The sequence below is a fragment of the Onychostruthus taczanowskii genome, unplaced genomic scaffold (assembly GCF_017590055.1).
Source record: "Onychostruthus taczanowskii isolate IOZ18803 unplaced genomic scaffold, ASM1759005v1 scaffold53, whole genome shotgun sequence".
NCBI lineage: Eukaryota > Metazoa > Chordata > Aves > Passeriformes > Passeridae > Onychostruthus > Onychostruthus taczanowskii.
This window is the reverse complement of record NW_024502902.1, coordinates 4122968-4189826: the sequence shown is the minus strand read 5'-3', so window position 1 is coordinate 4189826 and position 66859 is coordinate 4122968. Positions and strand designations below refer to the sequence as shown.

General features: G+C 45.6%; 2 protein-coding genes and 1 long non-coding RNA gene across 5 annotated transcripts; 1 reads left to right on the top strand and 2 right to left on the bottom strand.

Annotated features, from left to right (window-relative positions):
- The first annotated feature begins 9539 nt into the window (after window positions 1–9539).
- RASD2 (RASD family member 2) lies at window positions 9540–18641 on the top strand. Of its 2 annotated transcripts, XR_005953543.1 has the most exons (4): window positions 9540–9675; window positions 13125–13404; window positions 15352–16042; window positions 18546–18641. XR_005953543.1 is itself a non-coding variant. In XM_041416702.1 (3 exons), the coding sequence occupies exons 2-3, from the start codon at window positions 13134–13136 to the stop codon at window positions 15879–15881; spliced, it is 801 nt and encodes a 266-aa protein (XP_041272636.1). In that variant the 5' UTR covers window positions 9540–9675; window positions 13125–13133; the 3' UTR covers window positions 15882–17695. The 2 variants fall into 2 exon arrangements, 1 of the variants encoding a protein (XP_041272636.1); XM_041416702.1 differs by lacking the exon at window positions 18546–18641 and having other exon boundaries at window positions 15352–17695.
- LOC121342341 lies at window positions 13184–36192 on the bottom strand. Of its 2 annotated transcripts, XR_005953544.1 has the most exons (4): window positions 36028–36192; window positions 34084–34171; window positions 27839–27963; window positions 13184–13309 (listed from the first exon to the last, which is right to left on the bottom strand). It is a non-coding gene; the product is annotated as an uncharacterized LOC121342341 (long non-coding RNA). The 2 variants fall into 2 exon arrangements; XR_005953545.1 differs by lacking the exon at window positions 27839–27963 and having other exon boundaries at window positions 13206–13309.
- A 7888-nt stretch (window positions 36193–44080) lies between these two features.
- On the bottom strand, window positions 44081–48092 carry MB (myoglobin). Its single transcript, XM_041416711.1, has 3 exons — window positions 47928–48092; window positions 45622–45844; window positions 44081–44929 (listed from the first exon to the last, which is right to left on the bottom strand). The coding sequence occupies exons 1-3, from the start codon at window positions 48020–48022 to the stop codon at window positions 44783–44785; spliced, it is 465 nt and encodes a 154-aa protein (XP_041272645.1). The 5' UTR covers window positions 48023–48092; the 3' UTR covers window positions 44081–44782.
- Between the last annotated feature and the right edge of the window lie 18767 nt (window positions 48093–66859).

The window sequence follows — 66859 nt, the reverse complement described above, 5'->3', positions numbered from 1 at the left end:
GAAGGACTCTGTGAGCTGTGGGTACCCCTGGCCCTTGTGCCACCGATCAGAGACCGCACCAGAGCAACTGGTGTGCAGCACTTCTGCTTCAGTGTCCCGAGTGCTTTACCTTTGCTGCTGAATTTGGTTTCAAGTCCTCACTGACAGCAGAGAGACTGTGCTGTCACTCATCAAAGGAAACACAAGTTCAGCATGACTCTGTGTGCCTGCTTTCCCTTCTGTAGCATTAAAATAAAGTGCCTTTCAAAGGCACTGGGAAGGAGGAATCGCTATTTCCAGGTACTTACGTAAATGATCTTCAAGTGCAAAAGTGGAAAAACTTGAACTCCTTAGGCTCTTCGCCTACCCCCTCCCTCAAGAAGGACACTATATGGTCCTAGGTTGTATGGAAAAAGGGTCAAATCCTTGAAAGACAACATAAAAGCAGTGTGACTTAGGTCTATGCCGCATAGAACAGGCTGGCAGATTAAGCAGTTCCCTGGTTTTGAATTTTATCTTATTTAGCAGTGATTTCTAGCACCAATTCTTATGGTTAGCCCCTTTCCCATCTTCGTTTGACCTCCCACATTAACCACAAACTCTTTTCTCTACACTCCAGCAATAAGCAGGAATGGAAATCCTGATGAGTTAGTTTGCCAGTAATTAAATTTGTCCCTTCTGTTTGTTTCACAGATGCAGTTGCCCTCTGATTCAAAGCAAAGTGCAGGTCAGTGCCAATGGGAGACTTTAATAACCTGGTAGTCTGACTGGGCGCTGAAGATGGAAAGTTTTCTTGTTAATTGGACTGTTGTGTAATTATCTAAGAGGAACAAGCTCCTCTGGACAGAGGAAGGCTGGGAGAGTGCAGTGTGATGGAAAAGGTAATGAGTAAATTTATACTCCTGTACACATCCTCTAAGCCTTCAGCCAGAACAAACACACAGAAGATGCCTTAGATCTTATTTTCTTTGACTCAGCAGCTCACTTTCTCATTTACACCAGAGAAAAAGGCACTTTGATAGACTTCCATGTCAGAATGATCACTCTTTACAATGCTAAAAGTGGGATGCCAGGCTAGCACAGCCTGCAACCTGGGCAGAGGACACACACTCACAGCACGGAAAGGCTGGCGCTGCCCTCCTGCTTCTGCCGGGCAGGATCGAGGGGGATTGCCCCAACCTTAAGATCTGGCCCCTGAGGAGGCAGGCAACAGCACTGCTGGCTTCATACAAACAAGACCTGATTGCAGCTGTTGCTAAAAAACCTGAATTTTGCTGATTACGAATCATTAGAGAGATTTGCAGGCAGAGGAACCAGGTAGGTTCAGGAAAATTCTCCAATTTCATATTAACAAAAGGGGCCCATTCAAATTTGACCCGTGTCAGTAAATATGTGCAAAACCAGAAGCTTTGATCAGAGTTTTGATTTTTTAGTTAAAAAATAAGATGCTAGTCATTTCCACTGCAGAGAAAAACCTGACCTTGCAACAGCCTGAGGGTCTCTTTCCTCTTATCTAGTTGGTTTTAATCTTGCAGTTTTTAAGCCTGTTTTATGATTTTGAGGACCTGACATATATTTGTGGAGAGATTGTAGCAGGCAACAGTGCCTTTTAAAAACTGGGCCAAAGCAGTTTTGTGCTCTGGTTCCTTTCAAGGACGCAGATGAGGTTATTAACATGTCCATTAGTGTACTTCCCAGGAAGGTCTTGGTGGTCTGCAATGAGGTTGTTTGCACACATCTCTGTGTGCTGTGTCACCTCCTGGCTGTACAGATGATGCTGGGGACTGGGGACTGTTTCCAGCCATGCAGCCTGAAGGCTATTATTTGTGTGGCCCTTTGCAGACAGATAAAACTCACTCAGCTCATGCTCTGAACTAGCCAAAAGCTATATAATCTCTCACCAGGACCAATTAATTCATGCTCAGCAGCTGGCTCATTAGTAATGGCTGCTTAGTTTTCAGTTACTTTGCAGTGTGGGCAGGGGGAGCTTAAGTCTGGAGATGCTTACTCTGGGTAACCTGGGAGTAACTGTTTCAAACCTGTATGCACATTCAGTTTTTCCATCTGCAAACTGCTAAAATATTTATGTTCCTGAGACACTGAGCCTCACTTCCTAGATATTTGCAGAATGTATGGAGATATTAGCAAAAAAGTTACACTAAGAGTATGTAGTATTATCTTATTATTATTATTATAATGGATTTTACTTTGGTTCTTGAGTACATGATTGCAGTCCTTTGAGAGAGGGAAACAACAAGAACAAAAAAGAAATATAAAAGAACAACCTGTCATTATCACCTGCTCTTCCCTCAGAGTGATATTCCCATTCACTGGCTTCCTTTCATGAAAAATAAAGGCATATAATATCTCTCAAATCAAAAGGATGAGGCATTTTTCAATCTCTGACACATTCTTATTTTCTTAATAAAGGAACTGTAAATGCCCAGGTTCTAACATGGAACTGATCCTTTAGATAGAGGAAGGCACAGAAACAATTAACCCTCTGTGAACACATAGAGCTCTAATTCACATGTTCTTGTTAATAAGTGCAGTGAAACCAAGTCCCAAATAAAACCTGTGCAGAATCATGCAGATGTAGAGCCAGAGCCACCATGGAGTGGTGGTAACCCAAGAAGATAACTCAGTATTAAACAGCTTTAGAGCTCAGGCTCTCATTCCTGGAAGACAACCAAGGGAATTGTTTGAGATCAGCCTGTCATCACGCAGTCCACACTTATGGCTTCAGGGAGAAACACTGGATTTAGAGAAACTTGGCAGGCAGGCATAAAAAGACCTTGGTGTGAGCAGAGCTGTGCTGGAAGGATGTACCTGTAAAGACTGAGAGGTTTCATAGGTGAGTTCACCCTGTTTTCTGGAGGCACAGGCATAGATTGAATGTGTTGGTGGAGTATAAAGGAATGTGAGAAACCAGATCCTTAGAGAAACCATTTTCTGCCCTTGACAGATCACTAGGCAAGAAGAGTTTCTGACTGGGAATGTTTATATGGAACCAGCTGACACCAAATATAGTGGCCAGACCCAGATTTGCAATTGCCACTTCTTAATGGAGACCCTAATAGAATAGATGGTCACAGGCAGCACCACATGGGATGCAGAGGGCTCTGGCTTGTCAGTCTCTCTTTCATGCATTTTTCATGCACCTCTTCTTGTTCCATTTGTTTTGTCTTTGTTTTTAGCTGCATCTAATGAGGCTTAATTGTGCTTTTGGTTAGCTATTTTTCTGTGAAGTCTTACAGGGCTCTCATCCCCAGTCCTCTTGATGTTTTCCCAAGTCTTCCTTCCCCTCTGCTTTCCTTAGTTGTCCATATTCCCATTGCAGGTAAAAATGTTTAAGAGATGATCATCAGCCCTGGCAGGGAGTCAGAATGCATGGTAAAAGAGGACAAGTGAGTACATATCTTGGGGGTCCAAGTAGCATCACTGGGAACACAGCTGTAGAAATGGGCCAAAAGGAATTATTATCCTCTCTGTCTTTTGGCAGGTGTCAGTGATGGGAGAGATTTTGGAGCCTTTTTGGAGCCCTTCCTTTTGGAGCCCTTCCTACCAGCATCATTCAGCAGGAGAGACATGTGTTGGCTCCCTCACAGCTGTGCAGTTATCTGTGTGGACACAGGGCCTGGGAACAGCTAGGGAAATGGGATGCTAAACAGAAACTGGAAACTGTGAAGTTTACCTACAGCCTCTCCTTCCTGAAGCACTCTGTAGTCACTCTGCAGGCACAGGTGAGTGCCTGACTTGCCCTTCTGCTCCAGCAGGATCATAAGCTACACAGAGGGGTGTGCTGGGGATTGCTTTTGCTCCACCAGAGCCTGACAGACCATAAACAGCCCTACCTTGATATTCACCGAGGGCAAGGAAATTAATTGTACACTTCAGCTGGTTTCTTCCCCCATGTTCTATCCTGAAGCTTTTCCAAATAAGGGGAGAGAAGTCAAGCTTTAATTTTGCTTTTAAGTACTTTTTCCAAGATGGGAAGAGTTTTAAAATGTTCAATGGTGAAATAAAAATGTAAGGATGCATGCATGTCTAGTAAGGAAATCTGGACATGCTGTGCCAGTGGCAAATGGAAAGGAGGGGACTAGAAATGCAGTCTTTTCTCAAAAATATTTAATTAAAATGTAATAAAGCACTGATTCACAAGAAATGCAGAAAATAAAAAAAAAATGAGGTGACTTGAATTCATTTTTCACAGCAATATTTTCCATTTTGCAGGGATCTCAGTAATTACTATTAATACATTTTACACCCTAGGATGCTGAGAAATTATAGCCATGCACAAATTCTGTGACAGGACCAAGAATACAAGTCAAACCACCACTTTCTAAATTGTATGCCTTCTCCAGCTGCATTCTCTCAAGTATTGCTGTTCTCAGTCATAACTAATGATTATTAGTTATTTTCCCAGTCACTGTAACACCCCTGGAGAGCCTTTCGCAGAGTTTAAACGCTGGGGGGGAGCTACAGATAATTCAGAGGCAGTAACAGATCAGCTGCTCATCTATTTGCTGTTCAGCATATGACTTGGTGCCTGCAGTTTACTGGCTCCTGAACACTAACTTTTCAGCACTGCTGGAAGGGAGAAGTACCAAGCAGGAGGGATGAATGTGGGAGGGAGGGAGGGAAGGAACGTGAGGGGGTAGAAAAATGAGCTTTACTGAATAATGAGGAGAGTGAAAAGCAATGGGAAAAGAGAGAGAAAAAACTGGTTTAAATATTTAATCTTCATTGCATTTGCTTTTGAAGAGGAGACAAAAGGCTTGGAACATCTTTTGTCTTGAACTAATTCTGACCAGAGATGAATGGCATGCGACTGTCACTTCTGTCATTTGCCTTAAGGTGGAGAGAAACAGATTGGTCCTGCTGAATCAGCCCAGCACATCAGTCTATGTCTGCCGGTGCCTGAAGCTGCAGGAGGTGTTAAATTACTCGTCACAGTGCAACTGTATGAGCCCACATTGCCCTGCATCCTGGTGCCAGCATGGGCAGCATGTGTGGTGCCTGAGAGCTGCACTCTTCTTTGGAGAAGGAAACTCCTTGGAGAGGTCTGAGGAGCAGTTGTGCCTCCTCACATAGTAAGTCACTTCATTTAGGTCTTCACCATTTGAAACCAGGTGTTTAGTGCAACACACATCAGCTCTAATTTCCTCTTGTCTCTCCCCATTCCTCTGTACATCTTTCTACCCAGCCTCTTTCTGCTACATTCTGTCACTTCCCTTGACTTGCCCTGTGTAGTCCTCCATCTCTGCTCACCCACGATCTGGCAGGGCCAAAAGCCACACAAGTACCTTGTGTACCAGCCACACCTGCACAGTTTGTGGCACCTTCCACAGCTGAGGCAGCCCCACGGATGAGCTGGCAGGACCTGCATGCCAGCATCAGAGACAACAGCTTCCTGTGCCAATGCCCATTGAGCCAGCAAACCATAGAATCACAGAGCAATTTCTTTTGGAAGGGACCTTAAAAAATCATTTAATTCCACCCCTCTTCCACGGGCAGGGACTCCTTCCACTAGACCATGTTGCTCAAATCTTCAGCCAACCTGGCCTTGAACATTTCCAGGGATGGGGCATCCACAACTTCTTTGGAAAACCTGTTCCAGTGCCTCACTACTCTCATAGTAAGTATTGTTTTCCTTAACTCTAATACAAAATTTCTCTTTTCCCAGTTTAAAATCATCACCAATTGTCCTATCCCCTCTCTTTTCTTGTAGACTCTGCTTAGGTACTAGAAGGTTCTACAAGGAATCCCTTCTCTTCTCCAGGAAAGGAGAGACAGTCTCTCAGGCTGTCTTCATAGGAGAGGGTCTCCCTCCCTCCTATCATCTTAGTGGCCTTCTCCAACAGGTCCACGTCCCGAGTATGCTGGGCACTCCAGAGCTGGATGCAGCACTCCAGGAAGGGTCTCCTGAGAGTCGAGTAGAGAGGCAGAATCCCCTCCCTTGACCTACTAGGCACATTTCTTTTGATGCAGCCCAGGATACAGAGCTGTGAGTGCACATTGCTGGGTCATGGCAAGCCTCTCATCCACCGACACCTCCAAGTCCTTCTCCCCAGGGCTGCTCTCAATTCATTCCCTGACCTGCCTCTATTTCTTCTTGGGACCACCCCATATGCAAGACCATGGACTTGGCCTTACTGAACTTCATGAGGTTCACATGGGCTCACCTCTCAAGCCTGTCAAGGTCCCTCTGGATGGCATTCCTTCCCTCCAGCCTGTCACTCAGCAAGGCAGGCACAGCCCTTCATAGCAGTGGTGGTTCTCTGTAGCCACTGCCTGTCATCCTCCTAAACAGCCTCAGATGGATAAAAACCTCATTTAGGCTTTCTTTATAGAGTGGAGGAGTGGGAGGGAGAAATGCCTCTAGGGACTAATATATTGCTAGCCTGGCTTTTAAATTGATAAATATCTGCAAGATTTAAGAAAGGCTGATGGTCTCTGACTAATCAGAGGAAACTGCTGAGACTGGGAACTTCTCTTGTTTGGCAGAGACTTTGTCTCTCTGATTCATTTATTCCCCTTATAATCCTCAAAGCAAAGAGGTACTGCCATCCCTGCTCCTCAGAGGAGGGCAGATGTAATGTGACTTCTCCATCAGAGCCACTCGTGGGAAGACTTTGAAAAAGTAGGGATTTTTTGACCACTGGTCTCCTGAGCCCTGAGGGAAAGCACGAAACCCCGCTTTTTGTCAACTCCTTGACTGGTAGCAGACCAGAAGAAATGAAACAAAAAACACCAGCCCTAAAAGCTACAACGTCTTTCAAGCCTCTGAAGCCTCACAGTTAGCATTTATCTTTCAAAAGTTATTACTTCAAAAGTAATTTATTATTTTACTAGCTGTTTGGTAAGAGATCAAATAAAGTTAAGGTGCCTAGTTAAGAATGTTCTTATTTTATTTTATTACCATTTGAGGAACTTGATTGGTTACTTGAAATGCTGGAGAGAATAGCTGAGTAGGAGTTTGGGCTGGGTGAAGCCAGCTAGCCAAGAGTTTTGCATCTGGTTTACAAAAGAGCATGAGTAGGCTGAAATTCCAGGCTGATGAGATGGTCTCCACTATGACTACACTTCTTTCTTGGTAGAGAACTCGGTACGGTTGACATGTGAGCCATAGGGATGAAAGAGGAGTTTATTTTCTGGAGGACTACAGGATTTCACTTTGCTGGGTTCTGTGTCCATTCCTGCTCCTATGGCAATGACACCAGGATGCTGGTCACTCTCTTTGGATCTAAGCTACACAAGAGCTGACAAGACACCAGAAATTGTCCAGGTTTTATCTGAACTAATGACTTAGAAATGGGAAGCATCATATCTTATGTCAAAAATTTGTCTGAGCCATGAAGGCACTGTCACACCTTTTGCCAAAAGGCTCAGGAGCTGGCAAAGGAGACCTGGTACTGTGGTCCAAAAAGAGTTCAGTTCTGCTTGTGATTCAATAGTGCAGTAAAGTACTGCTGCAGTGTTTCAATGGCGCTCTGCCACGTCCTGCCCTTTCTTCCCAAATCTGAAGTTTTTTGCCGGATCTGCCTCTTCCCAAATTTGATCAGTGTTGTTTTGCCTTGTGTTAGCCTGTGAGTCCCCAGATGCACATCCTGCTTGGGATGACCGTGACCCTGACTTCAGTGGGAGCTGCTTCCTCTCACAGACAGTTCCAGCTGGACTAATCCCACAGCCTGTGTTGTATCCTTTGAGGTCTGGGAGCACAGAGACACTCACAGGCATGTCAGGCTGTGCCTGCAACAGCCATGGAACCCTCCTCAGTGGTTGCTGTGGATGGCTGTGGGTGGGTTCTGTGCAGCACCAGGAGCAAAGGAGGGAAGCTTTATTCCAAGGGTGGCAAGAAAAACATCCCTGTGCTCTGAGGAAAAGGAGGAGAGAAAGTGAAGAATCTTGGAAATTCCTCAAAAGCTGCAGGAATTGGTGAGGGGAGGAGGCTTTGAGATGATACATACACAGTTGAAAGAACCTTTGCATTCAACAAAGAGTAAATTTCTCAGGGGAATAAAAAAATTAAAAAAAAAAAAAAAAAAAAAAAAAAAAAAAAGGAGACCTGAAACTGTGTTTGTATTTGGAAGACTGTGCCTCGCTTCCATTTCATATTGTCAAGATATCCTGAAAATATTTGTGGTTTTCTTCCTTTCCTGCCCCACCCCTAATTAGGAGTTTAAAGTGGGAAATGCTGAAGTATTTAATTTCAAATCTTTCAAAATCAAGTTTTTGACATATTTTGAAAGAAACTCATAGATCTAAACTACTATTTCAGCTCAAAAAGAAGAAAAAAAATTCAAGCAGATCAGCAATGAACTAAACTGCAAACACAATGTTTCACTTGGGGTTGAACAAATGTCTTGAATTCATCTTATTTTTAGTTTGTTTTTCTCTTTTTCCTGAGTTTCAGTTCCACACACTTTCAGTTTGTTTGACCTTTTTTAACATTTCTATTATTCATCCCTAGTTTAGTTTTCAATTTATTTAAATATTAATGAAAGAACAACAGTTACACATTATTTTCATTTCTTAATCAAACCATGTAAATGTCTTGAGGCTGAGCAAACTGGGGAAAGCATTCCATACAGCAAAAGATTTACAGAAATTATGGACAGAAAGCCCCTTCCTTGGAAATGAGTCAGTCTGCTGCTGTCTAGCAGAAAAAATCAGCAGGGAGGCATAGAGCTTTTAGAAACAGCTTATGAATTTTCAGCTTGCTAAGTAAATGAATTCTCTGTGTCTCTCATACACATACACTAACTCATTCCCCACACATGCATACATACAGGTCTCTGGTGGAAAGTACAGGGAATGTACATTCTGCAATGCACATTTTATTTTCTCTTTAGAAGAGAAAATAAAAGATTTTTCCAATAGGCACAAAAATCCCACCCCCTCAGCACCCCTCCTTCCCCTGTGTCTGACACTGACTTCAAGGGAGGAGTTGAGCCAATTATCTGTGAGTCCTACAGAAGGAAAATCTGCAATTTGCCAGTAGTTGTGAGAGAGAGAGGGAGAAAGGCAGGGAGGGAAGGAAAAAAGACTTAACTGGCAAATGTAAAAAAAAGCCTCTTTTATCCTAGAGAGAGAATATTTTAAAGCAAATCTCAGACCAGAAGAAAAGAAGCCCGTGGGAAGGGATGAGCCAGGCAAGACCTGGGGAAGCATAGGGTCACTGAAGGCAACTTCCATGCCAACCCTCATCTTTCTGCAGAGGATCTGAGGAGGCACAGAGGCACGGTGGGCCAGCTGGATGCACCCACTATCCTGCACGAGTAGGTGCTGCTCCTGAAAGTCTTTCCCCACAGCAGAGCCTACAAAGTACAACTTGCAAGAAAAAGCAGTGGGAGTGGGAGAGACTCTGCCTCTCCTTTTCTTGAACTGAGCCTGTGAGGAAAAGACCTCATCTGCCCAAAGGGAAAAACTGCCACCAGTTCTGAGACTCTTCTTTAGCCTAAGTCGGTTGCCTGATCCGGTACTCACATCCATGGGGGAACGCCCTCTGGAGCCCTGCGGTCCTTCCCAATCCTGCTAAGTCCTTGGGAAATACTGGAGAAGAACTGAGCCCAGAATAAGCAGTGTGGGATCCACAGAGCAACAGCCTTTTACAACACCAGTCACCTCTTATTAAAATTATCAACTTCATCAGACTGCACCAAGACCCAGGACTGCTCCTCCTGGGAAAGAGAGGTAAGAAATCAGCACGGAGTTTGTGGTGAAAAGCAGGAAACAAACATCCCACAGGAGTGATTCTGGTGTGCATGAAAATTACAGGGACACTAGTAGTGAGTAAGAAGTGACAGGTCTGTTATGCATGCTACAGTTTGTGTCTGCCTATGTCCATTTTAGCTGGGTGCAGTGATTAACAACTGGGGTGACAAACAGAAACACAACCAGCAGCTGAATTCAGAAGCATGCAAGGGAGGTAGTTCAGAATTCTGTTCATGAATGGGGAGCTGTAGGGAGAGCGTACACCCTGATGGGAGGATGGAAAACTAAGGTGCAATAGCTCTGGGCAGGTTGAATAAAGAATATCTTCCTTAGGTAATCTCCCTCGGGGTGCTCAGGCTCCAATTTGTCAGTACAAGTGCTCTCCAGAGCATACAAAAGCAGGTTCATTGTCATTCATTCTGATGCCTGCCTATAAAAAGGGAAATGGTGCTTAGCTGGTAGAGGATAACACAGGGAGTCAAGAGAAATAGGGTTTAATGTTTATTTTGGACTGCGGTTTCAGCTTTTTCTGGGCAAATGAGCTTTTTCCTTAATTTAGTGTTATTTAGAGATAACATTAATTGCCTGAATTTCTATGACATTTTGAAATCCCTGCACTGTAACTATATAAAATACTAATATAAACTTTCTAGCATCAAGCCAGTACATAAAGCAGAAGGTACCACCAGGAATTAATCTATGCTTAAGCATTTAATAAACTGGAAGGAAAAGATGTAGATTAAAGCCAGCTGGAGGTTGTTTGTCTCCTCATTCTCTTCTGATTGATTTTGCTTTACTTAGTACATGAACATGTGGTGTCTCTCTGTTTCCTTTCTACTGTCTTTAATCTTTTTCACTGTATGAGCCCTGTGCTCCCCCCTGCCACTCCTGGGTGTCAAGGCTGAAGTTTCTTTCCTTTTCTGAAGAGGAAAGGAGACAGACTGTGTTGAGCTAGGGAAAAACTGGACTGAGGGGATAAGAAGAGAAGGCTCAAAACAAAAATGTAAGCTCCTAGTTCAATGGCACGCTCTGAGTCAGGTTTGCAGCAGAGGTGATGAGTAGCAACTCCACAAATCGAAATGCTGAAAAGCATATTTTGACTCTGAGGGAAATGCAATGCAGTTATGAAAGCACAGGAGTCCTCTTGGCTGAATGCCTTGGCAGGTGGAACACGGACAGTGTAAAGTGGTCAGGTCCCTCAGCACGCATGTTTTGTACAGGACATAAAAAGCATTTGCTCAAAATGTGTAACTGTGCTCTCTCCCAGACGCTTTTGCACTGAGAGAAAAAGTGCAAAAGCTCTCTAGCAGGTGTAAACCACACAGTTCACTTGCCCTCATGCAGCTACACTGGTCCATCATGGCCTGAGGAGCTGCCTCACCTCTAGATACTGGTCCTGGGTGGTGAAGTCGCTTGTAGTTTTTACAACTCATCTGTTTCCCTGCTCTTCTCCGCCAAATAAATAAGCCTCAGAGGGTGAAAATAAGCATTTTTTTGTCTGCCCATGGATGCAAAACAGTATTGGACTGGCTAGGGATAGTGTAAATGGCAGTGTTTCAGAGACTGAATATGGTATTTCTGCACTATTGGAGACAGGTCCTGTGGTAAACAAACACAGAATCCAGTTCAAATACCAGCTGTGCTCCTTGCTGTCATTTCTGCCACAGCAATCCCAACAGTACCATAATTCTGCATGTGTGTGCCCATCTAAAGTTGTGTTCTAGCATTAATCTGGGTCTAATATTAGGCTGTCCTTCCCTCTGAATGTAATTCAGAGTGTAAGCTACTCCGAGGAGAGCATTGCATTTTCTTTTGTGCATTAGGTAGGGCTGAATATGCCATTGCTGTGCTGCAAATTATGGCAATAATAATAAAGAGTCGTGTTTTGCTGTTTCCTTGGGCTATAGCACAGAGCTTGTAATGATGCTGGATCAGAATTCCAGAGACTTCTTTATTTAGCAGTGACTGTACCTTCACTGCTGCTTTGGTGCTTAGCACATGTTAAACAACATAAAATATTTTAAGCTCTTCCCTGAGATAATTGTCAGCTACATAAAAGCTTTGGAGATAAAAGTCACTCAAGGGAAAGATAGGAATCCAGATCTGGACCCAGAAATTATCTTTCTGTGTACATAAAGTACTTGCATTGTAATATTAAATAAACAACACCTAAGTTAAATAAATGGCACAGTGGGAACTTGAATATTCTTTAATAAGAACCTAGTAACCAAAATAAACTCTGCCCAAAGTGTGCCTCCTTTGCTGTAACAGTCAGCTTTCCCCACACAGGGGCTGTATTTTTCTTTCAGCACACAGTTCATTTGAACTGGTACATTAAAAAGGTCTGAGCAGCACTTTTTCTTTCCTACCAAAGTTTCCTGCATCTGAGTGCTGTGTCAAAATGCAGTCTCCATGGTCTCTAGACTCATTTTAGATGTCATGGGTTGGAAATCTTGTCTAATATCTATTTAAGATGTCCTTCATCTTTCCTCCTGCCTGTACTTAGCACCCGTGCTTAGCAAAGCCAGTGGTGCCTGCACCATCTGTATGTATAAAGACTGGAGCTCCTAAAAAATCTGTGTTTCTGCAGTTCCACCCATTGACAGCCATCCTGCTGCAACAATGATAGTTTGCTTATAGGGAGTTCCCACACTACCCGGCCAAACAGCAGAATTAAAATCTGTTTTCTCAAAGGTCACTGGAGGCACAGATCTTTGAATTTATCACCAGCCAGTGCTATTTTGTGGCTCACGCTCCCTGCATCAGCAATGAATATTGCATGGGACCAGCTATTTAAAGTTACTGAGATGTCTGAGATGTTAAGCATGATTCTTGTTTCTGTCTGACTTTTGGCTGATCTCAGAAAATAAGTCTTATGCACAGTTCCTATTTAGGCAACCAAATGAAGCAATCTAGGTTCTAATGGCAGCTGCAGTGGCTGCACTGGGGAATCTGACCTCTGTGTTTATGTATCTAAATGAGAACCAAATTCTACTGAAAAATCTGGTAATGTGTAAGTGACACAGATGGTGGGAAGGAACCTGGTGTCTCAGTTGAAGAGCAGCTGATAAATTCAGCCCTTAGTGTTTAAATGTAACAGCAAAGATCAATTCAGCCCTTAATGTTTAAATGTAAGAGCAAATTACAATTCCAAAGCATGTTATTTTCAATGTAAATGCCTTCATTTTTATACTACTTTAAAAGAAAACAAAGAACAGCAACAACAATAAAACAAAACCAAAACAAACCACCTACTCACTGAAAATGAGACTGAAAAAAATCTCTGTATGGACCACTGATTACTCTGCTCTGTTGTGCAGGACTGTGCTCCAGAGTGCTCTTTTGCATTTTTGTGTTGAGGAGCTGTCTTATTTTACCCTCTGTTTGGTTTCTGATCTTTCCTCCAACTCTGCTGTTTCCTCTTTCAGGACCAAGCAATGATGAAGACTATGTCTGGTGGAAACTGCAACCTGAACGTGCCGGCCAAGAACTCGTACCGCATGGTGGTGCTGGGAGCGTCCCGGGTGGGGAAAAGCTCCATCGTCTCACGCTTCCTCAACGGCCGCTTCGAGGATCAGTACACTCCCACCATCGAGGACTTCCATCGCAAGGTCTACAACATACGGGGAGACATGTATCAGCTGGACATCCTGGACACCTCTGGGAATCACCCTTTCCCTGCCATGAGGAGGCTTTCCATCCTAACAGGTGAGAAAGTCGGGGGGAAGGTCAAAAGGTGAAAAGTATAGCCTGGGTATGACTGGTTTTTGGGAAATAGCGAAGGGACTGCTTGATTTACTGCAAGATGCATTTCTATAGAGAGATATTTCCTGGCTGGCATGTTCCCAGCACTATAAGGAATGCACTAGCCACAGTGGAGAAGACCAGTGGGTGAAGGTCTGAAATTGAGATTTTCCCGTATCCATCTACCTTCCCCTCCTGCTTCGTACTTTACTTCATACTTTGTAAATTCACCATTTATTGATGTCACAAATAAATGGCTGAATGCAATTCTGTGGGTATAAAGAGCAGCAAAGGGCAAATTAATCATGTTGTTGTAGGACACATACAGTGAAAAATAAATATAAAATGCACAGAAAGAGAATTCTAACCAAGAAAGTCCCAAGTATTTTTTTATTCCGAAAATTTCCAGCCTGATTTCCTTGATTTAACATTCCAGTAGAAGGATAGCTTTACTTTTACCCTTTCTTCTTAATCTGCATCTAATCACATGTGTTTAAAGAGAAAAGAAGGGGAAGTGGTGGGACCATTTTGCATCTTCTCACTGTCAAGCTGTTCCTGTTGTGAGCTAAAATATATTCTTTAATTATAAAAGTGACAGCAGATGTGTATTCGGCTATTATATTTTCTTCCTCTAGCCAGGTCTTATAAGCTCTCGGAACATGAAATATAATACATCCAAGATAGCTCAGCTACTTTTGGGGGCATAAAATAAGCAGGATGGCTTCTGTTGCAGTGTTGGAAACAAAAAAGTTTAATAAAAGGCAAAATAACAAACAGAAAAACCGACCCAAGTGCAAGAGATCTGCTCCTGGTAAAAACACCTCACAAGAGCCCTCCGTTCCTTTGTTCTCTTCTTTTTCTACCCAGCTGGTCAGGTGGGATTTTTTTGGCTTCTATCCAAGTAGCTGCCCTTAAGTCTGAGGTGAAGTCTTGGGTCCTATGAGGTGGCTTTTCACCTAACCGATGAGAGAAACTTCTGGGCTTCTTTCCTTTTTTGGGAGACAAAGGATAGTTTTGTCACTCTGTCAACAAGGAGCACACTCCTACATTCGGCCACAGCTCACAACAAACCTTATTTCTGGATTCGCCATCCACCTTTCTAACTGGCCAGTGAAACATGACATTCACATCTGACAAGGCTACAATCCATATTCAGTGAGCTCCTAGAATCAGTTTCTGGGATGCAAATGTGAGCTTTAGTCCCTGAAAGCTCTCTTAGCATGTTCCACATGAGTGACATTCAACAGGCAATGATTTGCCTTATTTTCTACTTGCAAAAGGAATTGTAAGTCAGGAAATGTCAAAAGGAAATGCCAGGGGATGTGTGTCATTTATGTATTAGGATTTTTTCATGGTCTGTTTCTCTTAAGGAAATGCAATGACAGCGGAGCGCACCGAGAAACCTCTCATTTCTGACTTGAGTGGTCAGGACTGATTAGCTGTAAAGCTTCAGTTCAGGTGTTCCTTCGTGTATTGTGTAATCAATGGGTAAAGGCTGAGTGGCTACCAGCTCTTCACTCTTTCTGGCGTCAGAACAGGATGTGTTTTACACAGAGATACAAACGAAGGGAAGTAAAAAGAAGAGCAATGCAGCAGAGCTGAGATAGAAACATGTCTACAAATGAGATAAAAACAGGCAATAACTTGCAAGCCCAGTGCAAACTAGGAATGCAACTGGATATGACAGGAATAACATCATAGGCAAAAGTAATTTCCATAGCACTATAGAAAGACGTGGGGAGTTAAATGAGAAGAACTAAAGTACAGCTGAGTGAATAGTTGCCAAAGGACCAAACAAAAAATATGGGGAGGAGATGGAAATAAAATAATTGCTTTTTTAAAATTTGCTCCTCTGAAACTGGCTGTGATCAACAAGCCTTTACAGTATCTTTTTTTTTTTTTTAATTGCAGGGGACGTTTTCATCCTGGTGTTCAGCCTGGACAACAGAGAATCCTTTGATGAGGTCAAGCGACTCCAGAAACAGATCCTTGAGGTCAAATCCTGCCTGAAGAACAAGACCAAGGAATCGGCTGACCTCCCCATGGTGATCTGTGGCAACAAAAATGACCACAGTGAAATCTATCGCAAGGTACGCACTGACGAAGGTGAGAATCTTGTCTCCAGTGATGAAAACTGTGCTTACTTTGAAGTGTCAGCCAAGAAGAACACCAATGTAGATGAGATGTTTTATGTCCTCTTCAGTATGGCCAAGCTACCTCATGAGATGAGCCCTTCCCTCCACAGGAAAATCTCCATCCAGTATGGTGACACTTTCCAACAGAAATCCTTCCGGATGCGCCGAGTCAAGGACATGGACGCCTATGGCATGATCTCTCCCTTCGCACGCCGGCCAAGTGTCAACAGTGACCTGAAGTATATCAAATCAAAGGTTCTCAGGGAAGGGCAGTCCAGGGAGAGAGAGAAATGCACAGTCCAGTGAAGGAGGCTTGCGCTTCTGTCTGAAGACAACGTCCAAACGTCCACATGCAGTGCCTTAAAGAAAAATGGTCTGTGGAAGCAAAGAACAGGCTCATCGGGTTTATTGAGAAAACCCAACACGGAGAAATGATAACTTCCTGTGGATTCTGCTGAGTCACAAATGTAAATAACATCATCCTTGAAGATGACTGGGAATAATCATACAGCTGAGATACAAGTGATTTTTTGTCTTTGTAATGTAGTTCCTCTTCATTCCCCTTTTTGTTTGAAAAATACAGTCCTGAGAAGTAAAGACATTTCAACCTTATTGTTACAAAGAAAATAGATCAAAAATGCACAGAAGGCATTAACAGTGACCCAGCATGCAGCTCTTACTAAGAGAGAGGAGGTTATATGTGTGTGTGTGTGTGTGTGTGTGTGTGTGTGTGTTTATCTCTGTGTGCCCATGTGTATGTGTGCATGCATGTGTGGAGCTCTCCTTTTAAAAAGTGGGACTTGCATTTCAAAGAGCAGCAGTCTTAACTGAGCATTCCCAGATTGGGAGTGGACTCTATATATGGATGCATGATTTTCACTCACTTCTGAGGGCACCTAAATTAAGAAATTGGTTTTATGTTTGTTGGGACAGTTACCATTTCACATTGACATGATTGTTGGTTTGTATTATAGATTTTATTTGGGATTTGTTGGGGTTTTTTTATTGTCTGGGGGTGGGCTTTTAGCAAAATCAGATGGCAAGTGCATTTGATATTAAACAGTATCTGCTTTCTACCAGTGAAAGGTGGTTTTCTTCTGTAACACTTTCTAATATGTACATTGAGTGAAAGTGAAATTATTCTGCAAAAAGCCAATGCATTTGGCTGCTTTGCAAGCCTGGTGTGATGTTGTTTCTCAAAGCAGCCACACCAATTCTGAGTTTCATAATACAAATGCCACCCTTTGCCTTTCTGGCCACTGGACTAATGATTTCTTCCTCTGCCTGTATCAGCTGAGAGTGACCAGACTTATATGTAGAATCAGACCATTTCAGAGGCAGGATTTGATTCTTTTTCAAAAATAAGAATTGAATGGTTATAGGCCCAGCTCCTTCATATTTCTTCTACTGACATGCTTCTAGTAATTTTGTTCATGGTTTCCTTCACTGTCCAGGAAAACTTGCCTTGATCATTTGCACTGCATTAGTCCTTCAGAACAGAAGCTTTGTCCTAGCTGTTCAAACAGGACTGAACTGACTGGTCAGATAAATCTGGGGCTGTCCATTCACTTCTTTCCTTTCTCAGGCTTTCTTATCTTTAGTTCTCTTCCTGTTCTGCTTCTGGCTCTGTTGTTTGATGAGCTCCTGTAGCCCTCAAAGTCCAATATATTCTCTCAAATGTGAGCTTGCCACTCTTCCTGACTGGAATGAGATGTGTGCACACATATCTGTGGGCAAAGCATGGCCCCAAAACAGTAAACAACAGTAGAATATATATGTTATATATACCTCAGAAAGATCTTCAGATAAATTGTCCCTCCCTCACCCTCAAGTTCTGTGTTTGGCTACATCTGCCTTGCTGTGTCCTGGGCAGAGCTGTGAGCTAGTTTGTGCTATAATTTGACAGGAAACCAAGAATGATGATTGTCTGTAAAAATTAGCCTCTGGGATACAAAGTCCCATATTCATTTATCAACTCCACTCCACCCTTCATTGGTACTGTATTGGTAAAATACACTGTTCTTTTATTCCTGTTGCCAGAGCAGCACCTTTCTGACCACTTCTCCCTCCCTATCTATAAATATGTATATGGTTTATGATTAAACCTGATTTATTTATTAGCTGTGTCCTGGTTTGGTTGTTTGGTTGGTTTGGGTTTTTTTTTTTAATTTCTCCAAGAATAACAAGGAAAGTCCTGTATTCATGTTGTGCAGGTAAATCTAGGTAAGTGAGTTCTGGGTTAAGACCAGACTGAGAGTCCTGATGAGGTCTCCAGTAAGTTCTGAAAGGGCCTTTTATGTCCTCCAGACACCAGGGGCTACACATTTTCCTATTTGGAACAGAACTGTGTCTATACCCATATCTATCTATCAATCATCTTTCTGACCACTAACTTATATATAAAGATATCTGCAGAGGCAGACATCTTTCCCATGCTGCCTCCAAAATGAGAGAACAACTCTCTCCTCCCTACACAGAGCTGATGTGTTGATCCCTGGTGCAATTTAATGTGGTCTCTGCAGAGACATCACTGTTTATCTCAGAAATCTCTCCAGGTTACCATCTGTACCTCCCACTTCTGTGAGTCCTGGTCCCCCTGAGCACATCCTCACCACACCACAGACTCCCCACCAAAGTGCCTCAAGGACATGGAGTGGGTTTGAAGATGGAGTGAGAAAGGCATAAGTAATGGATATTGGTTGGGTTAAGGGACTCTGGAATACTAAATGAGAACTCTTGCACTATAAACTATGCACTGCCTTACTGACCCTGCATCCACTCTCCCTGCCCTGCAGGATAAAGCTGAATTTTTAAAGAGCCTTCAAAATCAACTCTCTGTCTTTGTCTTATAACATTGACCTTACCATTATTTTCCCTATTTCTCTGCATCTCCAGAAACACACCAGATTTCTTTCACCAGTCTTTTCATCTCTTTCTTTCACCAGTCTTTTCATCTCTTTCTTTCACCAGTCTTTCCATCTCCACAAACACACCAGATTTCCCTGGTGTGTTTTCCACAAACCCTTCCATGTTTTCCTATTCCTGCCTCTTCCACCATGGGCACAAAGCCACCCAACATGGAAAACCAACATTGCAGTGACAAGAGGCACAAGTGTAGGGGAGGCTGAAGACCAAAGAGCAGGGCTCACATATGCTGGATGCCACAGGAATGCCAGTGAGCCCCAGCTGCACAGTCCACCTTGGCCAGCTAATGCTCAAGGTGAGAAGCATCTGAGAAACTGGCTGGGAATGAAGGTGAAGCAGCATTATAGTCACCCACAAAAAACAAATGGCAATAAGCAGATAATCTTATTAAAGTAATCCTCGTCTTCACACTGCATTTTGTTACTGATGGTAATTGCTTTTGAAGTTAGATTTTCATGCTCCTGAAGACGTTTTTTTTTTTTCTTTTATTGTATCAATACAGTCATTCTATTAATATCTATATATTATTTGGGCTCTAGAGGTGCTTACAGCCCCTAAACCAGACAGTATGTGTATCAGTTGTTTAATCACAGTTAGCAGCCATTATGTTCTGTGTAAAGGCCAGGGACTGGGAAGCAGAGAGCAAGGCTACCTTCCTGCACAGGGGACATAAGGTAAGGCAGGAAGAGGAAAGAGGAATTGTTTCTTTCCTGCTAACCACTGAATGCATCTGGCTGTTGAACAGAAAAGGGAAGAGCTTTATGGGAAACTCTTATTATGTGTGTTCAGAACATGTGACACCCTGAAAGGAACAAAGAAGAGACCTACAGCCAGGTCTCAGAGGCACCAACAAAAAGAGAAGCCTCATTTTTTTTTTTTTTTTTTTTTTGGGTTTTTTTTTTTTTTTTTTTTTTTTTTTTTTTGGTTTTTTTTTTTTTTTTTTTTTTTTTTTTTTTGTTTTTTTTTTTTTTTTTTTTTTTTTTTTTTTTTTTTTTTTTTTTTTTTTTTTTTTTAACCTTTGATATTCAACAGACCTGCATGGAACTTACTGCAACCCAAGAAGCCATGAAAATGCACAGGACTAAGGGCAGGTCTGGAGGAAGGAATCTGTCTGGAAGAGATGCTAAGAGTACCCTTACTTGGTCTTACCTGGTATAATTAATTTGCTTTATTCCCACAGCTACCTCATTCCACATTGCAGTATATAAACCCCATCACTACTGACGCAAAGCCTTGCTTAGGGTTTTTTTGTATTTACTTTCAGGACAACAAGCAGAGACCCAGCTCAGGATCAATCACAGCCCTGGAACAAGACTGAGATTTAGTTCTTATATTGCTGCACACAGCAAAATAGTCCTTGTCCTGAAGAAATTACCAATCAACACATAGGAGCTACGATAAATATTGGCAAAAATCTAATCAAGACACAGGGTCAGTACAAATCAGGAAGGAAGTAGTGATCATGGTGAATTAAGTAGAAAACAATCTGAGGGTGGAGAGGACAGAATGAAGGCCTGTTCTGACATCCAAAGGATTAAATTAGGTTTCTGCTCTGAAGGATCCCCAGGAGAGCTGCTGCCACCAGGCAAGCCTGATGCAGCCTCACAAAGAGCACTGCCTCCTTGAGACCCTGGGGTCCAATATGTCTGATTGTTTGAGAGGTCAAAGGTCTTCCACAAAGGCAAGTAGGAAATGGTGGGATAATTTTTTAAAGGGCAGCACAAGAGAGCTTCAAAAGGGTACTCACAAAGGGTGAGCAACAGGAGGTTGTCCAGGTAAATAATCAAAAAGATAGACTAGAATGTAAGCTATAAAATGTCCCTTTCATCTTTATTTCATACTTCTCTATGCACAAGTCAAAAAGAAGACATTTTATTTAGACTTTTTGTCCTTCCTCAAATGTTAGCTGCTGCTTACTGCTGTGTAGAACCCACCTCCCACCTCTCATTACACCTTTTTCTGCCTTAGATTTACTCTCCTGTCATCTACCTTATTATGAGCTGCTTTGCTAGCCCTGTCCTAGTATCTTGGCTAAGGTAGAAGGTTGCAAGAAAAAGTGGTTTTGAAGTAACTGATGATTATTTGATTTGATTTGAAATCAATGTTACATTCAGGGGTTTTATTAGCATTATTGTTTCTGTAAAATTACACGGTGGCAGGCTCAGATTAAAGGATCTCCTTGAAAAAGTATATAAAACATGATAAAATGTACATTTTCCCCCACTGGTTTCTATAGCAACAGCCTTTTCTCTGCACTCAGAAAGAGCAGGGAATTTGCAGGGGGAAGATGAGTAACAGTAGCTCTGCCCAGCTCAGATCTTTCACTTCTGAGTCCTCATGGGAAATTTTCCTCCCTTCAGTTTCTCTTATGTGGAGAAACAAAGACCACCAGCCAGTGCTGCTTTGCAGACTACTCTATGTCTTGTAAAGCTGTGGGATGGATATTTACCACAGACAAGAAAGTTTTATTGCATGATTTCCGTTTCCATGATGTGATTGTCAGCTGGGGCATTGCCCCTGGCACAGCGCCTGATATGGGGAATACACACGGCAAAGTGCTATGAACCAACTGCTGTACTCAGCAGGTATGGTTAGAACTAACCGTGAGCCTTGACCATCTCCACTCTTCCCCATGCCTGGCAAGCTCAGTCTGAGCCTGAGATTTCTCAGAGAAACATTTCCTTTTGACATCATGGCAACATCAGCCAAAGACCTTTCCTTGCCTCTACCATCATTGGTCATCCATAGCGAGCAGAACGACACCAAGTCCCAGGCATCGTGTTCCTAGAAAGTTATTGACAGCTTGGAAAGAGACCAAGAACTAGCAAGAAAAACATTTTATGAGCGTAAGGGGATTGACTTGAGTAAGCCTTAAGAAAACTCTGAAAGGGATAATTCTGTGCTATGCAGGCAAACAAACTCTGAGAGAGCCTGGCTGAAAACCCCTTGATGTATTTGAGAGGTGGAGATGACAACTGAGACAGCTCTTTTTTTAGAGTTGGACAGGGGGATAGGTCAGTGGAAACAGGAGTATTAAGCAGGAAAATGTAGGCAAGACAGCAGAGCAGATCTTCAGGCAGTGGAATCTACTGGAAAATTTTTTTAAGAGATGTCAGGAAAGTCCCATTAGGAAAACACTGTGAAAAACACTGAAACCTACATGGCCAGCAGGGATAACCTGGTGCTGGCAGTGGGCTAGGCCCACTGAGCCAGTGGGTTTTCTTGATCCCAAACACTTGTTTCTGTGATGGACCCTGAACCCAAGTCTGCTTCAAAGAAATTTCCTCAGACTGTCTGTCCTACTGTAGACTCCCAGTCCCACAAGTGGAGGGTTGGTAGTTCACTGGTCCCCTCCCAGCAAACCACTAACAACAGAGACAAGACTTCTTAAGTCAGACCCTGGCTTTCACAGCATTTCCACAAAGATTCCTGGACTGTTTGGAGCAAACAGCTCCTTTGGTGAATAGTTCATGAGCAGCTTTTTGTGCATTTGTTTATTGTTCAGGAGTATTTGATGACTCATTAATGCAAATGGGTCCTGTGCTTTAACTGGGGTGGTTAACTGAGATTATCAGTTCAGATTAAACATGACAACAAAGATGAATAAGGCCACTGCGTTTCAGGACATCATGTAGCAAAGTAAAATAACATAAAGGAAAAAAAGTCCAACTTGAGTATATGTCCTCATATTACTCTGACCTAGGGGCATTTCAGATAGACTGTATTTATTCAAGAGTGCCCTCTCACAAGCATTTGGCTTTCAGCAGTTAGTACAGAACGCTAATTCACACATAAAAACATTGAATATTTTGCATTTTTTCGTAACAATATCTCTTGAGTCCATATTTTGAGGTTAAAAAGAAGCAAAACAAAAAAAACCCTACAGTTTCCAGAGTTGTGGTCAATGAAGGGGTGGTGATGGACAATTCCTGCTGCAAGAAACAATTCCTTCACACATTGGGACCTTATCTGGAAAACTGGGCAATTCTATTACACTGGGACTTGTGGTCTTTCTGTTCTACTAAAGCCACAACAAACCACAAGAATCACATTTCCAGCAGTGGAGCTGCATCTTGCATTTCAGAACCCACTAGCATCAGGACTGTGACACATCCCAACTAGCTCTTCAATGTCTTTGAAAAGCTTTCAGGAGTTTCAGAGTTAAAGTAAGCTCAAGCTGGTAAAATAACTGAGTGTTAGGTAACATGGGTTTCTGTCTTCTTCAGGTCAGAGATCTAACCACCCCTAGGAAGAGTTCTACCAGTTTCCACACCCTTTAAATAAATCAGTGTCTTGCTTTCCCATCTCTGAGAGAGGGCAAATAGCACTCATGGGATAGCTGAGAGAGGATAAACATCATCTGGATTGCGAGGCACTTGGGTACCACATGATGGATAAACACGTTAAAAGGTGAAGAGGCAGACTGGAAACAAATATCACCCCAATCAGGAGCTGAGCTGCTGCAGTGCCAGCTACACGGGAGAGCAATTGCACTCTGCATAATCCCTCGTTTCTGCTCTACCTACAGGCTTGTTCTCATCAGCATCTGCTGAGCTGGGAAGTCCTAAAAGCTATAGATTAAAATGACACACTGGCAAGCCCCTGTCCCTCAGCCACTACCTATCTGTGTGCTAAGCAGGAGTGTGCTGTGGAAAGGTTTTAGCTCAGGGACCCTTGGATGGATGCACAGCATACCATTTTCTCTCATCCTCCCTCTGCTAGAAAAACCAGTGTCTCAGGAAAATACAGCCTTGTTAAACACAACCTGAGGGGGTTAGATGATGGCATGGGTAAGATCAGTGGCAGTGCTTTTGGCTGGTCCAGGGCAGAATGTGTCATCTTTTCTGTCACAAAACAGTTTGTTCCTTGCTGGGTGGCTCACTGCCAAGGTAATAAATAGAAGTTTCTAAAAAGAAATAAAAAAGGAAAAATAAACAGAGAGCAATGACTTGTTCTGCAAATTGATGGGAGACCTGCCTGAGGCAATGGATAAGGGGTGACAGGGATGAACAGCTCTCTTGTGGAGTCTTATTAAAGTGAGGAGCAGAGCTCTTCTCAGATACTCTTTATGAGATGCTGCCATCTGGGAGAAATCCAGATTGCCAATTACCAGAGAGAACAATTCCAGCTGGCCACGACACTGTCAAAGCAGAAATTATCTCCTTACACAATGGCACTGACTCAGACTGCTTGCAACTTTTGTCAACTTTGGGGCAGTTACACAAGTCCTGCCATCAGCCATAGTGCTATTTATTTGTATTGTGGAGTCCTATCCACAGACCAGGACCCCATTATTCCAGACAATATACAAATGCACAACAAATAGGAAATCCCAATGTATGCAAACACAAGGGCAGTCCTGCTCATTATCTCCTGTACTACACAGCATCTGTCTTATATCCTATGATGGCTTCTACCTGTTTCCTATCAGTATCTTATCTGCAACCTAAAGTGAGAAGAAGCTGCTGTATGCAGTATTAAACCACCACTTTCCTGGTGAACATCTGAGATCTAATTATTTCAGTAAAGACCTAGGAACTACTACATTGTGGCAGTAGCAGCACCAAGACCTATTATAATTTAGTAATGCTCTTCCTTCAGGTGGTCTCACTGAAACAGAGAAAGCAGGTGTAAGGATTAAGCACTGCTTCCAAAAAGCTCATGGAATGGCTAAAATATTATGCTTGCGCTGGTTCCTCACAGTGTTTCCCAGCTGTCCTTGCCGAGGAGACTTCTCTTAGGCAAACAGAGTGTCTGTGTGGCATGTTGTAGCCCAGTTGTGGGGCCAGCCCCAAGACAGCTGTGGCCCATGGTTGTTCAGACCTAGCTCTGGACTGTGTCCTGAGACAGGCAAAGAAGCTCTCTTACACCAGGCTATCGTGAAATCTGAACCAGGGCAGGAAGTGAGGCAGCCATGCTGGCATTACCAAGTCGTGGCAAAGGCCTGCTGACTGCCCTTTCCTTTGCTGACCAGATAGTGCCTCAAGGAATGTCTGTCCCACTTCTGCCTGTGATCTGGGACCTCCCATAGATCTCAGGAGAAAGAAATGCATCATATACTGCTATGAGCAGGATATGTACCCACTTTGAAATACAAGTTGATGGAACAAGACATTTTTATCCATCTACAGAATTTAAATCTGAAAGCAGTGAAAAAGCACAAAGACTCCTCACTGACCCCACTGTAGAGCTGTAGCCCATGCAAAAGCTGCAGTTTCATCTTAATCTCACAGAGAGGAATACCTCCGGCACAGGCTTTGACAAAACAGTTCACAGTACCCTAAAATTTTGTTTCTTCCCTCCAGAGGATGATCATTGGAGAAAGGGGGGCCCTTGCATGGTAAAACCCTCACAGACAAAAAAAAAATCCAGCCAATGGAGAAAGCCCAGGCAGCAGCAGGACACTGTGCTCTGCTAGACAGTGAGCAGATTTGTAAGAAATTAACACCCTTGGCTCAAGGGAGAGCCTTACGGATGTTTTCTATCCCTTCTTGAGACTTCACGTCTTCCCCAATAAATTTTCTCTTTTTAGACAAGAATTCTGCCAAAGAGGAAAATGTCTGAAACCACCTCATTAATTAAGGAGCCTTGAGTTTTGATGATTTTCCATGGAACTTCAGACTCTGAATTGACTTTTGAAAAATAAATGAGCTTAGGCTCACTTAAGCACTTTTTCAACTTCATCCAAACTGGTTGAGTGAAGAAGGATCATTTAAGGACTGAGATTTATGAGGAGGAAATACTGTTGTGAAACAAATTTCCACTAAAATGAAAACTGAAAAAATAAGTGACTTTGGCTGAGAGGTGCTTTAGCAGTGAAAGTTTTCTTAGTAAAACAAGAAGTGTCTGAGAGGCCCTTCTGCTTTGTCATTCATTAACATTAGAAAAACTAAGAAAAAAAAAAAAGAGAAGCTTTCTGTTTCTTAAAAGAACTGAAAAAAGGAGTGTATTCCCAAGAGAAATGTTCAGTTTGCATTTTTTCCCATAGTATCTTTTTGTCCACCAAGAATTAAAAGAAAACGGAGGGTAGAACTCCAGGCATAATCTGTGCTCCCACCTGCATTTGTCTGACTCTGTATTCCCTACATCTATCTTTTACCTCATTGGCTATAGGAGAATATGAAGCAAGAACATATAAAGCAGCCAGTTTTGCTTTGACTAGAGATATGTGGGGTCCTCCAGGACCCAAACACAGTAGAACATCATCAGCAAGTGAGTGATAAAACTATCTCTAAATTAGTTCTATGTTTTGTGTCTACCACTATTCTTAACTAGGAAGGTCCTGTCCTCTTCTATTCCACTCCAAGTTTTTACAAAAAGCCCAGAAGGAAAAGAGTGTACCTGTTATTTCTAGCCCTGGTAAACTTCAAGTGAAAGGTTCCTCTTTTTTCTGCTTAGCCAGAATCAAGAGGAAATCAAATGGCTCTGTTGAGCTGTGCTGATACTGCCAGATACTTCCCCATTTTGCATGTCAGACTGCAGTGCCATGTTTGTGCCTCCTTGATGGCTTTAAGTCCTTGTCCTCGATGTATGCTCAAGCCTGTAACCAGAGTCTCCACAGATATGGCTTCCACAGCCTATTCCCTTTTGGTACGTCTAGGGAGGTGACTGAGGAGACAAAGGCTTTTTGTATCCATGGCAGTGACTCCTCTGCAATATGTTGTGTTCCATCTCAGAAAGCCATCAGATGTCATTTCATGCCATGTCACACAGAGTGACAAATTACTGCCAGAACTGAGGGTTTTCCCCTGTCCTGTCTTGCTTCACACAAGTCAACACTGATGCCAGGCAAAGCATTAGAAACTGTATGGTAAAGAGTGTAGATCACAGGAATCTTACTGAAATTCCAGGTCACCGTGCTTATCTTGTCTGTGTCCCATACAAGACAGAACTGTTTTGGTCTGCAGAGAAATGAAACTTGTGATAATACCCTAAAAAGGGACTTGTGATACGCTCCAACAGATCCAAGCCCCAGACCATCCCAGAAATAAGTGTACAGCCAGCCAAAATGGTTTTAACTTCAGAAGTGAGAAGTCAAGTGAGAGCATTTTGGAAGCCTGGCAGAACTACACCAGGGCAGTTATGCAAGACTCACTTGATAAACAGTGCTGTGTTCAAAGAGTTTGGTTCTGGGGTACTTACAGAAAAGTACAGCTGAGCCCACAGTTTAGGGTCAGTAGCCTCAGAGAGACCAGACTATGTTGGCACAACCCTAACAAGCTTCCAGGGCAAGTTTATGGACAAACTGGTCTTTGAGACCATGTCAGCAAGGCAGCAACATCACAAAGGCCTGACACATGATAACTGGTCCCCCAGTTGTCTGCTGTGACAGGAAACGTCAGAGGCTCATCCCTTGACATGACTCCAACTGAATATGGGCATTAAGCCAGAAACTGCTCTGTGATGGGATGTACTGCCTTGCCTCTTTGCCAGGGACTGAGCCTGTCAAAAAAGGTCAGGCCAAGGGTGATAAGAGTCAATCTTCAGGTTACCCCAACACAGTGAAAGACAATTTACTTCCTGAAGCCTGGAAGGGGCAGACAAGAGAAAACACAAAAAAGTGGGCAAAACATGGGAAAAAATAAGCAGACGGGGCTGTCACCGGGTGAAGATTGTACTGTGGGCAGGAAATGTCTCTTTGGGATAGTTTCAAAAGTTTCATTTTCTGCCTGTGTTCCAGAGGCCAGAGGCAAGAGCCTGACTATTTTTAAAGATAAGTTTGACGCATTATGAAGGACCTTTTGTGACATGATAGGGTGTTGCAGTCAGGAAATGGACACCCTGACCCAGGAGAGGCATTCCAGTGCTGCGCTCCTGAGCTCGGGTTCTGGACGCTACAGGCTCCACTCTTTTTCTCAGGAGGAGACAGGAAAAGAAATGAAAAAAATCCAAAAGCCAAACCTTTCATTTTACTCAAACAGAAATAATCCAGAGGGAAAGAGGAAACTTCAGGAAGCAAACTCAGATGAACAAAAATAAGGGTGTATGTATGTCAGATGTCCCCTTTAACTGAGTAGTAGTGCTATTCCTGGGATCTGGGGTTTGACATCAGGCCAGCAGTAGTAGCTGGGCACCAATGACCTATGACTTGCTGGGTTGATGTGAAAGCACAAGTCCATGCAAGGTATTCCAAAAGTCAGTGCCTCCAATTAGGCTGTGAGAGTATGTTGCCAAGGGGAGCCCATACTAGCATGTAATCTGATGCAAGCCCAAAAAGCTGGAGGTGTTGATCTTGAGTGCTAAACAAAAACACTGAAAACTAATACCCCAAAGACTTGGTCTTTTGTATCTGACCATAAAACTTGAGAAGCTGAGCAGTGGTTACAGAGACAACTTACCTGTTGGAAATATAGGTCTCATCCTCGGCTAGAAATCTCAACTGCTTTCCCCATCCTGGGGACCACAGCTTCAGAGTCCTTGCCTCGTCACAGAAACAGCAAATGCACATTCAGGCAAAGGGGCACTACAAAACAGAAGCCACCAAGAAAGCTGGGACAGTTTCCCACCTGGACAATAACAGTCTCCAGTGTTCTGCTAGGAATTGGAGTGACATAAGCCTCTGCCCTGCAGAGAGGAAGACACTGTATGGGAGATTCCCACTTGGTGTTCCTTTTTGCTCCACTCCATCAGGATTTATTCTGCCTCCATCTATCCTTCTTCTCTGGTCCACTGTCACCTCTCATCCTGACACAGAAGAAAGAGCTTTAAGGTGGAAACTGTGTTATAGAATTCATAAAATCAAATGCTCAGAAGTAAGAGCCATCTTGGTCATGACTGTATTAAAAATTAAATGGTGCCAGGTTGTGTTCCCAGACTCCAGAACTGAATCACCCACTCAAATTATAGTACATTCCCTGTCACTTTTTGACCCAGACCAAGGAGGGGTCCTACCAGACAATGTCTTTAAACAGTCTGTGATTTAGCCCAGGCCAGGAACAATTCTTCATAAGGAGTTTGCAGACAGCCACCCTCTTCTGGAGGGTAATGATGTTTAATGTAAGTAAATGCAGACCTTTCCATTCCAGACCTTTCCATTTCCGTTGGTTTCAGTGCCAGAGAAAGATCCTACATTTAGTTTCCTAGTACAGCTGTAGCCTACAGTATTGTTCAAGGAGCAGGGTAGACAAGACTACAGGGTTTGGAAATATCTCTCATGCAACCTGCTTATAGTGTGAAACAACATCATCCTTCACATCTCTGTGACAAAGAGAGCTGTGGCTGCTTCCTTCATCTCTGTCTCAGTTTATTAAATGGCTCATTGGTAAACTTATGGGAATAAACTACAACAGGCATGAAACTCACCTTTTTGGAAGGTATAGCAGAGAAACAGCAGCACATTTCTACATCTAGGGCTCTGGAGTAGCTAAAACTATATGTAGTGGGGAGGAGGAAAGGAAGACTGCTCAAAAAGAAATGAGGTGTGAGGGCAGGTCACACAGGGCAAGATTACTGACTAACCATGAGTCAAGGGTCTCATGCCAATTTACATTGCCCAGCTGATGCTATCCAAAAAGCTTACATGTACATGCAAGTCAAGCTACAAACTTTCAACTCCATTCATCTTTTGCATCAGAAGTACTTGGAGCACAACAGCAGTAAATTAGTGCCAGCTCTCCCACTGAGATAATTCAGAGGATCTTTTCCTGCCCAGCAGGGTCTGATTTTTCATGTAGATTCCACATTGTGATTAATATGGAGGCATTTTCTCATCTAACAGGGGGAAAAAGCCCCAAAAATACTCTAAAATCTTCAACAAATAGGGCTTTTTTAGGGAAAACTTGCTTTGTTTCTTCTTCTCTTCTCAGTGAACTATTAATTTAAATTAAAAACTGTGCCTGCAATGGGCAATGATACAAAGAGATTGATTGATCCAGCCTATTTCACCCTCATGTAACTTTTGGGGTACATGTACCTTCTGAGTGAGGCTTGTCAATCACCTTGGTACTTGATATTGTCCTTACCTCCCACACCACTGATTAGTGTCACTCACTGAACGAGCAGAGAGGGCGCGGAGGCAGATTCTGACAGAAGCAAGAAGCTTACTTCAAATCAAACTTGCAAAACACAGCCTAAGATTCATGCCATGTAGGTGGAGGGAGGAGGAGAGGAACACATCTTTTCCTTGAAGGACTCATGGCTTCATGGCTGCTTTTATTTCATGTAAAAAAGAAACTGTCTAGTTTAAGGAGGAGAAGAGAGAAGGTAGGTTGGTTTTTAGGACCACTGTGTGGTGCCTTGGTAGTAAAACAGCACAGGGTGAAGGGGTGAGGGATATACCAGGAAACTGCACTATTGTGGAGGGTCTCTGTGAAAGCAGGTCATCCATACCCATCTACCAGAGACAGCTAGATTGTTTTTATGGAATGATTTCCACATGGCAGGAGCCCAAGGGATTCTGAGTATGATAGAGAGGTAGGGAAGGAAGAAGGAGAGAAGTGGGAGGCTGGTTTTCACGTCTGCACATTGACAGCCAACATCTTGGAAGCTCGATGGAGAAGTCTTCTGGTAAATGTTGGCCTAAGAAGAGGTGACACACAGTAGCTAGAAATGGTGTGGAGCTGCAAAGAACTGAACTGGAATCTCTCCAAAACTTGAGCATGCCTGGGAATTGGAGCTGTGTTCACATCCTGTGAAGGGTTTATTTGGATGTTATTGAGTTGAAATGGGCGTTGGAAGGTCCTAAATTTTATCTGGCTGCGAACAAAGAACATCAATTATACCTCAGACTGGGGTGTGACAGAAATATCTGTGTTACATAGTGGTTATTCAGTGCATTTGGAGGCAGGACTTGTCTGGAGTGAGACAGAGATTTACCTGTATGGCATGGGTTCCACCTTCTGCAAAACTAGGCTGTTAATATTGCTGAAATAGGTACTGTAAGGCTTAGGAATGCTGGGAAAAGGGTCCAGGGAGCCCTAATACCCCAAAGTCAAACAATAGTGAGCCTGAACCACTTCCACTGATGGCAGTGAGATCTGAGTGGAAGAAGGGAGTAAGTAGGGAGGTTTGCAATGGGGTTGGACTGGGCTTTTGAAAGAGGCATATCGTCGGAGTGTTACGAGCTTTGACATCTGCGGGATGAGGAGCCTGGACAGCTACATTTTGATGTGAGAAAGGAAGCCTTAAGGGAAAGAGGACGTAAAAGGCAATGGAGGGCTAGGAGGGAGCTCTTAAGGGTAGGGACAGATCCTCCTGCAGTCATTCAGGGGAAAGAGAGTACTTGGAGCAGCAGCTGCACATCCCAGCATTAGTCACCAGCCCCCAGCCAGTGTGTCAGGAGCCCCAGCCAGCTTCAACAGCCCTGGCAGAGGCGAGGGGAGCTGCAGGAGCAGGGCTGCCCAGTGCCTGTCCTGCCTACACCCAGACCCACCTCCTCTGGCCTCTCATAAAAGCAGCAGATCCTGGACTAACCTGGCACATGGACTTCCATCCCCCTCTTGGGCCACTAACTACAACCCACAATGCCACCAGTACCCTTAGAAGGCCATTATGTGAATGCATACAATTAGGGATTACAACACAGCTTGATTCTGTACCCTCTGACACTCCCAGCAAAGCCCTGCTTGGGCAGGAGTCCTTTTCAATGCAGGGATGGGGTTCTCCACATGACGTTCACACTTTCAGGAACTGATCATTTCACTGCCAAACAAAAGCCATACAGCTGGATTCTGTGCACAAATGACTCCATCTAGAAATAGATGCCCAATTAAGGGAAAAGATGCTTCCAAAAATCATTTCATTTCCTACACTTTAGAAGCTTGCTTTCTTTGTTTCTTTCTTTTTTCTTTTTTTTTTTTTTTAATTGACTTTTCATGTTAATCAGTTTGGGGTTGGTTTATTTTTAACTGAGTTTGTAAATTCCTACACACTAAGCCTCCAATACACAAAGAACAGAATCTGCTATTTATCTTTGTTTTTTAAATTGCAGAACAGCTATCACATTTTCCACTCCATCTTTTGTCTCAAAGACCTTCATGCCATTGTAATTCAATAGACCTAAGATCTGTTTTTAAGGGAAGCTGCAGAGCTCAGAAGATCCAACACCAAGCAGGCCCTGTGAGTTTCTGAGTGCTCTTAAGGACAGTCAAGAGAAGTAAAAAGTTTTATGATGAGGCTAGAACAACGATCTAGCTCACACCTGTAATGAAGTGCATCCAACAAATGACCTGTAATGGGGAAAAAAAAATGAGCGTTCACAGAACAGATCATTCTGCCCAGCAGAGATCCCTACAGCCTCATGGAAAATCATTCCTTGGAGTTAGTGAAGACAGCAGGACACATGGAGAAAGGAAGGGGAAGCTGCTTAGAGCAGGTTCATGTCAGGCAGGTGTGATTTCTTGGCCTGTTTTCGTGCCACATCTTTCTTCTGGGCTTATCCATTTTCAATAGCTCAAGACTACCACTCTTCAGTAAATGCTGCAGTTTGATGGAGAGTAGGGTCCCCATCCTTCCCAGGCTGCCAGGAACCAAAAAGCCTCCTGGAAAAGCATGTTTTGCCAGAGTGTTGAGCTAGAATTGCCCAGCTGGTTTGGCACTGGGTTTCATCAGGATTTCCACCCTCTTGCATTTCATTGTCCCTCATCTGCAAACACCTGAGCCTTTGGTACAGGGCAACCAAAAAACGCAGGAGAGGTCAGTGGGGCAGGTGGAGGTGTCAGTGAGTGCCAGAGGATGGAAGGAGAGGGGAGATGGAATTCTCCTACACCACGCTCAACACGGATTTGAGCCACGCTGAGTGTCAGCGCGCTGCCCCTCTCTTGCGGGTGAGGAGAGGGGCTGGGGATGTGTGTGGGAGCAGCAAAGGGATGGGCCAGCACGCTTTCCCTGCCGGGGGCCATCCAGGGAGCCACCCTCACACTCCTCCACCACGGCTGGCAGCCGGGATCCCCCCGCTGCTCTGCGCTGCTCAGCCGCCTCCACAGCTCCGCACAGCGCCCCGGGCTGTCTGTGGGAGACGACGGGGAAGGGGTGCAAGAAGCCAAATAAAAAACAAACCCAAAAAAGAGAGGGAGAGGGAGAGAGAAAAAGGAGGAAAAATCACCCGGCCCCCTCGGCGGGGGCGCGAGGCGCCAGGGCGCCATCTCGTGGCGGCTCCCCCTCAGTGACGGCCCCGCGCCATGTCCGCGCCAGGGCGCCCGCCAGTGCCCAGAGCTCCATCCCCCCCGGAGTGTCACCAAAATGCGAATTCCTGCACATAATGCAGAAATTCTGATTAACTGGATTATTTGGAGGGTGGGGGAGTTGAAAGGCCGGGAAAGCGCTTCCCAGCGTTTCAGCAGCAGTCATGAGCCTGAGCAGCGGGTTGAAAGCGTCCCCCGAGCTGCGGCTCCCACCCCTCAGAGGCCCCGAGGCTGGCACCCCGCTGTGCAAACACGGTGGCTCCTGGGGCGGCCCCTCGGCCGCAAGGCTCGGCATGCTTCTGCGGCTCCCGGCGGCCCAGCCTTCCCACTTTTTTCCCCCAATTTTCTGACAAACTCAAATCAACAAACGTCAGTTTGTTAAACATCGTGCTCTAACCGCTGTAAAGTCCGGTGGCGTGCTGGTAACTAAAAGCCTGAGCAACCATTCCTTTGCTGCATATGCCAGGTGGGAAAATTCTCAGCTGAGGAATTGGATATCGCTAAGGTCTTCATCTATGGGCAGCTTGCCTTGGCAGTGTTACAGGAAGGTTTCCATGACCAATCATGGAAATTCTGGTCAAATGAAGAGGGAAGGCAAAATAAAAGTCCTTGTGAGCAGCTGTCAGGCAGCTACTGTCCTTTGTAGCTCACCTCAGAGTGCTTGGCTCTCTTTCAGAGAAATGATGATGATCCCAAAGCTCAGGAAGAGAAGAGGACTAAATGAGTTCTCAAGTTTTATTCCAAGCTGAAGTATGGCAGCAGAACTGAAAGCCTTCGTCTCTGAATTAATTGTTCTTGACCTTCTTAGTCACTGGACTTGATGCAATGACTCACTGCTGACAGAGTATGACCATTTGCATTTGAACTTTTCACAGGGAATGGTTTGATGCTGTTTGGCTTGACTGGAAATCTGGCAATCCAACCCATTACATCTAGCAAAACGAGGGAAGTCTGTTGTGACAGTATCAACCACTACATCTTATGTATAACTCAGTGCTCCTCAGATGACATTAGAAAAATAGATTTGGGGTTTTTTTTCTTTAGAAAGTAGTAGAGATGATCTGTATCATCTGGGGCAATTTTTTCTGTCCTTCAATACAGCCTCCCTAAAAAATTTCCCTCCATAAACTTCAAGTTGAGCTCACAATGAAACTAATGTCAACTGTGTCATTTGGGACTATTTTCTGCAACTGAATCCAGTTTTGTTGCAGTGCTCATCTCCTTTCTCTGACTGTTTTCTAAGCCAAGCCACCTCCTATCCTGACACCTTCTACTTGCTAGAATCACTCATTGAAGTCCTTTGTGTTATGGTGCCTACTCCTACAGACTGAGCACACTGTCTTTCACAGTTACCCAAAGGAGTTATGTGAAGAACAAGTAGATCCATTTGAGTGTATTTTGTGTCTGACAGTTTAAAGCTGTGTTGAGTATATGAGGCCTGTTATTAAATCATGTCACATTACCTTGTGCAGCAGGATGGAGCATCTGGAGCCAAATGAGCAAAGTCTGTCCTTGGTTGGAGTGACTGTCCCTTTCTGGAGCAGGTTAAGCCTACAAGAGAAACAGCAGGAGTCAACAGCTGCACGTCAGGCAGGCTGTGCTTACACCCAGCTTTCCTAGAGGAACTTTAGAAGCTGCACCACAAAACTGGATGTGGTCTTCTCAGGTGACTTAAGGAATGATAGTTATGCTCTTATTTTTTTACATTCATGGGGAGTGAAACAGATTAATTTTACCTTATTGGGAAATTATCTCAGTGCAACCCTTACTGGCAACAAATGTCAGCTCAGCAAGGTTGTCTACAGAGCACAGACTATTTATCTTTTGTCTCTTGTGCTTTGTCCAAACACTCAGCCATTCCTCCACAAATTATAATAAAAATTATATGATGATATTTTGATACCTCAAATGCATCAAAAGGTTTACATTGAGGAAGTTGTGGTTTTTTGGTGGGTTGTTTCTTTGGTTTTTGTTTTTTTTTGGTTTTTTTTTTTTGTTTTGTTTTGTTTGTTTGTTTGTTTTTTTGGGTTTGTTGTTGTTGTTGTTGTTGTTTTGGTTTGTTTTTTTTTTAATAAATGATGTCCTGTGGAAGGCTGGGGAAGATGTTCTACAATGAAACTCTGAAACCATCTGAATGTGGAATGACATAGCCCACCACGAGGTCTGTAATAAAGAAGCATGTTGAATCTGAAGATATAAATGTCCTTTCCGTGGTTCCAGTTCTCATTTCAGTGTCTAATCAGATCTCCAACATCTGGCTAGATGCTGCTGTGTGAGCAGCTGTTCCACATCTGGGACATTGGACAGTAACAATTAACTGAATGGAAGAAAGAGTCTGAGCCAGGAATCCCAGCTTTAGAACAATCTTGGTTTGAAAAGAACTTTAGGATTTACTGAAGAGTTGGGAGGAAGAAATCCCACGTTCTTGGGCCAAACAATATCTCCTCCAGTAAGGTATGTGACAACATCCCAAGGAAGTAATGACAAGAAAGAAGAACTAGTCAGTGCTAGTTGAAGTGCTTTTTATTCCCTTTCTTATTTTTCTTTGCTCAGTTTCCCAGAGAATTTGTTCTTGACCCATCTGTGCTGTGGTACCAAACATGACTCAAACTATTACTAATGTCACCATTTACAGTCTTTCTCTGCAGCCAGGGTGGGCAAATATGCTTCCCATTTCTGTTTCTGTCGCAGGCCAAATCCCAATTACTCAGGGAAAAATAAGCAAATGAACAAGACATGTCATGACAACTAGTTTAGGCCGTATGGGGCAGTTGTATTAATTCCTCCATAGAATAGTTTTCTCAGGACCCAACAGTGCACAGCACAGGAGTAGAGCAGAACTTGGTATCATCCCTTGCCACTAGTGTGTCAACTGCACCACTCAGCTTGGTGTCATCTGCAAAATTGCTGAGGATGCACTTGATCCCACTACCTGGGCCATTACTGTTAAATTGTACTAATATTGAACAGGTTTGGTCCCTGTATGGACTTATGAGGGTTTTCTATGGACTTCTGACCACAAGGGTCAGTGCACACTGCAAGGACACCACTCTGCTTTCTTAGGCATACCCGGTGCATCTTTTGCTCTTTTCTCAGTTTGCTCCAGTCCCACTCCTATAAGAACAGCCTAACTGGGAACAACTCTTGTTGTAAATATGAGCCTTATTTTACACAGTAATTTGTACCAAAAAATTTCCTATCCAGAATTCTTAATAGCCATCTATGGTATCCTATTAGGCAGAGAAACCCTGCACTTGGCCAGCTCTGACACCAGTCAGCCAAGTGCAGAGGATGAGATTTAAATAAAACAGTTTATTAAGGAAAAAAAACAAACAAACCAAAGCATCTCAACAGTTCCCCAAATAAAAGTGTCTGGCTGGTCCCCCCTGATTTCCTGCAACACTTACCCACCCATGCAGCCTCACAGTTCTTGTTTAAGGACACTTGCGGAGATGAGAATGAGTTTGCTACTGTTAACAGGGGACCATGGCTGGCAGTCATACCACGTGGATTTAGCCATGACATCTTTGAGGATGCAGAGGCCACAAGAAGAGCAGTGTCTCCTCCATGAATGCCCTGTAAGGGGGAGAAATGAAAGAGAGTGAATATGAAACAGGGACTCTAAATGGCAGCAAAACTTCCCCAGGAAACCTAGCACCAAGCTCCAAACCAGTGAAGAAGGAGAAAAAGCCCATGTGGCAGGAATTTGGTAACTGTTGCTGAGCAGAACAGAGCCCACCCTTTGCACAGCAACAAGAGCTCATTTTGACTGATTTCCATGGATATCTGCTTCCACTACATCTGCTGTGAGGAATTGCAGTTTGAAGGCTTTAAATAGATCACAGTTATTGCCACAAAAGGCACTAATAAAAGGGGCTTATACTTCAGCTGATGAATAGATGCAGAGCTGATTTCCAAGTTTGTACTGCATCATGAGCAGAAAAAAAATCACTAACCCTAAGCCTGTGGCAAAGAATTTGCTGCGTGAATCCAGGTCTTTGAAAAGTCTCACACCCACTGAAATTGATGAGTATTGAGAGGCCATGTACATTTGGGGGTCTGGAATGAAACATTTAGTTCTGTGTATTAACTCTAGCCTTTGTGCTGTACATACACACACGTACACCCACACACATGTGCTCCCATCACAGACTTGATTGTAGGTAACTGTAGGCAAGCACTTCCAACAGGAGGGAAATTAAATGCCCGAAGAAAGGTTATTTTTTAAATTCCTTTCAAAGATGCTCTGCCTTCAAGATACAAGTGATGTGTCTCTCCTCTCTTTCAATAGACACTCTCTAGTATGTATTATTTCTTATCTCACCAACACCAGTACTTGAAAGGATGCTGTACTCTGCAGCACTTACTCTGTTTTGGTCTATTTCTAACATTGAGAGGCTATAGCACACTTTTCTCTGTAATTAACCCTTTACTGAGGGTGATGCAGTGTTGTCCATCTCCAACCTGACTGTAGATGGAAAGAAAAAGTATTGCCTCCATTTCTATTTTTCCCTACTGTATGTTGTCAGAAGAATTGGAACTGAAGACTTCCCAGTTATGAGCTACTGTCTGTATGAACAGGGATGTGATGCAGTTGGGAAAAAGAAATGTTTCTTGACCATCCTCCGTAAAATCTGTACATTCCTTCCAGCCAGGCACAGCTGCAAGCTATCCTCAAAACAGAGTAATAAGGAAAGAAAACCCTCTTTCTCTTGTTGCACTCACTGAAGAGAACTGTGAGTGCGGGTAGATCCAGATGTTACTGTCAATGAGGTGGGAGGAGAGGTTGGATGCATAGCTTGCAGGAAAAACAACCCCAGACTCTCTGAACACCACACAGCAGGCTGTCACATAGGCTGTTGTTCCCAAGCAGATACCTCATGCTTTGCAGTATGTCACTTAATGCTAGGCACAGAAATGTCTTCTCCCTCCTCTCTCCATTTTTCTTCTCAAAGAGAATGCCCTTGGGAAGGAGTGGTCCCATTAGGACTTAATAGCCTCAAAGGTGTATGAAGGCTTTTAGACAGCCCTGGTTAGAAATACTGGTAGAAATACTCCAGGCTGAGCCACTTGCCCAGGACTCCAGCACACCAACAGAGAGTTTGGTGATTTAAAAGGATTCAGCCAGCCATATGGTGAGTGAGGAGGGCTAGCTAAATACAGTCAGTATGAAAAACAGCAGTGGGGTTTGTTTGTTTTTTTTGGTTTTTTTTTTTTTTTAAGCCTACTCCTTTAGAGCCTAGGCACATGAGCTAAGCTCCTGAAGGCAAGCCCCTTCCAAAATGGAAAGGCACAGCTCATTTTTAAAAGACCAAAGGATTGTGAGCTATCTATGTGATAACAGGCATGCACTTGAACCTTGTTCACTAATCACATCATTGGATGGAGATAGCTGGAACAGCATTTTTTGCAGGCTGGATTAGGCAAAATATGACTGGATCTGCCAAAGTAGGCAGAAGAAGGTCACTTCTGTGGACTATAAATTAAGTTAGGCAAATGAAACCTGGATGGCTTAGACCCACCTAAGATGGTGGCAGAATGTTAGAAGTCAATGAGGGGAGTACAGATGAAATTGTAGGCATGTGCATAATTACACAGGAAGATGTGAGGTTCATACACTAGGATTTAGAGACCTCTCTTCTACTGGTGACATTTAGATATCCATGTCCTTCATTATCTCAGTCTGGGAGTCTTCTTTTCTTTGGAAGTGAGAAGATTAGCAATTTCCCAAGTGTCACCATAGTTCATAGTTCATCTCCAGAGAACTTCAAGTTCAGCCCCACAGTCTTTAGACTGCTTCATTTTGCATGCAGCATCTGTAATCTGTCGGGGTATTTACACTGCGCCCGCGTTGTGACTGCATGTCTATACACAGGATGTCCTTTGGCAACTGCTAAAACACAACCACTTCAAAGCAAGAACTGCTCACTGGCAGATGGCAAAACTTCATGTGTCTTCCTACACAAAAAGATCACAAGCGTCCACTGCCCTGCAGCCAGCAGCCTGGCCTAGTGGACAGCTGAATGAAAAAAGCCTGAAAACAATGTGCTCATGCCTCTCTGCCTCGGTTTGCCCTCTCTAAAATGGGCTTAACTGCACAGTACTGTAGATGGAAAACATAGATAGGCCTTTAACTAAAGTCTAGGCTAAGAACAGTAGAGCAAATAACTCAGGCATATTGTAAGAGGAGTGCTGTTTTGGTATTTTGTAGACTGAGAGTTTTAAACTAGATGAAGCTGAGTTCTTAATTACCGTTAGAAATTAGAGCAGAGCTTGTCCCAGGTGACACTTACAGTCAACAAGTTTCTGATCTAAAACAGATAAGGAAGCTATGACTCTGCTCAACTAGAAAAACCATAGTAGGAAATATGTTAAGAATTATTTCTTAATTACTCTTCTTGTTATGAGCTTGCAATTTTTGACTGTTATGAACTCCATTTCATGAGAGAGGATTTTGACTGAAAAAGAAAAAAAAAATGGATGATTTTACGCACTGAGGCATGATTTCTCATCTGTAGAGGGAACACAGCAAAACACATAGGGACACCAGCTTCAACGTGACATGCTAAAATTAGCTGGGGAATTAGTTGAGTTAGCAATACCTGCTATTATCACGGCAAAAGCAAAATGTACAAAAAGTTTCTTTCTCATGGTTTATGGGCCAGCTTTGTGAAAGCATCACATCCATAATCTTAGCACCATGAGATAACTCCATTTTTCTTCCCTTACAAAACTATACCAATTAGCAGCTTGCGTTAGGAAACTCCCTCCATTGCATTACAGAAGAAGGATTGTCAGGATGATGCTACTGCTCTTCAGGAGGCACTAAGAGAGTAAATAACCTCAGAAGGGAGGCAGCTGTGCCTCCATTTCCCATCTGTATTTCATTTTTCTTTCTTCCTTAGGAGCCCCATCGATTCATTTGCCCTCAGAGGGGGAGCTGAGGGCTACAAGTGTGGCACTTGGTGTGCTTTTCCTCCTCTTTCACCATCTCTGGACAGTTTGTCTGAGCATGACTGGTGCAAACCCTTTGCTCAGCCACAGACTCTACAGGGACACCATATGGCTGGTTTAGACAAAACTCTGTGGTATTTTTACTCCTTTATACCCAACCAACTCACAGTTAATCCATGGCATCCCTCAAAGGGCACCAGACTATTCATCCAGCTGAGTGAAAAAACACAGACTCATTTTGACACTGTATCAGCTAACTCTGCAGATAACCCCAAAGCTTGCCAAGAGGACAAGCCTGATGTCATGCAAGCCCTGAGCAGAGCAATCCCAGATCTTGGTGAGGGTATCAGCTCCGGGAATTTTCCACCCCTCTGATGAGAGCTTGGATGCTGGAATTTATATTGAATAAGGAAACATATTAAGGGAGGACAGAAGATCAAAATTCTAAATAAAAGCACCATTAATGATATAAACTGGGAAGTAACGGAAGATCCACAAGCTAAGCATAGAGACAGAGAATTAAGTGCTAATAATCCAGAAAGTCTTCCACCCAAATCTATTCTGACACTTGAACATTTGAACCTGCTTTAAGGACAATCTAAAATAAGATCGAGCACCCAGCAGCTGCATTCATACTGAGCTTTCCTTGGAGAAGGGAAACAGGCATAATTTCCTTTAAGCCCTCCTCCAGATATAAGGTGCAGCTACAGTACACACTAGTATGTATCCCTCCCCATCCCAAACACACATTGCCTTTTCCATGCAACTACCAGCTATGCTAGCATGCCCCATGCCAGGGCTTGCCTTGCCTTGCCTTGCCTTGCCCAGGAGAGCCCCAAACCTGCCTGTCTGACTTGGCTTATCATGGGTGGTCACTGCAGGGCTGGAGGGGAAGGTGGAGGCAGCCTGTTCTGTTTATTTATTTGCAGGGGATGAAAGCCAAACTGCGAAAGGACTTTGGTAAAGTGCAGTCAAGTGACTATAAAGTACTGCTTTAAAAAGGCACAAGGTCACCTTTGCTGACATTTGGATAAGGATTTTATAGAAGTCACAGGACTGGGAGATGGGCTTGTTGTGCCTCTGATCCAAGGGGAGGGAGGGATTTATGTTCTGGTTAAGAACGCTGCATTGTTGTGACTCTTTTATCTTCATAAATGCTCATTTATTAGGCTGTTGGATAAAAGAGGCTGATTGGGCTTTTTCTTCACACTTACTTAGTTCCAGGTGACTTCCTTGGCTCTATTGACACAACTTCATGAAATTTAACAGCCTGACTACCCACCAGTATTCCCCAGGTGCCCTGTCCTTGCATAGTCTGTCTTCTTACTTGGTTAGACCTTAGCTATTTCAAGGCTGTATTTCATTTGAACACAATGTGAGAACTCATATATATCATCCTCTCAGATGAAGAACTGGCACACAAGAATGCTGGAATCTGAAGGATTTGGACAGATGGGCTTTGCTATGATGTGTGTTTTGAAGCTGGTGCTTGTGTATAGGTATGTGTGTGTGTCTGTGTGCTCAGTCTGAGAAGCAGACTCTGATTGTTAAGCCCTGCACAGCCTGGAAAAGCAACCTTAAGCAAACCTGAGACGAATGTGTCCAGGAAGAAGGAGGACATGCTCTGATGCCATACACCTTCTGCAATAAAATGTTATGAGCAAGCATGTCTACATGACAAAGCCACCCAGTTCTACTATTTCTTTTCACACTGAGGAGTGGCATAACACACAGGACAGGTTTTGGCCAGGTGGCAGAAACCATAGGGATCATGACAAAAATAATACTCATCTGAAAGCATGTAGTATAGGTGAGCATTTTTCTCCTTATTAAATTAATATAATATAGACATTACATCCTTCAGGCACTGTCTGTTCTTCAATTCCCAGAAACCAGACTTATCTGTTCAGTGACTATTACATGGACTAGAAACATCCCTGCCCTTTCCTCACATTAGCCCTGCAGGGAGATGCAAATATGAAGAATGTCACAAGCTTCATAGTAATGTGCTAAATATTTAACATAATTAGTCATCGGAGCCCTATCCCTTTCTCCCACTGAGGTGACCAAGAGATCACAGGATTAATAGTATGGTCCCCAGCCCTTGTTCTGTGATGTCACTTGACGCTGGTAGGTGTATTGGAGTCAGCAGGATCAGCAGGCAGAGGGAAAGACAAGGGGGACAGGCAGCACAGCCTGCAGTGTTGTTGCACCCTGGCTGGGGCTGACAGCTCATTTGCACAGTGTCTGGGAAGTGAGGGCCTGCTCCCCTCATCTCAGATTCTGATGAGTGGCTGGTGTCTGACACCGAAGCCCAGGAGATCCCAGACAGGTCACTGGCTCGGTGCCATGGCGAGTTCTGCATGCAATGGAAACCGCAGTGGGGAGAGGGGCCACAAGCTCGACCTGGCTGCAGTCAGTGCCTACGTGCTGGAGCAAGGTGGCTGGCAGCCACACAGTCCACATCTCATCGTGTGACTGGGAACGACTATGTGACACCACACGGTCCCAACGGGGACAGGGGCTGGGGACAAGTCCCTGGGACCCATCCACCTGATGTAAAGCTATTCCTGGAAAAGGAGGAAAGTGTCTGCGCTTGTGCTGATATGGTTTATCTCCACTAAAGGACTTTGTCCCATATATGAACCAGAAAAGCTTTATGTGCTAGCAGCAGAGTGAAAGGGGGGGCCTCCAACAAAGACTCTGAATCAATATAGCATGGAGCTAAAAAAATCCTCTTCCTACCCTCCACTTTGTTGTAGGAAACTTCCCCTGTCCTTAAAGCCAGGGCCATTGCAGGAGTTTTGTAGACTCACTCTGTAGGAATTACATATATCCCTGCACTTATGTCAGGACTCAGCCAAGGGCATACTCTGTGCCTAGAGTAGCAAAGGTGCAGAGAGGTGGATTTCCCCAAAAGCACCCCAAATCACTGAGCCTGCTGGAGTTACCTTCACTGTTATCGGTACCCGAATGTGCTGGTTCATCTCAGCTTGCACATCTTCACTGAGCCATAGACAGAACCAGAAAACCTCTGTCAGGCCCCACATCTACCAGCAGATTTAAGGATGGTTCCTAGTGCACTGACACCATGGGGTAAGGCAGGCAGAGAGAAGGTCAGTGCTCCCAGTGGGCTGACATTTAGTCCAGGTACCTAATAACTGGTAACTAGGCACAACACACATGCAAACTCTCCCTCCTCCACCACACTGCCCTACATAAAAATATCTAGACAACTCCAGTCCCACTCAGACTGACAGAGGCAGCTGCTATAGCAGAGCTTTTAATCCTAAAGCAGAGACTGTTGTCACTGGCAGGAAATCTTATTGTGTTGGACAAGCAATCCTAGACTTTAATTACATATATTGCCCTCCCCACAAAACCAGATAGACTAGACTGGAGTCAGACGAAGCACACTGCTTAAGCCAGGGACCACCTGGCTGTAACTTCATCTAGGTGACAGCATATGCCTTTGTGACCCCTCTGAAAGGTTGAAACACCATGCAAGCTCCCAGAGGTAAAGTGAGGATTTGTAAACGGGAAGAAATCAGATATGCACGGTTCTGCAAAGGAATTTATTGTTCCTTCTCCTTTCAGAGACTGAATTCTTTTGGCCTTTGACCTGACCAAAGACACAGCAGATCATGCTGGTTCAAGATTGATTTTTAAGGGAGCTGGTGGCTCCTTCACTGTCTCCACTGCAGACAGCGTAGCAGGGAGTACCTTGAACTAAGTCCTGCTCGTAGCTCCAGTTACTGAGCACCTCACTTTTCTTCCTTGTGCTTGCCGTCAGACTGTCTCTGTGAGATAAGGTGCATTACTTTCTCCACACCAAAAGGAGCAGCTGTGGCACTTCCATGCATTTCCCCTAGCCACAACCCTCTGGTGTCAGGATGGGGAAAGGGCAACAGGCAGAGGGAGGCATCTTGCCATTATGTCTGTCCCTTAAGGTCCCTCACAGGATGTGGGTGTATGTCTGTAAACAGAGTGCAGCATGCACTGCAGAGGCACCTCAGCAAAAAATCAAAAGGCTGCAAAGACCACAGTTTGGGTCATCAGAGCATATGCTGCCATTGCAGCCTTCCACCTGAGCTGATCATCCCTCCTTTCCTCCAGTGTCTGGAGAGAGAAATGCACTGAATTGTTGCTGGGAGCCAAGGCTGCTTGCACATGCCACCTCCCCATAAATGAACAAACAGATTCATCACATTCTCCCAGCACAGCAGTGGCCACAGCCTTTAGTCAGGGCGAACTTCTCTCAGCACTGCAGCACTGAGCTGAGGCTGCTGTCTTGTGCTGTGAGGTCCAGTAATCAGGTCATGTCCCCATGGTGACATCTGAGTGCCCCGAGTCCCTGGCTAAGACAGATGCCACATGCTGCTCAGGTCATGGACTGACAGTGCAGGTTGCTCTGCAGCCAGATATGTACGCAAAACACCTTTCCACTTTCTCCTTCTCCCCCAGTTCTCACTGGGGTGTTTGTACAGCCAGGAGCAAACACACAACTCTGGTGCAGGGATTTTTATTTTCTGAGAAACACGTATTTCACTTCCCAGGGCAACAGACCTTCAGAGGCATAGTGGCGGCTGCTAGAAGCCTACAGATCACAGGGAGTACTGCTCTTTATAGTTTTGCTAATGCAAGTTTAACAACTAAACCTTACAGAGCTGGCAGGCACTGGAGACTGACTGGCTGCATTCACCCCCACAAAGCAAGGTAACACTGTGCTGGAAGCTCTCCATAGTAATCTGCTAACAGTCTCACCTGTGGGAGGAATGGGATGCTGTGTCCCTGCTTCCCATTCTCACATCTCTCATTTGAGTCATTCCTTCACTCATTCACCACACTCAGCACTTCCCTTGATCCTCCACATCCCTTCATCTTTGGCCATGCCATTTGCCTCTCAGATGAGACTGAGTTTCAGCGAGAGAGACAGAAAGGGGATAAAATAGGCTGAAGCTCACAGATAACCCCTAATGTTATTTTTCCTAAGAAAGCAGAATATTTCTTTTGTATACATGAAGCTAGGAAACGACAGTTTATCATGGATATCACTCTGAGTGCCTCTATGATGCCTGGAGTGACTCTTGGCCTCTCATCAAAGGTTTCCCACACACCAGAGATGGCCAATTGTGAGATGTCCAAAATAGTGCTGGGGAAAGATGCGTGGCCAGGCCCTCCATCGTGGTGTTCCTTTGTGTGTATGTGCTAACCCTGGAAACCGAACTCCTTGTACTTGGCGGCCATATCATTTCGGAACAGCTCCAGGGCCTTCTTCATTGCAGCCTGGGCATCAGCCCCAAAGTCTGCAGCGTGTTTTTCGGCAAGGACCTTGATAATTACTTCAGAAATGAACTGTGAGGAAGGAAAGAGAGAAAGAAAAACTGAAGGGACACTCAAGGTTTATTTTCAGAAAAGCCAGACTAAGAAATAGGTTGCAGAGCCTGGAAATATCTCTGAGCTAATTCAGTAGCCCTTCCTGCAGCCTCTGGAGAGACAGTGAGGTCTAGTATGCAAGGAGTCTGGGCTAGGCAGAAGCACTGGGCTCTATTCCTAGCTCTGACGCTGATCTGCTTCATGACCTTGAGTAGACCATGGCCCTTTCCACTTTTTGTCAGCCTCATCCATTAAGACTGCAAATTCATGCCCTGTGTTTGTGTAACACTTAGTTTTATGGATCTTGGTCTCCAATGGGTCCTCCAGGGCTTACTCTAAAATTGTATGTCCCTTGTGTCCAGTCACCGACAGTCCTTATGTAATACAGTTTCCCAGGCATGCAAAGGCTGCATGGGCTGGTTTATGGTTGTCAAGGGTTGGTCAGACTGTGTGTGGTGTTTGGAATGGGAAATCTAAACTTGGATATTCACATACCATTTGCATACCATGCGCCCTTTCTGTGCCTCCTCCTGCTTGTACACACAGACCCTGGACTTGAGGGAGAGCTCACTGAAGTGAGCCATCAAAAAATGAAAGCCCAACTCTCACACAGCTGTCTTGCACACATTCACTACACATCAGACACTGAGACTCCCTGCCCTTTTTCATACCTCCAGATATTTGACAGGGATTTTGTGCTTGGTTGCATGGGTCTGAGCCAGGGGCTTCAACTCGGCCTCATGATTGCCCTTCGCCTTCAGGATTTTGCCCAGTTGGGTAAGAACAGTAGCTCCATGTTTCTTCAGATCTTCAGAGCCCTTCATTGCATCAGGGGTCTTCAGGCCTTTGAACTTTTCAAAGCGATCAAGGGTCTCAGGATGGTCCTTAAAGAGTCTGTGGACAAAAGCAGAGGGACTTTGGAGAGGAGAAGCTCTGGACATACCCCCCTTTGAGTACTCAATCTACTTTAATCCCATCTTCTTACCCATTTGCTAAGATGATCACCACTGTCTATTTCCATTCCCTCCGGTCATGACAAGACACTGCACTAAACATGCCCAACTAGAGCAACAGAGGAAGTGTCTGTATTTTTTCCATACAGTTCTGATAACTCTTTGGCAGCCATTCCCTGGATTATGTCAACGGTTTTAAGACAGATACAAGAGCCAAGGCTAGTCATGATACTGAGAGGCGAGTTCTTGTATTTATGTGAAGGAAAACCAAAAGCAGACAAAATCACCTGTCTTCATCAATTTGCTGTTGCTGGAGAGCCAACCTATAGATCCCTGCCTCTCACACAAACTCTCTTATCAGCCCATGATTTGTTGGCCAGGAAATGAGAGCTCTACAAGGTTCTCATAGAAAACAAACAAACAAACAAACAAACAAACAAACAAACGCCAAAACAAACCAACAAAAAAACAAACAAAAATCAACAACAACAAACCAACCAACCAAACAACAACAAAACAACCAAAAACCAGCTTCAAGTCCCCCAGTCTGGAGGTCGTGTGTTCTTGAATGTCATCTGGATGGGAGAGTTTACTGTGCCTCCAAACCCTGTGATTGCAGACATGGAGGAATTGGTTTCCTGACCTTTTTTCCCACCCTCTCTCCTTCCCTCTTCCCTCTCTCCTCCCTCAGAAACTCCTTGGAGGAGACCTGGGTTGGCAGGGGAGCACAAAGTCACAGGCTGACATCTATTTATTTAATGCCATGCTCTACTCTGTGATACTTGTAAGCAAAATGGTACTACTTTTCCATTGGGAACTGCTTTTACTAGCATGTGGCAAATTCAGAGCCAAAGTAGCCACCTCAGAGGCTGATGGGTGAGGTTGGCTCAGGTTCCTGTTACCCCTCCAGCACACCTGCTTTGGACCACAAGAGGGGAAAGCCATCACATTTCCACCCACTTCATTCCCACTCCATTCCTTTCCCTTCAAATGGCAGCTGATCTGGATCATGATCAAGCAGGTAAGGAAAACAGCCCCCTTCTTTGGCTCATCTTTGAAAAAATGTTTTTCACAGCTTTGCATAGATATGCCTGGAGGTGTGGGCTCCTTGCATCAGCCATGCTTAGGGTAGAAAATCCCCCAAGCAGGTGCCAGATCCCCACTACTCTCCTCGGTGTCTGTACCCTTCCAGCACATTTGAATGTGCATAGTCTGAGAGGAGAGCTGAAGAGAATCTCCTCAAACTCTGCATGCTCTCTGGTCTTAAGGGACAAGCTAGACTCTAGTGTCCACCTAATGTTCTTTCCCACTTTGCAGTATCTGGGGTGTTCACCACTCCGAGTGCCAGGACCACAAAGACAACATGGAGGATGGGGTCCTCTCAGTTGGAGACCTCAGCAGCACTTCTGACACTGGAATAATGGAGGAGGGATGTAAGGGGAAGGATGTGCCTTATTTCATACTTAGACCTCAAATTCATCATGAGATAGTGGACAAGTGTTATCACACAGATTTCTGGACAAAAAGCAGGATGGGCAGGGCTCTGCGAGGTGGGACTAAGGTGGGGAGAGGGAAACTGTCAGGTAATTTGCAGTTAATTTTACTGAAATATATTCCAAGAAAATTGCCACAGAGATAATGTTCCTCTCTTTTCATTCCTTCTCTGCCTCCCCATGTCCTTTCTGCAGAGCATCTGAAACCCCATGACACACATTTCACTCCAGCACTTCTCACTGTAGTGCGTGGGAAATGAGGATCCAAAGCAGAGCTTGGCCACCAGAGGCAGAGAGACAAAGCACAGCCATGTGTTAAAAGCAGCATTGGTCTGCTCCTGCGCCCACAGAGAGATGGAGAGACAGAAGCACAGCCAATTTACACAGTGAGTAACTTTTAACCCAGAAAATAACAATGGAAAAATCACCATCCTACAAGAAAGAAAACACCTTGTTGAAATAAACACTGACAAGCATGTCTTGCATCAAAAGCTCTCAGCTTGACTCTTAGAACTGAAGCTCCTTGCCTACCTCATTAAAATTTCATGGCCATGGCCAGCGATGTCAGACTCCACCTTTCCCCAGACTGTGAGGACTTGCTGCCATTCCTGGTCACTGAGCCCCATGGTTCACCAAAGACAGGTCCTGAGTGCTTCCTGCAGCCGTTTGCCTTTCCCCAAAGGGTAGCTGGAGACCTCACCCATGGGATTTATAGCCCCTGCCCACAAACGTACACCTGTCAATCATCAGCTGGACTTCTTGCTCTCTTTCAGGCTTGTCTAACCTAATCAGCTTCCCTGTTTTTTCCTAGGAAGCTATTTTGAGTCAGGTACTATTGTGGGTGCCACTGATGGCATCATTTCTGCTTCTCGTATTGGACTGGCACCTGTCCCACTCTAGACAGAAAGGGCACTGCCGGAATGCTGTGCCAGGAGCCTGTCCCAGGTTCCTAAGGACCCAGAGACAGTGTCAAGCTTTATGGCAGGAGATTTCTGAAGAGCACAGTCATCTGCAAGGCCTCCCTGCCTCCCTCTCCCCTGGCCTGCCAAGGGCAGACAGGAGAAAAGGCCGGGACAGCCAGTAGCATTGACACCATCACTCCAAAGGCCTTTCCTTTCCCATAATGATCTCACCATCCTTTTCTCCGGGGGTAACACACCACTTGTGACATGCCCTTAAGAGATAACCATATTCAAAGCAGCCCTGTCATTTCCCCACCTGCTGCAGGAGGAATGAGGGGATAAAAGCTGTATAGGAGCCAGTTCCCCCACATCTGCCTGCCAGGATCCTGATGCCTGCTCTCCTGGGAAACACCTAGGATTAGCTGATGGCTGAGTCTGGATATTGGGGCCAAGAGATATACAACTGAGCCAGAAAGCTAATTTGCAGCAGACCAGAGACACAAGGACATAGCAAAGCTACATTCAACACCCCCACCCCCAGACAGCAGTTCTGCTCTCTGGCTACTTCTGTCAAGCCAAACAAAATTTCAGTGTTGGAAGGAAAAGCCACTGAGCTGACAAACCTTGTGGATATGCTTTGGGAGGGCTCCCAGACTTTCTGTCAGGACTGGTAATGGCCTGGCACACCAGTGGGGTGACTGGTCCCTTCCAGGGGTGGCTGCAGTCAGAGCACAGCCACCAAATAACAAAGCCCAGCCAGTACTGCTGTCCCGAACCGGGCACCTGGCTCTGGAAGTTTCCAAGGAGAAAGCAGGCAAGAAATATCAACCAGAGGCTGAAGACACCTGCCTTGGAATTCAGGAGAAGAGCATTCAGCCCCACAGTGTCTACCACAGTGCTGCAGGACCTGAGCTTCATCAGTGCCTCTACACCCTTCCACTCCCTACAGGTTCCTTGCTCCAGCCTTGCAAGGGGAGAGCAGTGCCCACATACAGTGGTAACTGGGCAGCAAGGATGATAGAGGTACAGGGCCTCACATGCCTTAGAAACACAGAGGTTTAAAGGGAATGCTGTGGGTAAGAAGGGTGGCAAAAGCCCAGTGGGGTGTCAGCTGGCATCCAAGCCTCGAGGTAAGGACATTTTGGCCATTACATGTTGCAAGCCTCTGTCAGCTAAGTCAACTTGAGACTCTGAAATCCTCCCCTTCCATTTCCTCATGCACTAGTTTGCTTCACATCCAAAAATCTACATCCAACACTTCACTTTCAAGATTTCATCCTGATTTACCCGTGCAAACACCAAACTAAGCTAAACTGATGGAATAGAGGTTAGTACTCCTCCAACTCATTCCCTGTGCAGTTCTCCACAGCACAGGGCTGAGACAGGGGAGATGACATATCTGCAGCCTCACTGCCCATGTCTTCACAGTAGTTATGAAGTATTTGCATCCTTCCAGGCTTGGGCAGGATCCTGAACACTGACCTTACTGGTTTACACACCTTTCAGACACAGCAGAAATGTACTCCTGGTACATGACAGGCTGCTGCTTATGCACCGAGCTCTGTATATTCCCCAAGCTGGAACTACGCAGTTGCTGTAATAACTCCATTTGAAATTGGTCGACTCTTTGCTCTCTGTAGCTTTTCCCAGGGCTATGAAGCCAAAAGTCCTGGTATGGACATTAACATTAAATTGTCAGAATCTTAAAATGAGTATGAGATTCCATATTGCTTTTTTCTTCAAGCAAAGTAGTAATGAAATGAAATCATAAGCTCTCCTCCCTAGAGCTTAAATAAATAGTCTACAGAAATACTATAAGTTTTATAGTGCACCAGACCACCCCTCAAGCCTGCAGCCATGAAAAGGACATAACATTTTAGTATCTACAGTCCTCTTGTCTTCGCCTTGGGGAGAAATCCATCACTTGCATAATCATCTGGATAAACACAAACCACAGAGAGCCAGCCTCCTTTAAAATGCACCAGGTGACCGAATAGCCTGTTTTCAGCAGCTCTGCCCGCACCGGCGCCGTGCCGGCACACGCGGCTGCGTCTCTGCACCCACCCCTGAAGCGCTCTCACTAAACCAGCAGAAATGGACCTCGGATGCTTTTGGCCAGGCTTTGGCAATGCGGCCGCTTTCACCGCACTGCAAAGCCCCTGGGATGGACGTGCTCGAGCAGCCCCTGGGTGACTCGGTGCCCTTCCCAGCCGGGCCGCTCCGTGGCCCGGTGTCCGGCGCGGGTCCCCGGCGCGGAGGTGCCGCGGCTCCGGCCCCGCGGGCCAGGGCTTGCTGCCACCTCGTGGCCATGGGTGCAGAGCTTTTGTAAGGGGCTCCTTTTCAGTGCAGTATGTAGAGACAAGGTTATTCCGTGATCACTTGGGATGCTGTGCCTTCTCCTCTGTCCTCCAGCCTTGATATTGCGGAGGGTTGGAGTGGTAGCATGGGGACAGAGTAAGATCCCATGGAACAGCAGTAGAGCTACAGCTGAGACTCAGGGTACTGCCGCGAGGAGAAATACTGTTCCAGAGACTTCATGGGGTTTGTTTCTACCCAAAAATGCTACCAAAAGGTGCTTAGGAAAGGTCCCCCCACCTAACAGGCTCAGCAGGCAGGTGAAGAGCCGTCTCTGGCAAAACAGTGGATGCAATTCCACCTCTGCCTTGCTCCACCCTCTACAGCTGGCAAACCTTTCTACAGGTATTAATTACTTTAGGACATGCCACAATTCCATGGACAGAAATGCCACTTGTCCTCCCCTTTGATGGGGAATTCTATGACTCACTTGGGCTCACAGACACACCAGTGAAAGAGCAAGGATTGACTCTTGGGTATAGTTTCAGAAACACCAGCTGTTTTGGGATTATTACTATGGGGCTCAGTCGCCCAGGTAGAGCTGGGGGACACAGAGGAACACACACCAGCCCCAGGGATGGACCAGATCCAAATTTGTTTGGCCATATTCAGGGGTTTTTTTTCTAGAGTATCACTGTTGTGATTTCCTAGAGTTGTGAAGAGAGAAATCCAGCCCTGGGCTGGAAAGTGAATGTTGGTTGGAGAGCCCTGCAGTCCCCCACACTGCCTTAGTGGTTAAGAGAACAAATTTCTAGCTCTGTTTCCTCTGCAGCCAGACCTGCAGCAAGTAGGGAAATGAGAGAGGCACTGGCAGAAATCACAGATTTCTTTTTCATTTGAAGTAAGTTTGTGACATAAATTTTCCAGAAAGAAATAGACAAAGATTTTCCAAAATCCAGTCCTTCCTCAAGAAACAACCCAAACCATCTTGTGTGCTTACACAGCAAAAAGTCTCAGGGGAACAGATATTTTGATAATGAAATAATTTTTTTCTTTTCAATGAGCTATTTTTTCCTCACAACACAATTTTTAAAAAGCCCTGAGAGCAGCCAAGGGTTCCATGGCTGGGAGCAGTGATGACAGCAGCCCCAGCTCTGCTGTGAGCCTGGGTTGTATAAAGCGTGACATGACGTGAGTAATACACACTGCTGTGGTCAGGGGGAGGGAGGCTGGCACTCCGAAAAAGCCAGGAATATTACATAACAACAACTTACATAATTACCTCTTGCATAATGCCAGGGAAAAGGCCCTCTGTAACGCAGCTGTGGTTTCTATGGCATTTTGCTGAAATACAGCTTCTTCTAAGACTAATTTGTGCTTTGTTTCATGAGCCTGCAGCTCAGTCTGTGCAGACAGACAGGTGAGAGTCCTGCACTCACAGCAGCTTGAGCTGGAGAGGTGAGGGATGCAGTAATGGGATCCTATAGCAGGGCAAGAGCATTGCTTTTGGGCAGCCTGCCATTGACTTCAGTACTCTGAGAAGCAGAAGACTGTCACGTAAGAGCACCATCCAAAACTGTGAGTGTTGTGTAGCCTCCACTGCTTGTAGGAAATGAGATGGAATCTAACTGGTGATGGCAGTGGCCAAATCCAATTCCAGGCTCACTCTTCTCTTCCCCTTGTTCTTAGACACTATTCTTAGCAATGCCTCCAGGCAGGGCTCCTGTACACTGATGGATTTCAGCAGCTGAGAGGTGACCTGACCTGCTTGCTTAAAAGGAAGAGGAAGGACTAGGAGCAGAAGATTTCAGCATCAGGACAAGATTTGGGCTGTGAGTTTGCAGAGCTGTGCTATGCATTAGCAGTGTCTCAGGCATGGATTTTCTCTGGGATCAAGCCCTGTGCTGTAATGTCAGAGGTAGCTTTACCTTCACTCTGGTGCTCACAGGATCTAGCCTTTGGTGACTAGCAGACATAACACAGGCATGACCCACAGCTCCTGTGCAATTATTGAGACATCTCACAATGTGTGTTAACTCTGCACAGCACCTGGGAAAAACGTTTACCTCGGCTAAACAAGACTCTTCTTGCACACCAGTTCTTGCTTTCAGTGGGAGAATGTGTAGGAAAGCAGAAGGGCAATCCAGGACAAAAATTTTAGGCTACAATACAGAAACTGAGGCTGTCTCTGAGGTTGCAGCAGCTCTTTCTGGGGATGCAAACCTCCTCTAAAGGACTGGGAATGCCAAGCACAAAAGGACTGAAGATTTTGTGTGGGAAACTGTGAGTGCAGTTTAAGAAAGGAAGAGTATGATTAGAGAAAAACAGGCAGATTTTAAAGCCTCACCCACCCAGGAGCAAAAGGAGAAAATTATTTTTTAGAGGTAAGGACACGGGTTATGCCAGTGCGACCCTGGAGATCTCCAGGAGTCAGTGGGAGATGTGGCATGCAGCAGTCTCTTCAGGGGAATTAGACTTTGTAACACCATACTGGCACTCAAGAGTTTGTGTACTACCCTTTGAAACACTAAAGCAAGAGAGGAATTCCTCCCTCATCCCTCATCATCAATAAAATATTGTAACTAGAGCCTGCTGAAGGACAGCTGAGAAAGGCAGGGCCACAAAAACACGTGTGGGCAGAGAAGGTCAAGCAATCAGCCTGCATTCAGTATGGGGTGTCTGCCTGCCACCCTGAGCTCTGCAGCTCCCAGCTACCCTCAGGAAGCTGCAGCAGCGACATTTACAACGTGGCTGAAGCTGGGATTTAGTTATAGGTTAGACAAAATCCAGGCAGCTGGAGGGGGTGGCAGCTGCCTGCCTTATGCCAGAGAATGTCCTAATTCTCCTCTTCCCAGTGCCTTGGGTGTATGGGTGGTGCCCTGCAGGGTTCCTGGGCGCTGCTGGAGCGGTGCTCACCCATGTGCATGCCAAGGCAGCAGCAACTGCAGCATGGCCAAGACCAGAGCGAGAGCAGCCTCAGCACCGACAGAGCTGAGCCACTGTGCAGACAAGTGCCCTGTGTGCAGCCCTCCTTTCCTTGGGACACACCAATAGCCATCCAAGAGTCTGAAGGGAGCCAGCAACAACAAATAATTCCTCCTGGCTGAGCTGCTCCTCGAGGAAGAGGAGGCACTGGGCCTCAGCACACAGTGTACAGCTTAGCTGTGGGCTCTCAGCCTCCCAAAAAAAGAGTGGGAGAGCCCATCACTACATAGTAAAATTGGGTGATACAGCTGCAAATTTCCTTCTTAGCCCACTGGGCAGGCAATGGCCCTCAAGCTACCAGCTATTAATATGAGGCTGTATTTAAATTGGATTTGGAGGCAATGACAGCAGATCCTCCCCCACCCTACGATGCTTATGCAGTTCTTTATGAGGGCTTCAAATGAACTGGATTAAGGAACTGGTCTGAGTTTGAAGTAACTGTTTATCTTTTGGAGAGTGTATTTTGAAGCCAGATAAATTCTGTGGTCTGCTTTGTCACACAGCTGGACCAACACACACGGGCAGGGGGGACAGGGAGGCAGAGCTACTTACGCAGGCACCCTTTGTGGAAGGAACACCCATGGAGCCATCCTCCAAAACCCCAGGCAGCACTGTCTAACTCATGGAACAGCACATACAGATTAGGGTTCCTCTTTGCCTGAGTTTCATGGGGTGAAAGAAAGAAAAAAGACACATGTTTTCATTCTCTTTGCCTGCAAAACAGCCTCTCATCCACAAAGCACGGAGCTTCTGTGAGATAAGGGCCTGTGGGGAAGCCAAGATCTACCCCTCATTTTTATTGATGTTTACACTTGCCTTTTAATGAGCTCCAGCAAGTTCTCGCTTCCAGCTGCAGTTGGCCCTTTTCAAAGTTCAAGGTCTCATTTTGCATTATCGTTCCAATGTCGACTGCACCCTTAGGGAGGAGAGGAATGACCAGGACTTCTTCTCTTCTGAGAAGCAGCACCAGTTTAAGCAGCCCCTAATCCAGTAGTGCTCTGCTGGTCTTACCAGGAACTCCTGCAGGAAAACTGATCCCACTGAAAAAAAAATACTTGGCAAAATAATTACAGTTTTCTTCAAGCAGATCAGCACTGGGCAGCAGTGAGCACCCTAAGCATAGCACCTGTGGCCTGGCTGCCTGAACAGAACATCTACCACTCACTTGGGGTGGGGTCTCTGTTCTGCATCTCTTCCCTGTTGTTTCCTTTGCTGTGCTTGCAAAAAGATATTTTGCCCTGTACACTTCAGGGTCCTGCTGGCAAGACAACCACAGTGGTGGGGCTTGCTGCTGGCTGCAAGATACTGGCACAAAAATTACAAATACTGGAAGATTTCACCTCTGCTGAGAATCCAAGTCCAGTGGTTCCTTACGTAGTGGTGCAGGTGTAACATAGCATCCCTGCCAAATGCTCAGCCTGGCCAGCCCTTCCAGCTCTTTGGAGTCTGGGGTTGCATATACCCTGGGCTGGGCACCTTTGGAAAGCTCACCTGTAACCATCTTACATACACAGGATTCATGGACAGATATCTCACCTAGCCTCTTCCCCCAGCAACACTAGTGGCAGGTGCCCAGACAAAGTGTAAGAAGCAGGAACAGCTCAATTCCATCACAGCAACTTGAGGCTAAAGGACTTCCCAAGGTTATATTTGAATGCTTGCATTTAACAGCCATAGGCAGAATTCTTCATGAGTTCATAATTTTTGTTAATGCTGTTATGCATGCTCCCCAAAATGTACTTCAGACATGGCTGCAGCCTTACTAGGTCAAACTGTTTAAAACAACCTGCTGACTTGGTGACTTTGCAAAAGATCAGCCAATGCACAAAGATAAAAATCTGATAATCACTTTCTAACCATTCACAAACAGCTTTAAGGCATGCTCATCCAAAAAAAACCACCAAGCCAACAATAAAAATGAAGCTCCATTACCCTCAAAGATCTCTGCACATGCAGGGCTCCCATCTCTCATGCCTTTTTACTTGTGAGTTCCCCAAACACCACGGTTTTATTTTTTGATCTTCCTCCTCCTGCTAAGTGCTCCAGTGTTGGTGGCACAGCTGGTTGGATCCAGCTGGTCTGTGGCAGCATCTGTCTGGAAATTGCTTATCTTAGCCTGCGGTCCTTTTATTTCCTTCCCCATCAGCTGCAGCAGAGATTTCACTCCACGTGGTGAATTTCACTCTGCTCTAGATGAATTCATGCTCCTGCTCCCTGTTTCAGTGCTAATTTTGTGACTTGTCTATGAGTTTACAGCAAGGGCCAAATTATTATCCTCCTGAGCAGAAGGCCAGCATTTATCAGCTGCTCTTGTAGACCTGCAGCTCATGGAGCTGAGAGAGGTACACTGGCGCTCACAGAAAGACATACAGGGCCTCACCTACTTATTGGGGCAGAGAGGTTCCAAATCATAAACAAAAAACAGACAAGGACACACTGGGATCACAGATCAGGCAAAGAAATGGGACTGCAGATAGGCCAGAAAAAACAGGCAGACCTTTTGTGTCAAAAAACATGCAATATAAATGTCTCATCCATGAGCACAGTCTGGGCTGAGAGAGAATATTTGGGGCAGGGGAGGAGTTTAGATTCAGATGGGAACATGGTAAGTTTTGGCTTGTTTGGTTTTTTAAACAAGCTACAAAGGCTGACTTGAACAAAATGAGAGGAAAGCAGGAAAGTGAAGTCCTGGCCAGTCTGACCTGCAACGAGTGAGTGTGGGAAGCCATTGATTCCATATCTGCTGCTCCCTTTTCATGGGTCCTGCTTTCGGGTGTTTCATTTTGCAGAGTTGTGCCTCTCACCTGGTGAGTGATAAGCACAATGCCAGGGCACTCCAGGTGCTGGCTCTGCAGCTCAGGCCACCCTCTTGGCCCAATTCACATGAATATTTAATAGAGGATTTATGAACTCTCTCATGAGGATGAAGCCAGCAGAGTTCAGGGCTGCTGGCAGGCCCAGCAGCTGCCAGGCTCTACACAAAGCAGAGGGAAATGCCCACAAGAGGGAGAGTTGGTGCCACTCTCCACAGTGATTCTGTGCAAACGGCACTTCCCAGCCCAGCAGATCTAAGAGCCCGTTCCCCTTGCTCCACTTCTCCCAGCAGAAATGTTTTCCTCTCCTGGAGATTCTCTTTTCCATGGTATTTCCCCTCCTCCTCTTTCTCCACGTGACTGGCATTTCATCTTCTTTGTGTGGGGTAAGCCCAAAGGCCCCACCGTGTGGGTGCCAGACGTGCTGCCATCGGAAAGGCACCGAGATAATGTCTCTGCTCTCAGTGCTGTTCTGCTCCCCTTTCCTCCCACTCACATTGTGCTGTGCTGGGAGGGCACCCCTGCACCAGCCTCAGCACAGGCAGCTCCCCTCTTGCCCAGCTCATCACTCGGAGGTGGCAGCCCTGCTCGCTGCCCTCCATGGGCACACATGGAAAATACCATTTCTGCTGGGCTCCACTCAGCCTCAACACTCCAAGCCCAAAACAGGCTCCAGTGGGGCATGAGATTTTCAATCCATTTTCCAAAAACTGTTGATTGCTACCAGTAACAGGATCCTAGAAGTCTCTGACCCTTCTGCAGGGCAAAGCTTAATGTGAGGAAGTAGTGGAAAACGCTGGTGATGTGGGAATAGCCACTCTGCAAGCCTCTATGGCTGGAAGTGCTCCATTGTGCTGGAAAAGCGTGAGCACCAGCAGGATTTTTCTTGTGGGATCATCCCACCAGCTCCACAAACAGCATCCCTATGCTCCCAAGTTCAGAAACTTTCCAGAAACATTTTGATGATTTTGGCTGGTGATTTAGCAGGAGCTGTAACACAACTCATAGCATTCCTGGGGCATTTTTCTAACCTGAAACCTCAGAGAAGATCCACATGAACCACATCACCAAAATCACCACAAGACCCCCAAGCATGGCACATACTGGCCACCATGAGCCTCCAGCTGCCAGAACAAAGCAGGCTAACTGGTTCCCTCTGTGGAGAGGGATTTTCTGCCTGAGGGAAAAAGTCATGGACCCTTCTTCTGGAGCAAGTTGTGCCTGCTGGTATTAACATGTCAGGCATTCACACAAAGCTGCCCTGGAAAGCAGCATTGACACAATATCACAGGAGCCCCTAAGCCTGATCAGTGGCCAAGGAGCTCACCACAGAGGTGAGCATGGTCCATATCCCAGCTGGGGCACTGGGCAGGGAGGCCAAGGAGATTTATCAGCACACCCACAGGGTCTGCCTTGCAGGACATCCACACTGCTGTGCAAGATGGTGCACACTGACAGGGAGGAATGAAATGCAAAAAGGAAAGAGAGATGCCCCCAAGATGATCCAAGGGATGGAGCACCTCTCCTATGAGGAAAGGCTGAGAATAGGGTTTGGTCAGCCTGGAACAGAGAAGGCCTAGGGTGACCTAATAACATCATTCCAGTACCTGAAGGGAGCCTGCATGTAACATGGGGAGAAACTTTTTGCAAGGGCTCATAGTGACATGGGGGGAATAGATTCAAACTGAAAGAGTAGGTTTAGATTCGATATCAGGAAAAATTCCTTACTAAGGGAGTAAGGGAGTGAGGCACTGGAACAGTGCCCAGAGAACTTGTGGATGCCACATCCCTGGAAGTGTTCAAGGCCAGGCTGGATGAAGCTCTGAGTAACCTGGTCTAGGGTGAAGTATCTCTGCCCATGGGAGGGGAGCTGGAACTTGATAATCTTTGAGGTCCCTTCCAACCTAAACCATTCCATGACTTTATAATTCTAAGCCAGCTTATTGTAAGTAGAAAATTTATTCACTCACTTCCAAATTATAGCTCTAGGACTGGGCTCATGAGCTCATGTACCCAGTTAACTTTTTAGAGCAGCTTATGACGATCCAGCGTGTGCAGAAACGCACAGTGTGAAGAACCAGCACCCCAATCCCAGCTCCTGCAGTGGATCAGAACATCTCGTTCAGCATTCCCTGCTCGGGGAGGGCTGCCTGAGCAGATACAATAAAACAGCAGTGTAAGCAGTGGCTTAGAAAATACAACTGACTACTGCAAGCAGCATGTTTTTACTTGGCTTTAGGTATGCTGATAGGAGATAATATAGCCAAAAGGCATCAGAGGTGAGAAGGCAAAGCAGAAAGAGAAGGGTCACCCTTTGGCAGAGGTGAGGCAGTGAGCTTATTTGCACAACAGCCAGTGGATATGTGTCTTATTGATACAGGATGAGAAGAATGAAAATAGAGTTATCTTATGTTGAATGAGATCATTTAATAGTACACAATTACTTCATACAGATTTAGCTAGAAGTAATTAAAAGTCAGGTTGTGCTCTGAGGCAGAGTTCCCCTGCCACTGAATTCAGGTCCAGTGGGAAGCTCGCATTTGCAGCCACTCACAAAATCAAATCCCTAAACTTCAGACATTTCCCCCATCAGCTTAACTGTTGTGTCCTTTGAAGTTATATTTTAGGTTTAAATTTCAATCTTTATCCTCCTTTCTTACCTTTCTTTCTAGTCTGAAATCCAGAAGCAGCTTCCATCTGCTGATCTGAGTGCCCTGGTGCAGGGAAGAGGATCCCGTGCTCCCCCAGCTGGGCAGCCTCGGGCAGCCAGGAGGCAGCCGTGGCACTGGCCAGTGCCTTGCTCCCTGCCCTCATGCAGGGGTTCAGAAGTATACTGCCGATAGCAAGGAGATCTGCCTTGGGAGTAGAGCTTGCAAATATTATGTTTTCATCTGAAGGCAAAACCAAACCGTGTAGACCCCTGGTGCAACACAATGCCAGGGTGTCAGGAGGCTTTTGGCTTGCCAGGAACCTAAAAGAAATATTTTCAGCCTGAGTGAGGTTGACGTAAATATTTTCTTTGTTTTTTCTTCCCTCTGAACTCACAGGTAAACCAGAAGCCACAGGCTTGGGCACCTTGGAAATAAATTTACCACATCAACAAATGCTTTTTGAGTGCCCCAGTGAAGTAAGCAACTTGCTCCTTCCTTTCTGCCTTCACCCACGTGTGACCACATGAGCCCTCTGAATCTGTGAGAGCACGGCTTTTACTACTCTGGCAGCAGAAAAACATGAAACCACATTTGCCCCAGTTCTCCATCGTTTTTCATCCCTGCACAGCACACATGGGGTGTGCCTTGGACCGGGGGGCTGTGTCAGAGATGCCTACAGAACCGCCACACCACAACAACTGCATTGCACCCACCCTGGGAGGACGCAGACATCATCCTGGGGGCAGGGCAGTGATGGCTCCAGGGACAGGAGCCCAGCTGGGGACACCATTGAGGAGTGCTGTCAGGTGGGACAGCATGGGCTGAAGACTTTTCCCTCACCTCCATGCACACAGCTGCAATATCCCCAGCACGTCCTGGCACAGAAATCAATAGAGCAGATTTTCACAGTGATGAACACAGGGGAAAAGAGAAGCAAAAAATTTTGTGAAGGCTAAACACCCACACCAGCTTTGCAGAAGTTGTTTTGCTTTCCACCTGCTTATTCCCACCCACTTAGGCAACTTAATACTGACTTTTCATTCATACTTTTTTTTTTTAAAAAAAAAAGCATTTGAAACAAAATGAGCTAATTACAAAGTAAATATTTAGCTTGAAATGAGCAGACAGATATTCAAAGCCATTTTCTGACATGATAGATGATCTGAAAGGAGCTGTGCTGCAGGCATTGTGTGCCAATCAAACACACTTTAAAAATACAAGGCATAGAAGCAAAAATAGACATGACCCCAAGCACAAAGATCCCCACACAGGCAAATGTCTCCTGTAAAATGCCATGGGTGATTTCATGGCAGCTGAACTTGGCGGCTCTGGAACAGCATCACCCACCTCTGAGGGTGCTGCTGTGGTAAGCATTGAAGCAGCACACAAACATTGCCCTGGCAGGGCTCATCCAGCTGCTCCAGTTTTGGGACCCCAGCATAGGCATTTCCTGAAGACCTAAGGGAAATTCCTGTCCCCTTATGCACATGACCTCACTTCCTGGTCTTGTTATGCTGAGTGGAACCCAAGTGACTCTTGCCACCTTTGCCACACCTAAATTATTGTGACATTCAGCTAACAAGTGGGAGCCAGATATTGTGGGAAAAATAACCTTTTCACCCTTAAGTGCTGAGCAGCTTATATGCAAGCAGTCACACCCCAGACATGCTGAGGAGCAGGAGGAGCTGCACCTGCTTAACATCTCCAGGTCCAAGCCTACAGAGCATGAGATCAACCTTTTCCTAAAGCTTTGGCTCAAACCCTGGCGCTCCTGAAGCATCCCTGAGCTTGCAGCAGAAGTGGACAGAGAGATGAGTCCAGCTTTGGTGAGCAAATTGGGAAGCAGGAGCTCTAGAGCCACACACCACCCACACAATGGAAAAATTAGCTCTGAGTGGCTGGAGCCCGTGCTGGGTCCCTAAAGGAGTGAAGGGATATGAGCAGATGTGGGTATGTCCCCACATGGCAGATGCAGCTGCAGGCTGGACCGGGGGCAGCCTAGAAAGGAGAGGTGGGAGAGACCTCACTACCCACACTTCACATGTGGGAAAGCAGCAGGGCATTTATGGGATTAGATGCAGAAGGAAAATCCTCAAGGCAGTAGCTCTGGGACAGGAAAAAGTGGAGGAATTCACACAGTATCCCTGAGTCACTGTGCCCACATCCTGGGGGATGCATTAGCTAAGGAAGCCAGGGTCTCCACCGGGTCATCCCAATGTCTAAAGCCCAGATATTTTGAAATCAGAAACACAAGCAGCTGCAGCGATGGCAATGCAAACATGGACATCATCTGGCTCCTGGCAGAATTGTTCCCTAGTGCACAAATACTAATGAAGACAACTTCAAGCGTGAGGTACTAGTCTGGTTCTTCAAACCTTCTGAGGGCTGAGCAGAAGGCACCAAGTGATCTTGTGGGCAGAAGGAGATGATGCCCCTGCCCAGAGGACACAGCCCATCAGTCCTTCCACACCAGCCTCCAGCCTCTTCCCCTTGGCTGTCACTAAGGCAAACAGCCATCCCTGCTATCCTGTGCCTGAGGTTTGGCATGAAACTTCACAGAACTCCTTCCTCCTGTTCCCTCCAGGAAGCCCCAGTGCCAGGGCTACTCCATCACCCTTGCCAGGCTGTGTGGTCCCTTCGCCTTTTGGTCAACCCTTTGACCCAATTTTTAGCATTAGCACCATGCTGAAAATCCTTTGATCCTCCAGATTTCCCACCCAGGGGCTTGGTTTTTTGCAGGAAGCAGCTGTAGAATCAGACCACCAGCAGGCCAGGTCTGAGACTGGGTTCTGGGTTTGCTGCTCTTCACTGGACAGTGACACCTGCAATATGAAAGAGAAGAAGCCAGTCCTGTCCCTGGTGTGGCCACAGACCTCCAGCACTGCAGCACAGCTCTGACTCTGGAAATGGCCTTCCTGCACATGGAGAGCCAGGAGATACCTGGGATATCCCAGAGCCAGGCGCCTCGCTGTGGCTCTGGGAGGCGAGGGCTGGTAACTCCCAAGCTCTGAAGCCTCTCCAGGTTGTTTGCGGAAACACTCGTCAAAGAAAAGAGGTGCTAAAAAATAAACTGTAAAATGAAGGGGAGTAATAACTGTCCTGGGTAGAGGAATCTCAGAAATGTCATGGCCTTGACTGCCCTGGTGGGTAAGACAGCTCTGGGTATTCATAGCCCTGCTGAGTCCTGCAATGAGTCCAGCAGTGAGGCCAGCTAGACCTGGCTTTATTGGTCCTAGTTCTCCTTTTGATTTTATCCAGATGACCAGACTACTAAAGTACCATTCAAAATGTGCCTTTCTGGTTTTTCTGCCTTGCATCATCCTGTGTGCTCAAGCCCTGTTGTTCCTGTGGGTCATTCCTTTGGGCACATTCATGGCTTTTGGTTTCTCTGACTTAGATGATGAGATGGCAGCTTTTAAAAGCATTTGTATTTTCCCCAATGCCTGGAGTGAAACTGAGGCCAGAAACATTTCTGAGCATGAAACATGCCTCTGAGCATGGTAGGATTTTGTTCCATGAGGACTTCTTGGCTGCTAGAGGGCAGAAGCAAAGGATTTGGAAAAAGATAACTTCTGTTCTGCAGCACTCCCTGAGCAGCCACCTACCACCAAGCCAGTCAGTCAGGGCAGCATAGCAGAGCTCAAAGCTTGGGACCTGATTGTTTGCAAAGCAGAAAATATGAGATTCATCCACTGTCTCTTCTCTCCTCCTGGCAACTTTCATTGTATTTTGGGCACAGATGCTCAGACTCAGTGCTGGTAACTGTTCTAGAAACATGTGGCCCCAGGAGACCAATAGAGCTGCAGTGGCAGGGAGGGAATGACGTGGATACACGCGGTGAGCAAAATCTCCAGGGGTAACATCAGAGATGTACTGTACCCAGACCCAGCTTTATTCAGGACACGCTTCCTGCACACGCAGGATTGCTGAGATCTCAACCTTGGCAGTGCCCATAAGGATGCTCCTGCTCCTCTAGAGCCTCTTAGCTGTGAGGATCCCCTGCAAGGGGACAGGAAGTCATAAAAAGGCACAAGATGATCAATATTTTACATTTTTCCAAAGGAAACCAGAGTTTAAATCTACCATGCATCTGTGCAGCTCCAAGTAGAGCTGGACACTACTATATCACAGGGACAAAGTGGCTCCTGGCTCTGGAGAGGGATGCTCAGCCAAGGTGTTTCTCAAAGGACCCCTTTGTTTTTGTCAGGATGTTTCATTTCTAGTGGAGGCCTTGGGGAAAGGCAGCTGCCAGGGACTTGCAAGCAGGATGATGGCATGCCAGAGACAGGCAAGTCTCCAGAGTATTTCGTTTTCTAAATGCACAGAACTCCCCAGTTCTTCCTGCAGTGCCAGATCACACCTGGCCAGCAAATCACAGTGGGTTTTGTGCAGCTGCTGGGATGTCCCACCTGAGACACTCTCAGGGTGCTGTCATGGCTCTAAGCACCCCAGGCCATTGCTGGGAGCCATTGGCAGTCACCACTCCCACAATTTGAGCAGCTCTGGCCAGGCACAAATCTGTTCAGCCCCTGGAGGAATATTTGGCTTCAAGTTTTCTTTGTCTTGAGTGCACCATTTCTCAGTGAAATGCAACATACTTGAGAGCTTGAAGGCTCCAGGATCAGCCAGAGGAAAATCAGGAGGTCTGGCATCCCATCCCTGGGGTTATTTATGACCCTCCTTGCTACTAGGGATGTCTTAGAGCTGTTGCCTGCATGCTGGTCTTTGGGGGGACAACGGGGTTTTTGCCCAGTTTTGGTGTGAGGACACTGGCTGATGGTTAGGAGGCCTTTCATGGTCCCCCACAGCTCACAGATAATGCTGGGGGCCAGTGACTTGCCAGCACAGGCCCCAGTACTTACTGATGCTGCTGCTTGTGGGTACCAAATCCATAGTGCAAGAGGTATTTGATGTAACGAGCCTGTGGGAATGGGGTTTTTCACTCAACCCTGCCGTAACTCCAGGTATTTGCTCTTTTCAAGTCAAAGCTATCTGAGAAGCCCAGGGCTGAGAAGATCTTTTGCACAGCCGCTCAGTGACCCGAATTGCTGAGCCAGGCTCTGCCTGGCCTCCCCTCCAGAGCTAATGACCCTCTCAACCACAGCAGGACCTGGATCTCAACCAGGGATGAGTCGGCTTCACCACAGCTGTCATCTCCAATGCTTCAAGGCTGTCTCACCCAATCTGACCCCGTGAAGTGTGTCAGGCTCACCTCTCCAGACCTCTGGATGCACCAGCTCTCAGCTCAGAGCTGGTCACATCACACTGTTAGTGGGGAGCAAGGGGGTCATTTCTGCTCCTTTACCACAAACCCCATTGCGGGTCCCCAGAGAAGAAAGAAGTGTTATCCCTGGGTCACAGCTCTGCAGCCAGCTCAGCCGTCACCCGGAAGTTCAGCACACACCAGCTTTTCCCCAATTCTGCCTTTTTCATTTTGTCCCCAAACTTTTCTATCAGCCCTCCACGACACCCCTGTGCAAGGTTTTGCATGGATGGCACAGATTCTCCCTTTTCCTTTCTCGCCTTCAAGCCCTGCAGCCGAGTGGGACCAGCAGAGCAGGCAGCACACCCACATTCACACTAGAGTGAGCCAAAATTCCTCCCCGGCCCCTTGTGTGGTGGACACAGGCATCTGCAGCTGCCCTGCACCGGGGGAGAGCGCAGGGACAGCCGGCGGCATCGCGCCCACGTGAGCCGCGCTCGGCCAGGAGCAAGGAGCTATTTCTGGAGAACCGCTGCTCGTGGAGCAGAAGCTGCAGAACTCAGAAGCACTGACCGAAAAAGAAAAGCCCTGGTGTTTTGATCGGGAAGCGAGGTTTCCCAGCCTCCTGCTGGGAAGGACGGGAGACATCCTTGCAAAAATAAGAGAAGGCTGCAGCGCTCTGTGGCAGCAGGGCTCCAGAGGAGCTCAAAGGCCACTTCAGTAAGACCGTAAACACGCCAGATCTGCTGTTGTTGCAGAGCTCCATGAAATCGGTGATGTCTGAGCAGAGTTCAGCTGGAGAGCGCTGGTGCTATAAAAAACAAAGTGACTTTGGGCTTTGACGCTTCCTCCTGACACACAAAAAGGTGATTTGTGATTCAAAAGACAAGGAATTTATCATCAAAAGGAGCTGGGACAGAGCTCAGTGTTTACACATGGAAGAACAAGACAGGCACCAAGAGCAGATATATTTATACTCATCCATTAATAAAAGAAGCCAAGTCAACCATACCTTTGTGCTAAAGTTAGAGCACAGCACTCTGCATGTCCTTAAAAAGGCAAGAAAGTTTCCACAAAGTGGGACAGCTGCTCCCAGTGCTGGCTCTGTGCATCTCCTCCTTGGCACTCCAGCATTGGTGTGCTGCAGCAGGAAAGGGGCCAAGCGGGGCGAGGCTCCTCCAAGTGGGAAGGCTGACTCCTAGAGTCTGGTCATGGGCTGGTGGCCACTGCATCTCAGGAGCCAAACAGTCCCTGTTGCACTGCCACAGACCTGCAAGAGATGACTGCCTCTTGCCAGAAACAAAACTCCTCCAGTATACTTTCAGCTCCAGTATTCCCATTGCTTCCCTGGTTATGGGGTTCACACAGGCCAGGAGCTTTCTCCTCTGCAGCAGGTGACGTGGGGGAATGCTGGGCTTGGCACACTCGGGCTGGCTCTGTGGGCAAGGACTTGGTTTGTGGGGCTGCCTCCACCAACCAGCAAAGGGAAGAGAAGCAGCACCCAAGGGTTCCAGGTTTGGGTCAAAGGGTCAGTGCAAGCCCAAGGTGAACAGAGAGCACCCAGGACAGAGGACGGTCCATCTCCAGTGAGGTCAGCAATAGGGCTGGATGGTGCAAGTCACTGGAAGGTCCTGGATTAGTATTTGGCATTTAGAAATGTTTAGAAATCACTAACTGCAGCAAGTTCCTTAACCCACAGCTACAGCTGGAGTTGCCTGGCTTCACCTGCCATGAGCTGGGAATGTTACACCAACTGGCAGGAAAGACACAGAAAAGTCAGCTCTGTGTTCCTTGGGAGGTGCTTCTAGAAAGCAATCAATTATCCTTCCTGACAAATAACAGATGAGCTCTCACAGTTGTTTCCCTGTTTCCCTTCTCTTCCCCCACCCAGTTCCAGCCCTCAAACCATGCCGGAAGCAGCAGGAGCCAGCACTGGACATGTTATGCCAGAAATGATCGCGTTTCAGGCAAACTGAGAGCAATCACAAAAAATACATCTTGTCTAAATCAAAGTTAAGCACATTGAAATTTTTCTTCTCCACACCCCAGTGAAACAGCTGCAAGCAACAAACAAGCCTGGCTGCACAGGGAAGGAAACAGCGGCATGCACACAGTGGAGCGGGGTCACCTCTCACCTCCCAGGACACGAAGTTGTTGGCACTGCAGAATGCATTTCCCCTCTGAGCTCACGCAGAAGATGCTACAGTTACGTGAACTTGATGAACTTGGCTGACCTCTGAGCAAGACATAGCACTAGATGGCCTCCACAGATCTCTTCCAACCCAAATTATTCTACAACTTTGCAATTTTCTGCATAAAGACAGAAAGAGGGCATGCAAATAACTCTTCCTCCCACACCAGCTACTAAGCTAAGCTCTCCTATCAAAAGGATGCTCAGGCTGCTATCTCTGAGCCAGTACAGTCAATAGAAGTCCAGCAGCAAAATCCTGACAAGAAGTCAGCTTTGCTGCTGGCACAGGGATCAGGACTTCTTCCTGAGCTTCTGGGTCAAATCTCCTGATGCAGCTTGTCAGTGCCAGCTGAAGATGCAGCCTTAGCAGTCACTCTAACCTCACCCTTGAGCTCTTCTGCAAGTTCAGTTTGAATTCATAAA

Coding starts and splice junctions, on each gene's coding strand:
- RASD2 (XM_041416702.1), top strand. CDS start 13,134: ATGATGAAGACTATGTCTGGTGGAAACTGCAACCTGAACGTGCCGGCC. Junction 13,405..15,351: donor GAGGCTTTCCATCCTAACAG/GTGAGAAAGTCG, acceptor TTTTAATTGCAG/GGGACGTTTTCATCCTGGTG.
- MB (XM_041416711.1), bottom strand. CDS start 48,022: ATGGGGCTCAGTGACCAGGAATGGCAGCAAGTCCTCACAGTCTGGGGA. Junction 45,845..47,927: donor GGCCATGAAATTTTAATGAG/GTAGGCAAGGAG, acceptor TTTTGTCCACAG/ACTCTTTAAGGACCATCCTG. Junction 44,930..45,621: donor TCCCTGTCAAATATCTGGAG/GTATGAAAAAGG, acceptor CCTTCCTCACAG/TTCATTTCTGAAGTAATTAT.